Source organism: Corylus avellana, chromosome 8 (assembly GCF_965113065.1).
Source record: "Corylus avellana chromosome 8, dhCorAvel1.hap1.2, whole genome shotgun sequence".
NCBI classification, from domain to species: Eukaryota; Viridiplantae; Streptophyta; class Magnoliopsida; order Fagales; family Betulaceae; genus Corylus; species Corylus avellana.
The window spans coordinates 3,439,084-3,510,143 of record NC_142497.1 but is presented as its reverse complement, the minus strand read 5'-3'; the positions used below and the strand labels follow the sequence as shown (position 1 = coordinate 3,510,143).

At 34.4% G+C, this 71,060-nt stretch overlaps 7 protein-coding genes across 9 annotated transcripts in view; 2 read left to right on the top strand and 5 right to left on the bottom strand.

Moving 5' to 3' along the window:
• LOC132164351 (Aldolase superfamily protein) overlaps positions 1-8,620 on the bottom strand; it is a 9,340-nt gene extending 720 nt beyond the window's left edge. Inside the window, exons 1-8 of the mRNA XM_059574850.2 lie at positions 8,227-8,620; positions 7,212-7,404; positions 5,992-6,199; positions 5,531-5,710; positions 4,078-4,158; positions 3,825-3,988; positions 2,972-3,108; positions 81-196 (exon numbers count right to left, since the gene is read on the bottom strand). Coding sequence (XP_059430833.1) covers positions 81-196; positions 2,972-3,108; positions 3,825-3,988; positions 4,078-4,158; positions 5,531-5,710; positions 5,992-6,199; positions 7,212-7,378 — 1,053 coding nt within the window. The 5' untranslated portion in view covers positions 7,379-7,404; positions 8,227-8,620. The remainder of the gene's footprint in view (positions 1-80; positions 197-2,971; positions 3,109-3,824; positions 3,989-4,077; positions 4,159-5,530; positions 5,711-5,991; positions 6,200-7,211; positions 7,405-8,226) is intronic.
• A 6,119-nt stretch (positions 8,621-14,739) lies between these two features.
• LOC132163354 (Putative methyltransferase family protein) lies at positions 14,740-19,093 on the top strand. The gene is made up of 8 exons (XM_059573613.2): positions 14,740-14,876; positions 14,951-15,018; positions 16,013-16,132; positions 16,908-16,981; positions 17,063-17,120; positions 17,202-17,303; positions 18,058-18,169; positions 18,731-19,093. The coding sequence occupies exons 1-8, from the start codon at positions 14,809-14,811 to the stop codon at positions 18,849-18,851; spliced, it is 723 nt and encodes a 240-aa protein (XP_059429596.1). The 5' UTR covers positions 14,740-14,808; the 3' UTR covers positions 18,852-19,093.
• Positions 19,094-19,263: 170 nt separating this feature from the next.
• Positions 19,264-25,640, bottom strand: LOC132163353 (Holliday junction resolvase MOC1, chloroplastic). Of its 2 annotated transcripts, XM_059573611.1 has the most exons (8): positions 25,187-25,640; positions 23,955-24,060; positions 23,141-23,193; positions 21,933-22,064; positions 21,572-21,644; positions 20,526-20,769; positions 20,061-20,173; positions 19,264-19,773 (listed from the first exon to the last, which is right to left on the bottom strand). In XM_059573611.1, exons 1-6 carry the CDS (start codon positions 25,592-25,594, stop codon positions 20,681-20,683), a joined length of 861 nt encoding a protein of 286 aa, XP_059429594.1. In that variant the 5' UTR covers positions 25,595-25,640; the 3' UTR covers positions 19,264-19,773; positions 20,061-20,173; positions 20,526-20,680. The 2 variants fall into 2 exon arrangements, with proteins under 2 accessions (XP_059429594.1, XP_059429593.1); XM_059573610.1 differs by having other exon boundaries at positions 20,061-20,769.
• A 2,177-nt stretch (positions 25,641-27,817) lies between these two features.
• Positions 27,818-28,909, top strand: LOC132163877 (uncharacterized). The gene has a single exon (XM_059574256.1). The coding sequence runs from the start codon at positions 27,818-27,820 to the stop codon at positions 28,907-28,909; it is 1,092 nt and encodes a 363-aa protein (XP_059430239.1).
• A 5,494-nt stretch (positions 28,910-34,403) lies between these two features.
• On the bottom strand, positions 34,404-38,825 carry LOC132163605 (F-box protein At2g32560). Its single transcript, XM_059573953.2, has 5 exons — positions 37,096-38,825; positions 36,896-36,975; positions 36,558-36,736; positions 36,049-36,123; positions 34,404-34,980 (listed from the first exon to the last, which is right to left on the bottom strand). The coding sequence occupies exons 1-5, from the start codon at positions 37,759-37,761 to the stop codon at positions 34,793-34,795; spliced, it is 1,188 nt and encodes a 395-aa protein (XP_059429936.1). The 5' UTR covers positions 37,762-38,825; the 3' UTR covers positions 34,404-34,792.
• A 17,477-nt stretch (positions 38,826-56,302) lies between these two features.
• LOC132164376 (heat stress transcription factor B-4) lies at positions 56,303-57,970 on the bottom strand. Its single transcript, XM_059574878.2, has 2 exons — positions 57,534-57,970; positions 56,303-57,000 (listed from the first exon to the last, which is right to left on the bottom strand). The coding sequence occupies exons 1-2, from the start codon at positions 57,792-57,794 to the stop codon at positions 56,356-56,358; spliced, it is 906 nt and encodes a 301-aa protein (XP_059430861.1). The 5' UTR covers positions 57,795-57,970; the 3' UTR covers positions 56,303-56,355.
• An 8,556-nt stretch (positions 57,971-66,526) lies between these two features.
• The window catches only part of LOC132164104 (las1-like family protein), a 9,444-nt gene continuing 4,910 nt past the window's right edge, over positions 66,527-71,060 (bottom strand). Inside the window, exons 6-9 of one of the 2 annotated variants that reach the window (XM_059574523.2) lie at positions 70,312-70,486; positions 69,403-69,486; positions 68,350-68,640; positions 66,527-67,448 (exon numbers count right to left, since the gene is read on the bottom strand). In XM_059574523.2, the coding sequence (XP_059430506.2) occupies positions 66,628-67,448; positions 68,350-68,640; positions 69,403-69,486; positions 70,312-70,486 (1,371 nt within the window). In that variant the 3' untranslated portion in view covers positions 66,527-66,627. The remainder of the gene's footprint in view (positions 67,449-68,349; positions 68,641-69,402; positions 69,487-70,311; positions 70,487-71,060) is intronic. The other variant, XM_059574524.2, reaches the window with a different exon arrangement.

Here is a 71,060-nt window from a genome sequence, read left to right as displayed (position 1 = left end):
TGAACAAGTTATTGTCAATAGGTGTTCGCTGTCAGATATGCATCAAGCATGATTAGGTTCTGCTTGTTTTAATGGCTTACTTGGAGGGAAACGAGAATGTTTGGAAGAGATTGTCCGTAAGTGTCATGGAAGTGAACAGCAAGCCTTTCAACAGGAACAACAGCCATTACAGCTTCCAGCATTGGAACAACAGTCCCTATACCAAAGAACACAGAAAACGAGGAAATTAACAACAGATAACCACAAAACCAAAATTTAGGAACATATACATATCCCACAATAAAAAAATAAAAAAAATAAAATAAAATAAAGAAATTTTGGTTGAACTCCCCGGATTTTCGTGAGATTTAAATTTACCCTCTGAATTTTTGAAACCGACAATTCACTGCTTAGGTTTTTTCTGTTTTTCAAGTCACTCCTATTGAAAACTGATTATATTGTATTAACCAGGTTAACGCCACATAATCAATTTGTCACTTCACAAGGCCATGTAAGCATCACATGTTAAAAAAATAAAATTTTTAATGTATTCAAGGAAAAAAAACACTAAAGAGGGGTGAGGGTGGGGCTGGTGGCCTTACCACTTTCCTAGGTGAGGGATGGCCAGTCACTCCAAATATCCACCTAGAGGGTGATCAGCCCACCCCCCAAGTGGTGGGGCAATGGGAGGGGGAGGGATTGGGGTCCGAGACACCCCAAGGAGGCTTTTTGAGGTAGCTCAACCATCCCCTCACCTAGGGGTGGTCTAGCCACCACCTCCACCCTCACCCTCTTAGTTGTTCTTTAGTATTATTATTATTATTATTATTATTATTATTTTAACACGTGATACTTACATGGCCTTATAACATGGCAAACTGATTGTGTGGCATTTATTCCGTTAATACCACAAACACAGATTTTTACAAAATGAGTGAATTGTCGGTTTTAGAAACTTGTGGAGTAAATTGAAATTGCACAAACACCTAGGATTAAATTTTGAATTCAACAACCTTATTTCTAAATTCTTTGTAAACCATTTATATAATGCACTAATACCCATAATTAGCAGACATCTAAAGCATTGAAAATCATTGTGTGAATAAGCTCAAAGTCCAATAGTAATATTAGTACTTGTATTGAGTCATGGGAAACAATGAAAAACAACATGGGAAGCTAAATCTAAGGCATGAATGAGAATATCAAATCATGTGGAGAGAATGATCAAAGTAACAGAGCAAAGTTGCTAATTTGAATAGAAGTCAAAGCTTAGATTGTCCTCTCACCCAGCGGGGAGGCATTTTCTGGTTGCAAGGAAAAAGAGGTTAGATGGCAGGTGGGACCCCCTACCTAATGGAACCCAGCACTAGCTGAGCCTATAGTGTGAAGGCCACCCAACCTCAACATTCAATGGGATCCATGACTTGAACCATATTCTAGAGCATCAAAAGTGAGCAACAAAGATAAATCTTAAAAGTGTATAAAAATTACTCAACAATATCCACATGATAGACTTCAAAATGTATGACTCGATGATTCTGCTGACATATAAGATAAATCTTAAGGAATTGATTCAATTTGAAGTTAAGAAGCGCTAGAACTAGAAGAATATAACAAGATAGAACTTAAGACCTAGTGGTAGTAATGCTGTAGATAGAGTGAAAGCTTGTAAATAAGATAAATAGATGGAGTGAAAGCTGCCAGATTTAAGGAAAATAAAAAATACAAAAATAAGAGTTTTTGCCTAAGAAGACTTGGAGTATAAATGAGAGACCAGGAAAGAAAAATGTTTAGAAGGTACCATGGGAACCAATAGACCATCTCAATTCAGTGTTTCTGGAGAGAGATTGACAAGGGAATTGCTCGATACAAAACTGGACAGGATTGATGAAGTGAGGGGATACTTCTACTCTGTTATGACCAATGTAGGTCTATTAAATTGAATTTCCCTCTTTTAACTTTTATTTTTATTTTTATATAAGTTGTCAATGAGGACACAGGCAAGAAATGAGGAGTAAATGACAGATCATCAATGGGATGGCTAGAGAGAACATCACAAATAGTTATGTTTAGTATAAACGGGATGGCGAGAGAGAACATCACAAATACTTATGTTTAGCATAGGAAATGCCAAAATACAAGATTGACAAGAGGAACAACTATGTAACCAGAAAAGGCCCCGAATTAGAAGAGTCTAATGCTGTAACAGGCTTTCCATCTCTCTATGTGTGAAAGCGTGAAGCAGGATTTTGTGTTGGACCTTCCAAATTTGTTTAATCTACATTGAACTAAATTGTCCGCAGAAAGTAGACAATCATGCAAGAATGCAAATAACTGTAAACATACAAACTGTCTTCCTAAATATAGGCAGAATTTAGAAAAGATATGTTGAACACTGAAACTCACTAGCTGTAGAGAGCAAATCCTTTTTTGTAAAAGTTTCAAAAGTCTCGGTAAAAGAATTATCAAGTCAAACGAACATTAAAACAGGTTTTCAATGTTTAGAAGGGATAAAAAGCATTAAACTATCATGGTCTTTTGGCATATGGCCACACAGACCCATAATGTGGAAGCCGATAAAAGCCATTAATTTTTTGAGTAATTTCGCCATCACAATCTCAGGTATCATCAACCAAGAACAACCTGATAGGGCAAATTTCATGCCAAACATTAGCCTAAAAGTAACTGAAAATCTTCATAGCACCGTAGAATGAAAGGCACTCAACCTAAGAAAAAGGGCAAGATATGACAAAAACCCATCTTTTCTCAAACTAAAATATAGGCAACAAAATGACACGTTAAAGAAGCCCAAAATATGGCATAAATAAGATTTTGACAAGGGAATAAAATTATCAAACTCTTATAATCAAATAAGTGATTGTTGATACATCTGGACATGAAAAAGGTTTGTCCAATGCAAGGAAGTTGCAGGAATAAACCACCTCAGTAGAAACATTTTTAATTTAGGAGAGAAGTCCATCAAGACATTTACCTGGAGTAGCAACTCCGACTGTGTCACCAAGGGAAATTTCAAAGCAACCCATGTCATACAGTTCCTTTGCCACATATGCAACTCTTGAAGGAGGAATGGCTCCTTCCACCGGACAGCCAACTACGCACGACACATACCTATCAAAGTTCAATTCCAACTCATTCATCTCAGAGCCACTTCAAGTTATAACTGTTTATTTCAATAGAAGCATTCACACATGAAGTCCAACTAAAAGAATAACGATGCCAACATGTAATAGCTATAGAATCCATATTTTGAAATCTACATGTAGTGTCTCCTTTTATTCACTAAACCAATAGAGAACTCCTGAAGCCAATACTTTTCCATACCCTACCTTAGGCAAAACGAGGCATATATGTTATACTGGGTATCCATCACATAAAAAGATCCATGCAAAGGGAATATAAAACCATAAATGGAGCAACATGTTAAATCACCACTTATCCTAAAAGCTTAAGCTGATAAAAATAGATGAATTTGATCATTTATTTTATACTTTAACACTTGGCCTCTCATGTGGGCTCAAACTCTTTCTTAATAGATAAGGCGTAACACGTGAAATATTTAATTGAAATGAGAGGTAAATAACGGAGATAGGGTTCAAACTCAGGGCCTTTGCTTTGTTACTATGTTAAATCACCACTTATCCCAAAAACGTAAGCTAATAGTAAGAGACGGATTTTATTATTTAATTTATATTCTAACATAAATAACTAACTCTTGCTAGCTGTGGCTTACAAATGGAAAGATTAGGAGGCAACAAGCGAAGAATATTACACAAGTGCGCATATACACACACAAAGATAAACGGAAACAGAAAAATAAGACATACCCTCGCACAGGAATTGAGAGCTTTTTAGCAGCATGAGTAACAGCACGGTAACGAGCAAGACTATCTTCAATGCTACAATTGATGTTTGACTTTGAAAATGACTCAGAAGCTGATGCAAAGACTGCAACTTCCTTAGTACCAGCTGCAACAGCTGCTTCAAAGCCCTGGAAGAAGCAAATGAAGCAGTTCAGAGGATCCCCATCAAAATATGATACCATTACTGGAACTCCTGTGGTTTGTCTAGATTACCCACTTTTAAATTAGGTGTCAGAACAGGCAATCTAGCACCCTCCAAATTACAAACTGCTTCCATTACGTCCTTTGCATCTGCCAGCTGAAAAAGTAATGGAATAATATTAAAATAGGATACCTTCATTTACAACCGGAGTAAGTCTCTTATATTCAATAATAAAACAATTATGCCATCAACATAATCAGAGAGAGAGAGAGCAGATCTGTTTGCTACTGATAGTCTACGTTTAAGAAACAATAGTAACTAAGAGTCATAAATTCATTACAAATGAAAGATGCTTGACAAAAAAAATTAAACATTGAACATGTAGAAACATTCCTTAAAAGAACAAGAAACAGTCCACAAACCATAAGTATCAACCGTTGTGTCAAACTAAAAATCTGAGATGCAAGAAATATAATCTAAACAAATACATCAAGATATCATATATCCAGCCCCAAGCAGATGGATATCTTGATCATTTTGTAACACTGAGTGTGTCCAAAAGTTTTTCAGAAACATCCAGTGCAGGAAATACAATTGAAATTAAATAATACAGGGCCTTCTTGAAAATACAGCTGGTTAGAAAGGATTTACAATAATCTTTCATTGTACATCCTTATTCTCCAACGGGAAAGAAATAGGAAAAATTTCCATGAGAAGATGGCTTCTTGAGCACAGACAAGAAATGCTAATCTCGAAGACAAAATTAGAGAGAGGCTCGCATTGATCGAGCTTGTGGAAAGGAATTTGAAGTGGATGGGATCTATTTTCAGACTTCATCAAGTACATGGTAGGGGATGGCTCTCGCGATATGTTTTGGCATGATTAGTTTATGAGGATTCTCCTGAATTATCCATTATTGTTCTTTTGTTTATCTTGATGTTTCCAGTTGGCTTTTCCTTTTCATTTTCTGCAGCTAATTCTTTTTTCTTTTTTTCTTTTTTCCCTATAATAAGGTGTCAACTCAAAAGTAAAAGAGTCTTCATATACTCCACTAAAAGAGAGTCTCAGGTTTGTCAGTAAGGGCGTCTCTTCATGCTACAGTATGATATCGGTTTGAACTCTTGAAAAAAATCATTACAATATATTGTCATTATATCCCTGTAACATGAAGTTACAAGTTCAGTTGTTCAATTTATTCTTCACTCTCAACAGCAAAGCAAGATGTTAAATTGTGAAACAACGCACATAGAATATGCAACTATAGATCAATCCATGAATTCTAGAAGAGAAACATTATCAGTGTTCATTGGTTGGCCATCAAAACAATGTCCAATCCTGATGCCTTTACATAAATCATATTTTGGGGAACAAAATCATTATAAGAATCCCTAGTGATGATATATTGATTAGGTATTTTATGGAAATTGGTGGCAATTAGTATTCTGACAAAAATCAAACTTATAAAGCTTTAGTACAGTAAAAGATAATTAAAGTTACTGTGTCAACTTGAAATAGTAAGCAATGTTACCTGAGGAACCCATTTAGGAGATACAAAACTTGTAGCCTCAACAACTGACAATCCAGAAGATACTAATCTATGAATCAATTCAATCTTTACAGCAGTAGGTACAATATTCTTCTCATTCTGTAACCCATCTCTTGGACCAACTTCCACTATCTTTACAAACTTCGGTATACCTCTCAAAAACTGCATTAACCAATTAAAGATCAGGGAGAGAACAGTACAAATAAGTTAGTGACAAGCCAACAAATTGTGAAATGGATTTTTGTGTGCTAAAACAAATACAAAAGGAAAAAATAACAAAAACACCCTTAGTTATGGAGCCGTGGGATAAATACCACCATGAGAAAAGAACAAATTTTTCATCTCAAGAAAGAGAATTCTACATATCCAACAAAAGATTATTAGAGCAATCATATGAAGGCAGATTACTGACACAAAAAGTTCTATTTCGCAAATCAAATCACCTTATTTGTCACCTCCCTTATGTCTTGTTCATTGCACTTAGAGTTGTACTGATGGTCTGGAATGTACCGTGAATCACAACCATTTCCAAAGACCAGGGTACTTCGGCCTAAGCTCAAAGACCTTCTCTTGAGGGAATCACCTTGGCACATGTCTCTTGTGTGTCTTCTCCATGGGAATGCCTCCCTTGAATACTCTTCATAATCTTCACTGCAAATGGATAGAGATTGAGGGTATGAAATTAATAGATTGAAATTGGCAATTTAAACTAAAGTAATTTTTTAAATTAATAATATAGCCAGCTGATGAATCTGACAATTAGACTTCATAATGGAGGTACAACAAAGGCAAGAAACAATTAGTAGTAAACCATTTCCCTAGAGATTATTGCACGAAAATATTGTTTTGATCCACATCTAGAAATGGAAGTTCTACAATCTTGTCCTTTTTGCCTTCATAAATGTTTAGAAGGCGCATTTCACTTGTCAGCCAAAGAGAAACTAAAAGAAAAAAAGCCTGTGCAGGCGCTTTTTCTTTTCCATTTAGATATGCAAGTGTATAATAGAAGAAAATGAACTACATAAAAGACTCTTATTTTAAGCTAGAAGGTAGATGATAGAGAAAATGGCTCACTTTACAATTATTTTATTAGAAATATAGCGTCTTCATCGCAACAAAATGTCTGTTTAACACTAGGACTTGCAAAGAGAGAATAAAATAGGGAAGAAAAAAAAAAAGAGAGAGAAAGAGAGACATTTTTTATTTGTAAGTTGCATCCAGTGAGTCTGGAGGATGAGAATTCACCCTCCACACATTCTTACAAAAGGAGGAGATGGCATTTGAGCTAGAGCTCATGTGGCAGAGTCTCTCATAACTTCACTGTATAGGCAGCAACTGCGTCTTTTCATTGATAAAGAATTCAAAAAAAAAAAACACTAAAAGAAAAGATATTATCGAATATAAACCAACAAAATTGAAACTTATTCCATGAGGATGAACACAATTTATCGATCTAGGTACGCTTTACTAACAAAATTATTTAGAAAAAGGCATATACCACCAAACACGTGTGCAACTATGAATAGGAGAAACATACAAAATTGTAAACAAAAAGAAAAAATAAATGACTAAGAAAAGGGCATTGTATGACGCACATTGTACAACAAAGATGGTTTAAGCATTGGAAGGACAAAATAGTGAAAATATATGAAATCTCACTCACTTGCAACTGTTGGATGAGCTGCAAGTCCTTCCTTCAATCCAGCAGTTCCCCATTCCCATATCATCTACTCTTGGCCGGCAAGCACCAGATGAGAACCTCTGAATGCTATCAATAGTACTCATGCTTGGCAGCTTGTCTAAACCAAGTGGTTCCTCCAAACTCGACATGATTGAAGTAGAAGTAAACAGCAAAACTGGAATGAATGCATGACACAAGTAAGTCTTGAACTCGATCACAAATGCATGTCTACCTCTTTAAGAAAACTCCAGCACATTATCAAGAATACACATATTTATTCATTTCAATTTAGATTCATCTACCACAAGTAAAAGGATTCAACATTCAGACCTCCTACCAAATAAAGTGAAAACAAAATATAAGCAATACTCTCATGTCTTAGCAGAAAGAAGTACAAGTAGACAACTATCAAACCAGCTAAAGCATTGAAAAACATTTTAAAATCGAGTCGCCTAGCGTCGAAACTACTGATTATGGAAAATGCATTAGCAGAATTTCTAGATAAAGAAATTCAGTAACACAGGCTATAATTAATGTGTAAGCAGAAGCCACAGGCTGAAAATATATGATGTTGATTTAAGTCAATTATGGGAAATGTTATAAACCAGAAACTGTAAATATAATTTCGTCACTTACAAAATTAGAAAACAAAAAATAATGGGGAAACCAAATTCTTTCCCTTTGAAATCATGATATTGAAGAAAACCCAATCAAGGGCTCAACAACAACAAAAAGGAAAACATCAACTCAGCTCCAAAACAATGGGATTCAAACTGTTAAATTAAAATTCAAACAAGACCATGTAAAACCCCTCTGTTTGCTTGCCAATAAAACAGAGTAACATAAAAGAACCCCCAAACTCCCAATTTTCACAGAAAAATGAATCCTCAACTCAACCAAGATTCCTCCTTTCCTATAATTTTCTCCACTTTCTGGGCAACCAAACAGAGCATATCAAGAATCAGAGAAAACCCAGATAGAGAACAGATAAACGGACCTGAAAAATCAAGGGAAGGCTGCGGAATAGAAACCCTAGAAATTAGGATTTTTGAAATTAAAATTGGGGGTTTTGTAGTTTAGGAGATTCTTTTCTCTTTTTTTTTTTGTATATTCTAAAAATTAAAGAACTTGGTTTAGGTGGGGTTGAAGAGAAGGTAAAGGGAACGTGACGTTGTTTGAAACCAAAGCCCAAGCCGTGTTTGGTTGGTGGAAGATGTGAAAGTTAAAATTGTGTGTTTTGTCTGTATTTTAATTTTTGCGTTTCTGTTTTGGGTTATTTATGGTGTTTTTGTGTGTGATTCAAATTTTCTTGGCATGAATATCATCGCCACCATTAATGGGCATTGGATATGGGGGGAAAGGGGGTGGTAGGTAGTTTTCAGTTGGAAGTTGGTCATTGTCCTGTGCTATTATTTTTTTTTTAATGCTTGGTTTAGGTTAGGTACGTTTCCATTTATACAGGTGAAATTGTATAAACGTTGAGCATCTCCGGCGATAGTAGTTATTTTAATTAATAAAAAAATATAATTTTTTATTTTAATTACTGTTTTTTTATTATACACTTCAATAGATTTTTTGTTTTATTCAATACTTACTTTTAAATATTATCTTTTTATTATATTTTTGCCAACACTTAATCAAAGAAAAAAACAAACACAGTATACCTAGTGTGTAGCTAATATTCTGGAGAGCGAAAACTCATAATATTAGCTAAATATAGCTAATATGAGCGCCACTCTTTATATCTATTTAGGAGAAACTTTAAAAAACTTTTTCGAACTTTCACTCATTTGGACAGTACCCTTCAAAGTGTAAAAACTCTCAATTATGGGGTATCAAACTTTTAATTTCTTCCAAATACCCTCTTCTGTTAGGATTTTCCATTAGATTTAATCTGTACAAAACTCTCAAATACCCCTTTTTTATTAAAAAAAAAAAATTAAAAATGTTGCAAAAATATTGAAAATATGTTTATATATATATATACGAAAAAAAAAATTAATCTTTAAATTTTTTTTTTTTTAATAAAAAAGCAGGGGTATTTTGAAATTTTGACAGGATTTAACATAAAATTATAACGAAATGGATTAATTAAAAGAAATTAAACGTTCGATATCCTTAATTAAGAGTTTTTTAACTTTGAAATATACTTTCAAAACGAGTGGAAGTTCAAATGAGTTTTGTAATGTTTTCCCTAATTTTTATTACAAATATCTTATAAATTGACATGCAGTACACGTAATACTTACAATGTCAAACACTAAAATTTTATGTGGCAATATGCCTAGCGCTCCTTTTTACAAGAGTAGCATTATTCGGCTCATAAAATATGTACCACCACGTGATAACAAAATTATAGTAAAAATTGTACTACTCTAAATACTTACCTACCCATTCATGCTTGCATGTATTTACTCTTTTGTGGCCTATTGGTATGGCCATTGGCATTGTGTGGTACCATATAGTTTTTTTTTTCACATTCTACTGATCTTGATAGACACCCATAAGAAATTTGACACATTGATTGATGTTACGAAATAAAGAAATGCACAAAGTCTTCATCTAGACCATTAAAGTCATGAATGAAATCATTGAAAATGCCCCAACCTCGTTTCATAATCAGGTCTACTACTATGCTATGATGGGCTTTGCCTTAGCCACTAATAGGAAGTAGTATTAGCCACACTTTTTCGCTTAGGCTATAGCCATTTAAAAGCAACATCACACCTTTTTGTTCTAACAAAAGTGTTGAAAGGGATGATCAAAGGTTAACATTTTCTACTAGTTATTACCACAGATTTAGATCTCATGCAATATTTTTGTTTTAGACAGTCCAAATTGAACCAATAATGCAATGGTTGTTTCTAGTGGGGTGGACCCCTAAAAGGGTGGTTCAGCCACTTCTATGTAGTTGATTTGAGGCGGCCAAACCACCCATACTCACCAAAAACACACTCAAAATTAGTTTTTTTTTTTTTCCCCTTTTAATTCGTTTTTGCATTTATGGCACGATCTTCGCTTTTCATTTAACATGCACAGCCGACCCATGACAAATGTATTGCACCTCATGCAATAAGGGATCTAAATCCATTGTCATCTATAACACTAGCTCCGTTTGGCAATGGAGAGGCCAAAGTCCAAATTTTTTCCAACTTCTCAACATTCTTACTTTTAATATCACACTAGTAATTTTTTATTACTATTCAAATAAAAAATTAATTACAAAACAAAACATTTGCACATTTTTGTATAAAAAATTCTAATTTCTATTTACTTTATATCACATCAACAACTTTGAAACCAAACATCACAAACCCAATTATCCATTGCCAAATGATGCCTAATGCTAGGATAAAACACAACAATAGGAGTCTAGATAGGTGAGTGGGCACGGACGATCTTTGTTAAATTACACTGTTCAACACTTTTTTGACTACTTTGATATCATATAAAATCATAATTCTGCTAAAAAATTAAACTAAAAAATTTAATTATTTAAATTAATATTTTAGGGTAGAATTAGTGCATCAAAGTTTGTTGTTTTATGAGCTTTTCACTCGTGGTTTCAAGAAGGTGCCCCATCAATTCTGCATATGGTCCACGGGGAGGCATGGACCATGACTTTCCACCTCTAAACCTCTTCAAAGCCAGAATGAATTGAAGACAAAAATCTCAAGGCATCATTGAGATAATGCCAAGTGTCCATATGAATATAAATAAAGATCTCATTATATGTGGAAGTAGTCCTCCATTCTGCGGTGAAGTAATGTTTAGGGACCATTTTTTCTTTTTGGATGCATCTCGAGGGGCAACTTTGGGGTGGTAGAAGCATCGAATTGCTCACTCTTTATGATGAAGTTGTTGGAGGAATATATATAAAGATCTCATTATATGTGGAAGTAGTCGTCCATTTCACGATGAAATAATGCTAGGGACCATTTTTTCTCTCGGGATGCATCCCAACTGGCAACTTTGGGGGCAGCAAAAGCATGGCATCGTTCGCTCTTGATGATGATGTTGTTGTAGGAGTCAAAGTCCAGTGTGCAGTCGGATGTAGATGGCATTCAAGCAACTTAAGTAGGAAGTTAAGGTCTAAATCTAGTCATTGTAAATGGATGTTGATAGGCCGGCCTATGGTACCATGTATATCAAAGGTTTTGAACGTTATAAATAAAAAAAATAAATAAATAAAAAAAAAAAAAAAAAAAAAAAGGAGGAAGATATCAAGCACATTAAATGATGCAACATTTCAAGACTAAAATACCAAGAGGGGAAAAAATATAAATAAAAATAAAAAAAGAAAAAAGAAAAATATCAAGGATAAAAGACATTTAATAACAACTTGATAAGAAAGACTTTTCTTTTGACATGTCCGTATAAGAGGGGTAAGAAGAATTCGAGTCAGTGACCCCCACTTCATTAGGCACGGTCTCAGTCCATTGAGCTACATTTTGGAAAACTGGATAAGAAAGACTTAAATAAGAAGAGAGTTTTTTCCTCCTTTTTTTTCCCTTTTTTTTTTTTTTTTTGTTGTTGGTAGTTAAATATTTAAATTGGTGGCAAATACTGGCAAATTGGCAATGTCCATAAGAAAATAAGCATAATACATATAAAAACAAAAACAAAAACAAAAACAAAAACAAAATGATAAATACAGGGGTTGGTTTCAAAAAATATGGTATATTAATAATTTATATAATAAATATGAGAGAACTTTTGTAACACTCATCCAAGCATGTCTTAAATAATTTGCTCACTTATCTTATATTTATTATTTGAATTACTATTAAAAATTCGTTTCCAAACCTTTGTCTTTACTCATTCTCTATCTGGCTTTACTTTAACGGGTTGTCTGAAATATTATTGGTTGAGGAGTGAGTGAGTACACGTGTCCAAATCAAAATTGTTTGCTTGGGACATGGTCCCATGTAGATCTACCGGAGGAGATTCCAAGAATGTAGCGACCCGCTCCAGATAGGATCGTGTTTTGTCGGCGGCCGCTGTTGTTGAACACGCGTGTTTCCAGCGGCCACTTGCGTTAGGCGTTATTTAAGGGGTAGGTGAGCTGCCACACGTCCCTCGAACGGAGAAAACTAAAAACAATATATAAGGAATCGGATTGTCTACAGTCTAAAATGAATAAGAGAGAATTCGGTTCATGATCAGAATCTCTCCAATGACCACGACACCATGTATTTCACTAAATAAAAAATAATAAAATATAATTTCTTTTTTTTTTATCTGACCCTTTGGGGTGGCCAAGCCACTCCTTAAGGGCCATCGTTTGGCCTGAGGGTGGCTTTGGCCACCTCAAACCGCTACTCCCGCTCCAAAAAAAAAATAATAATAATAATTTGGCCCTTGGGGGTGGCCACAGGCCAAAGTCACCCCCAAGGGCCAAATCATTTTTTTTTATAAAAAAAAAAAAAAATTATTTAGCCTTTAGGGGTGGCCAAACCACCCCCAAGGGTGATGGGGTGGCTTCGGCCAAACGGTTGTCCTCGGAGGTGGTTCGGCCACCCCTAATGGCCAAATCATTTTTTTATTTTTTTTTATTTAGCTTTTAGGGGTGGCCGAACCACCCCCATGACCCGGCCACCCCCAAGGGTCATGGGGGTGGTTTCGGCCAAACGGTTGTCTTTGGGGTGATTCGGTCACCCCAAAAGGCCAAATGAAAAAAAAAAAAAAAAAAAAAAAAAAACAAACAAAACAAAACAATTATATTTTTTTATTTAAAAAAAAATGTTAAATAATATTTTATTATTTTTTATTTAGTGGGACACGTGACATCATTGTGGTCGTTGGATCTCTTTAAACAGATCATGACCATTCCAATATATAAAAACTTGAAGAAAAACAAAATGCTAAAACTTTTTAATTAAAGAAACCAAGTCACATTTAAAAGATGAATGGTGATGAATAAAATTATTCAATAATTTAAAAAGAGATATAAGTTTGAATTCATCATCAGAAATTTAATAATAGATGTAAGACAACTCGTGCACAAATGACTAAAATAATGTAAAAGAATATGCAAGAGAGACTAATTAAAAAAGCATCATCATGAAACTAATGAGAGTACTATTCAGAAATTTTAAAATCTCTAATTTCAACAATTAATTTTTAAAAGGGAAGTTGAATAAAATTAATTATGAGTCACACTCAAACAGTCTCATTCAAATAAATTACGATCACATAAATTAGTCAGCTACTTCCAAGGAGATTATCTTTCAAACACTATATAAGTGTGTCAACCATTATCTCTCAACCACCTTCCACTATTTTTCAACCATCATATGAATATGGAACAACTATATGAAAATGGTTACCTAAAACCTTATCGAAGGAATGGAACGTTTCAGGTAAAAGGGGTCGATCCATCTCAAAAAACTCTAACTCATTGTTATATTCTTTCGTTTTAAATAAGAGTGTTAACTTAAGCATTTGAATGTTTCCGGTCAAGGTTGAAATCTTTTGACGTTAAAAACCCAACACAGAGAATCCAATTAACGTAAGGGGACGAAAGACAACACTACGATTGAACTCGCAGTATCTGACAGTTGTTCTTCGTCAATTTTGAAGATGTCTTCGGTCAATGGTTTGACTTTTGAGAAAGATCTTTTTAGACTTTCGATTTCAACGATGAGTTTTAGGGTCAACAATGTAATTGCACCATTAATTTGATGGTCAATGGTGGCAGTTGCTCATTATTATTATTATTTTTTTTTATGGGTAATTTTTTACATTTCATCATTTTTTTTTTTTTTTTTTTTTTATGTCAACTTTCTTAAAGGGATTCGAACTATTGACCTCTGTTTCATAAGATGTAGTCCGTAGCTGATTACGTTATCCATTAAGGACTTTACCTTTCATCATTTAATCAAATTTTCGATACATGTGAATAGGTTAGAGCATTCACATCTGGCTCAATAAAATAGTTTTTTTTTTTTTTTTTTGGCTATTTTGTTGAGTTATAATGTTAAAATCACTCTCCATCCGGCTTAACAAACTAGTCAAGAATTTGCTCAACAATCTATAATTTTATTAATAAAAAAATCATTTCATCCTCTCTCCTCTAATTAAAAATTATTTAAACTTCTTTCTCCTTCCTCGTAGATCTACATAAAGAATAAAAATATAATAAATTTTAAGTAAAATACTAAAAGTTGATAATTAAAATGTTGAATGTAAGTACTTTAAAAAAGTAGATAGCTAAAATAAAAAATAATTAATTTTTTTTTTTTTTGACTAAATTTAGCTAAAATTTTAGTGAGTCGGATGTGAATGCTCAAGGAAAATTACAATAATTATCCTTAAAATCCGAGACATTTTGGAAAAAAAAAAAATCTAAAAACAGAAAAAAGTTTTTAAATCCAATAATGACTGATGGTGATAAAAAAGAAAACATCACATTTTATAAGGCTTCCTAGGTCCCAACATGAACCCACAGAAAACTTGCCCCAAGCCCAAGCCCAAGCCTAAGCCTTGGTTCAACACGCAAATCGAAAGAACACAAGCGAACCCTTTGTTCAACACAGGGAGAGCACCAGAGCAGAAACAAGAACAGGAGTAGCAGAACATGGAAAGAAAAGAAGAAGACGAAGAAGAGATAGTTTGCTTAGATGAATCTTTCTTCATCAACGACGAGTAAGTCAATCTATCTTGCTCCTTCCTGTCGTTTAATATAGAATACTTATTAGATATGGTGATCAAATGTGCAGTTACCAGCTAACCACTTTTACATTTGGGTCTCAAGTTATTCAGCTCTTTTGTCTCCATTCTGCTTCCAGTGAGTTTCTTCTTGTAGTATTTTAATTCCATAAAGTAATTGTATTTGAGTTAAACCCATGTCAATTTTTTTTTTTATCTAATTTGATTAGAAGTTTTGATTTTTTTTTGAGTGAAGAATGAATGAACTGAGCTTTAGGTAAAGTGAACAAGTTACATGGTAAGTGGCGTGGTTGTCTTAATCAAGATACATCTTTTGGGCAATATAGGAGGAGATTTTGTTGAATGGGATGTTGTGTTTTCTAACATCTATCCAAAGGGTATTAATTGTTCCCATTCTATCTTTCTTTTATACATTACGGTAAGTGGATAGGCCACATTCAAACTATAGGTACTATCAAATGGTTGTGTTTATCTATCACCCTTTGCATACTGACTGAGAAAGAAGAAGGGATCTCCATTAACAAGTGGTTATAATCCTCAACTTCAAGCTCCCAAATAGGACAAAGATTTAGGTGCATAAAATAATTTATACTCCATAACAAATGGAGAAAGATATATTGTGATTACAGATGGATAATGATATTTTTTATGATTAATTTACTGTGAACTGTCATGTTACCAATGTTGACCGGAGTTGCCACATTGTATTACTGTTACAATTATAAGATGAGGTGACTGATCCTTCCAAAGGAGTAATCATTTCACTTGCATGTTTATGTTATGTTCCCCACCTTTTTTTTTGGCTCCATTTGTGGAAGTTTGAGTAATCTTTGATCTTGTGGAGAGCTTAGAATAGACAGTATTCCAAGCTTTTATATTGTCAGCATAGCGTTTGTACATACAAGCTCTCCTAGAGTTGAAGTCAAATTTTCTTACTTCCTCTCTGATGATTTAAGGTTCTTCTGGTTTATCTTACGGAGTTTTTTTTAAATAAAAATTCTGAAACATTATCTTATTTTAAAATCATATTGTATTGTGAATTGTATAACTAGGTATTGTTCTTTTCTTTATTTATTTAATCTTGATCATGGTACTAACTATTCTTGAGACAGCCGATTTTGATCTGACCGGACAATTGGTTTGGCCTGGCGCCATGCTTTTGAATGACTACCTTTCAAAGAATGCCAAGATGCTACAAGGATGTTCTGTTATAGAATTAGGCTCTGGTGTTGGTAAGTAGTTATTTAAGAGAATCTCAAGTCCGTTCTTAATAAGACACATACTTCATTAGAAATGCATCTTATGATCAGGGATGTAGCATTCTGAAATAATAATAAAAGAAGCTAATTAGATGATATTCACCAAAGTTAGATGATGAGAGAGGCAATAAGGACCTGCTGCTTTGGGGTGTTCGGGAGGGTTGGTTCATGGAATGCGTTTTAGGTTTTTCATTTTAGTTGGCTCTATCATACTTTGATTTTTATTTATTTTAAATGAAAAATATTTTCTTTCATGAGATAGCTGTTAGTGGAGAAGACTTCAATTTCACTACTTAACTTCAGCAGAATATATAATCGCAAGTTAAATTTGATAACATACATTATGCAAATATCAAGAGTATCTACTACCCATATTTGTTTGAGCATGGGTAATTTTCATTACTTTTACTTTTCAAAATTTCCCATCCTCAAACAAATAGGTGATCTCTATAATACTTGATTTTGTTAAAAGTGGAAATGCTTCCATCCTTCTTCTCATAAAAACATCGAGGGTGGCATTCTTTCTTAAGGCACTATGATTCAAAATTACTCCACAAAGTTTGTATGCAGCACATGTATATCATAGGATCACATGGCTTATTTTCTTTCTTTTCTTGTGTCTTCTGGATTACGGTCTACACAATATTTATTCCTTTACCCATACATCTTGTAAGGTATTTTAATTAGCTTTATTATGGTTCAGTATCAGACCTTGGTGCATAACACGGTTTCTGCTATTGAATTACAGGAATTACAGGGATACTTTGCAGCAGATTTTGCCGTGATTTTGTGTTAACAGACCATAATGATGAAGTGCTAAAGGCAAGATCATGGAGTTAAGTTTCAATGTTTTCACTTTTGGTAGGTTATTTCTAGTCTTGACTATTTGTACTCCTGTCTCAGATACTGAAGAAAAATATAGACCTGCATGCATCTCCTGAAAATCCAAATTATTGTACTGGTGAGGGAAATAAACTCAAAATGGAAGATATATGATCGGATTACCTGATATCTTTTTTTGTTTTTACTTCCTTGTATGCAGGATTAGTAGCTGAGAAGCTAGAATGGGGAAATTCTGATCAGATAAACGAAATTCTACATAAGTATTCAGGAGGGTTTGATTTAGTTCTGGGAGCTGACATATATATCCTTAAATGTTTCATTCTTCCTCTATTTATTTTCAAAAAAAATATATAGAAACATAGTTATATGCAACTACTGATAGTAAAAATGTGTTCACAAAAGCCAGGGATTGGTCGGGCGTGCAGTTCACATAAAATGGAAGTAAATCTGTGAGCTTGGTTGGTTGGAACACCACAAAAGGCAATCCATATCCTTCTCAGAGGATGTAAAATTTAATCTATTATGTTAGTCATAGCAATTCTATGAGGCTGTCTTTTTCTTCTTAACAATATTGTATCTTTCATTGCATTTGTCCTTTTCTTTTTTCTCCTAGTAGACTTGTCACTTTTGTTGTTGCTTCTGTTTAGCACCTTTGGTATCCAAAATATTTATCTGACCAACTATCATAAGATTTGGCTTGTAAAACATCTCTTTACCTATCTCATGCAATCATAACTTATGTATCTTTCTTAAGCAGGACTATGATTTGAATTTTTCCAAACTTCATAACTTGCCCATATAATGGATATCAAAGTCGGATGACTTTATTATTGTGTAAGGATCCTAGCTCACTTTTTCACCTTAAGTGTACTTAGATGGTTATCTTTAAAAATGCAATTGTAGTTCTGGGTTTGGGTCTCACTCATCAATAGGCTTCTTTAAGTGTTGTTACTTGATTTGGAAATCAAACAGTTGCATTTCCGTTTTGACAATAGTAGGAGAAGAAAAATCTAGGGAGAACGAAAAAACAAAAGTGAATCCTTGACAATATTTACGCTTTCAACAATCCAGCATTCCTTTGCTTTTTGACACTGTGAAACAGATTCTTCAAATAAGAGGGAAAGGACAGTGCAAATTCATACTTGCCTACGTATCCCGAGCTAAGATGTAAGTAACACATCATGTTGTGATTTTCTTTACAATGTCCATCCAATGTTTGTGGATATGCTTCATCTAGCGAATTTTGTAGAAGGCAGCTAATATTTACTTCAATGTCACTGACTATTTTGTTATAAACCCTTATGCACCATGCGGATTCCATTGTTTATGTACTCACCTAATGATATTGACATAAGTTATTGTTGAAAACTTCTAGGAATGTGTTTACCGAACTTGTATAGTTCAAGCCTAAGGCATATTTTGGTCTGATGCAGGTCCTAGATTAATTTGAGAAAAACTCCCAATGAAAATTAGTAGGCTGCTTTCCTAAAATTTGGTCAACCTTTATTATGAAAGATATGGAGAAATGTGGAAGATCTGACCTATTAGGTATCCTTTTTATTTAGAAGGATTTACATGAACTCCTCTCACCTGCTTTCTTTGATTAATCATCCCCTTATTGTAAATGCCCTTCCATGCTGTTCATTGTTCTTAAGAGATAACTGCTGCAGATTTAAAGCTTTTCTCAAAATTCCTTCTATTCTTACACGTTCGTTTTTCTCTCTGCAGCATGGATTCATTGGTTATTAGTGAAGCTACTCGGCATGGGATGCAAATAACTGAAGTAGCTGGGACTCGATGTGTTGTTGGAAATCTTGATGGAGTCATCTTTGAGGTCACCCTTCAATAGGAGGATGGGAAACATTCTGGCCCACAATTTTCACAGGCAATGTGGCCATGAGAAGATAGAGCAAATGACAGAAACCCTTGCTTTTGAGTGCAGAGGAATTCTGGATGAGCCATTAATAAACCCTAGGCAAAAGCAGAGGATTCATATTTTTAATGAAATTTGGCTTTAAATGGCCCATTTGAGCTTGGTGTGCTGTTTACTTGCTAATTATGAAATCAGCAGCTAGTTAGTTCACATCTCAACACGGTACATTGTTTCCTTTGTTGTACTATTCCTTTCTTATACAATTTGAATCATATTTAAAAGGGCCTTCCGGGGGGGAAGAGGAGTATTATGCAATCACATTTTATTTATGGGATGAGAACAGATGCGTAGTAAACATCCATCCCAGAAAAAGAAAGTAAAAGGTGAAGAAAACAAATGATAATTGCTAAATTTAGAATAAATAGACCAATAAACAGATCACAGATTTTGAGTGTTCCATAAATTGATTTTCCCTACTTCTTGTCCAACTTATTTCAGAAATTGAGGTCTCCCTTCTAGTTCTCTTCCAAGGAAGACATGCATTCCAATCCTATATCATTTCTTTTTAACTACTGCTTTGGAAATTATTAACCCTAGATGGTTGCAGGTTTTATCTCTCTTCCCAGATTAGCCAGAAAAGTTTAACAGCAGCAACACCTTGATCAGATCCAATGATAGTCTCCCACTCAGTCCACCATGTTCAGATCAACCTCGCAGTGCCTCCACGTTCCCTATCCCTTCAATTAACTTCATCGTTCTCACTATTTAACAACTATATAACAAGTTCGTCATCTCCATATCCTCAATAGTTCAATGAAAACTCAGCAGAAGTGAAGAAATCATCAAATTCAAGCCCCTTTTCCTTTTTCCTTACCATGCACAAAAGCAATTTCTCCTCCTGTAACAAATTTAATTCAGAGAATAGAGATGAAAAAATGAAAGAAAAAAAAAAAAAAAAAAAAAAAACATGTCAGGAGCAAGAGGAAAGAAAGACAGGAGGACAGAAAGCAGAAAACCCAAGCATACTTTAGGGAAACAAATAAAAAAATCAAGATAAAACAGCAAATTCAGAGTTTTGGGTTGAAAAAGGAGAGGTCAAAGAAAAATTGCAGCAGTCCAAAGAAAAAAATAAGATCTCAAACACCATCATAGAGAAAGAGCAAAAAGAAAAATATTTGAGCTTACATTGATCGGCACACCGCCCTCACTATCATGTCCCAAAGGAAACTCGCCTCTTGCAACCCGCTACAGTGCAATTCTATTTGGCTTCTTGTGTTTTTGACTGCAATCTCATTCACCTCATCAAAGAATTGTTTGTCAATTCAAGTAGTTGAAACAGATTTTCACATTCAATCTCATCTCATTTTGGAGATTAGAATGGATAAACTCATGTCCTTTGTGATTATTTTGTTTTAGATGTCTATCTAAACTGAAAATCATAATCTAGTGTACTTAAAAGACATTGAGAGAGCAATTAAATAGAGAGAATGACTAGCCCTTACTTCCAAAAGGAAAGACTTTGTCATTGGAATATCTAATATTCCTTTAATGATTCAGATATGCAGAATTACAATGGGATGTACATGGTGGGATTCCAATCCCACAAAATCAGTATATGATTGATAAAAAATGGTTATACCAGTCTTTTACCAGGTCTCATGAATCTGAGAGAAACACCAAAGCTCTAAAAAAATTGAATCTTTCAAGCTGCTATGTTAGTCAGTCCACTTCTCATTCAATAACTAATTCCACCGAATGCTTTAAGAGAATTGAGACCTCGCAAATGCCTGGCCAGTTTGCGAATATTAAGGCACCAACTCCTCTGATACGCATGATGAATCTAACTTCTTCAGTCCCTTGCCAAAGGCAGCAATGAGTAAAGCCTCAGCCCTTCCTGCAAATTTCAGGAAATACAGAAGTATATGGGAAAACAATCTATGATCAGTAAGCAAAACACACTTTTCACTCAGTATTTTGAAGAGGTACCAATAGAAAATAAGTTTCTAACACTTGGTCTTTCCAGAACAGTGCACTCACTTGGTTCTCCAGTCCCATATAAGGCAACATTTATTCTGTGAACTAAGTGTAGGTTAATACCCTAACCATGTTGACATGCATGAAAGTGCAGAATGAGTTTATTATGTTCTTAAACATGCTGTCACTGAGGAGTTGCAAGTGATCCCCCTTGCCATCATAGACAAAATGGTTACTTTCGGCTATGCTAAATGCATTAAGGGAGTCACTTCTTCAGAGTTTTTGGTTTTGATCTCCAAGGACGCAAAAAAACATACTTATCTTTACAAACTGTTCTTGATAGTTCTGCAAAATGTGTGGAGGAACAAGAACATTTTTAAGCTGAAGGAGACACCTTTTATGAAATTCAAGAAAAGGGTTTTTGACAGTAATATATATGCATTCATGTCAGGTGGAACTGTCGGTATCAGAAATTGTTTTTCCACAATGAGTTTATAGCACTAGCTCAAATTAGTGAGTGTGTGTTATCTTCTCTTTTTGGTACTGCTCAGAAACATTTAGGCACCTTGTGCAGGTGAATGAATATCAGGCTTTCCAAAAAGCACAATAATACTAAACTCTGAAGCAACACATGATCCAAGGGTTTGGCCTAAGTTCCATTCGCTCAGTCATAACATACAGAAAATAAATTTCCATTCAAATAAATGAGACAGTTAGACTACCGTGATCCTTTTTTCTTTTCAGCAGTGGACTCAACGTTGGAAATAATGTGGATGCAACTCTCCGGCTTTCGTCCTGTTGAGTCAAAATGCAGCATCTATATTTGAGTAAAAGAAAGCTGATAATGTTGCGTTTGATGTGAAAATAAATATCACCGAACAGTTTAAAACAGAAGACAAAGCCAGCATAAAGTGATTGAAAGTAATATTGAAAGCAAATAAAAAAATAGTTAAATTGAAGATTCAAGAGGTCTGTATTAACACAACAATAAATGAGCCAACTTCATTTTCAGGATAAATGTAACTGCATTAGATAACAATGAGAAAAGCCCATGCTAGTGCGTGAGGCTAGGATCAAACCAACCTTTGTAGAGCTCCTTCCAGAGAGCTCAAATTTGTTTTTCCATAACAGAGATGGCACCGGAACAACAGAAAATCCCGATGCAACTAAGACCCCAATCCATAGTCCGTACCCAAATCCTCCACTCCACCACCCCTTCACTCAGAAAAGGAAAATATTGTAAGCATTAAGTATGAAAATTTAGTATTACTTGCTAAAATTAAATGCTAGCAGAACCAAAGGCATGACGTAAAAAATCTATCCAAAAAACGAGATGCCATCAATTGGATGCAAATTTTTCGAAAAGTTTGATTCTGAAATGGAAAACTGAGAGATTATCCACCTTTGACTAGCATAGGTCCTTGGTATGAGGGCCTCACTTGGCCATTTCTAATAAATTAAGCTACTTAAAGGAAAGAGACTGCACATTTAAATTTACTTTGATAAAATATAATAAGACAAATATGAAATTGGATTTCTCCAGCTCGATTGTTTTTGAAGTATTTGTAATAACTACTTTTGAAATTTTGTAATAATCTCAAACTTTCTAGTCTTCACATCCATTGAGTAGCAACACTCACATTTAATGAGAAAAACTCACTAAATGTCTAGCAGTATTGCCATTTTCAAAAGTGAGATGTTAGTATAAGAGCAATAATGGAATATAGTCAGGAACATTATGCTTAAGGCAGTTTAGGAATGTAGAAAGAAGCCCAATCACCTAAGGAACAGTAGGTGGAAGAGATAGTGACTAGAAAAAAATAACCTTAAATGGTTGTAACTGGAAAACGAGGCATTTTGAATAACAATGTCTATAAAACACTTTCTTGAGTGGAAAAGTAAACAGTATCAAGAGAGAATGATAAGTGTGGAGCTAACATCTTTAAATTAAATTGCACTAGTACAATAGTGCATTATATCAAATGAGAAACTCTGGTTCGTTTGACAAAACTTTTTAAAGTTACTTTTTGCGTTTTGGTTGTAATGTGACATAAAGCTGAAGATAGTTTTAAGTTATTTGTTAATGTCTTTTCGCTAAAAACAAAAAAGCTACCCTAAAAAGTGTTGCCAAATGAGTCCTGTCTTCCCCCTCTCCCTGCGAGCATGATGGAATTAACTTGTTTTTCTTGGTCAAAGGAGTAGATTAGCAAGGTTCCCTAGCACTATTATTTGACAGAATAGTAAGGTAACGACACACATGAAATTAATAGACTTTCAAGAACAAAAGAAACCTGTTTGCCATCTTGTGGATAAGGGATTGATTGTTCTATATATGCGGTAGTTCCTGGAAAATAAAAAAAATATAAAAAAGGCTGGTTCATTAGAAAAATATCACTCAAGCTTTTATAGCAATAAAGCACCCATATAAGCATGATTTTAAGAAGATTGCTCCAATAACTAACCAATGAAAACAAGATATCTTGCCAACTGTGTATTCCACATCACAGGAAGATCCTAAGGCATTGTCATCGTTATCATGGATACTAATCTGTATGAATTTTGAAGATATAACAAAAATGAGGCTCTAGTAAAGCCCTTCAGAATGAAGAAGTATTGAGTAGCAGATAGACCACCAAATTGGGGTACAAAAAAAGCACACTTTATCCCTCGTCCATACATGAAATCTTATCCAAGTCTCACAAAGTACATTTTTCCAAAACAAGTACTGTGAGATTCATTCACCTCAATTAAGAATTAATGTTTCCCACAGCAAGTGAGGGAGAATATATGCCTCTCCTCTTGGATAAGCCAGCTGGCTAAGAGTAAGTTAACCCAGAAAACCAAAAGAAGGAAGGATAGAAAAGCAATATAAATTATTGACATATTAATACTAGTCTGCATTTAGTACTATATTTCTGGAATAGAGAACAATCAGATATTCCAATCTTTAATCCACCATGAAATCATGAAAAGAAGCTAAAGCATTCAGCTGAACCTCGGCACTCAAATCAAGTATTTCAAAAAATGCTTACAGAAACAGACAGACAGACAAACATAAAGAGGAAACTATAGAAAAGGGAAGGAAAAAAAAAAAAAAACTGATACCGATGGGAGCATCGAGACTGCGAAGCAACTGCACAATAGACTTGGCATCTAAACGTCGTCGAACTCTTTTCCCAACCGGTACTTGCAAGTGTGGAGAGTCAAATACCTGTAGCATTAGACCAATAATAATAATTATAATCAGAGAAGTATATATTGCTTGAGAAACTTCTGGTCCACTGGGCCCGTAAGCAGTGTTATTGCACCAGACAAAGTAACAAGTAATAAAACCAAAAGCAGATAAAACACCTAAACATGATAGGTTGAATTTCTTCTCATGAAATAACACAACTGATAAGTGCAGAACACATGCCACTAGAAACAAGAAAATTATAGTCATAAAGGGCATGAAAATTTAATAAAATGGGATTTTCTTTTTTCTTTTTTTATCATTTAAAACAATTTGAGAGGTCATTCACCCAGATCTTATTAGATGTTCTTTTCATTTTCTGCAAGTAATCAAAATTTTACTGAAGAAAAAGAGATATAAGCCAGGTACACTGGAGTAACACAGTAAATATGGAAGAAGTTTCAAAAAAGAATTATAAGAGATGCTTCCAAAGGCACTCATCCAATCATATAATGATTTTAGAAATGAAGAGTTAAACACATTCTGATTAAGCTCAACACCATTGAAAGTTTGATTATTGCGCTCTTGAAACGAAGGTCACTTGATGCAAGGTAGTATTTTACACCAAATCGTGTAGCAACTGTTGCCACCAACCTCCCTTTCAAGTTACAAACATCTCTATAATTGTTGTGAGCATTTCCCAGTATTCCCCAATTGGGGATAATGCTAGTGACCATAGAGCCCTTATGACCGTATAATCTAATGAAATGAACTAGAAAGAAAAACCATGCCTTTAATTTAAAAGGTAATAATAAACACTCTCCACATACAGGTTTTTTCTCAGAAGTGATGCTCAGAAATACAGATTTATAATTCTGACATAAAAAAAAAAAAAAAAAAAAAAGCCTGTCTTAATTACACAATATTCCTTTCAATTTTAAAATGTGTGTCTGTTTTTAATTTCTACTTCTATGGTTGCTCTTTTAGAACGCAAGTATGCATTGTCAATAAGAACCAAACCTATTCTACACTAACTTCCCATATCAAACACTTGGCTCAATATATATACCCATCCAGAAATACAAAACAATATATTTCTTAATTTTTTCGAAGAAAAACATTCTTTAAGAAAAAATTGAAAATTTAAGGAAACCCATTTAGTTACCTGAGCAGAAAAACCGGACTCGACGCTTTTCAAGAGCGCCAATGCCCCATTAAGATCTGGGTCTATGCCCAGAACCCAATCCGAAGCCGCATTGGTCCCATTGCCATTTAAAGGGTCGGACTCATGGGGAAAAGGGCAGGTGAGGGATTCCAACCAGTTCTCCTTGAGCTGGGCAGCGGTTTTCTTAACAACCCTGTCCCTAACACCGTTGCGTGAAAGAGCGGTTTTTGCTTTTCTTGGTAAGAGAATTGGAGGTTGCTCTGAACTGAGCGGAGTTAGAGAAGAGGTACAAAAGAAGGCTTTGAGTTTGGAGGAGGAGGAGAAGGTTGGTTTGAGTTTGGAGGAGAAAGGGTTCATGAAATAGGCTGGCGTTGGTTGCTGGTGTGCTCGGATTTGAAGGGCTTCCATTCCATCAAAAACCCAAAAACTCAGAGAGACAGAGTGAGAGAGTTCATAACAGAGTTGTCAGTTTGAGTGAGGATGTTATAATATGTTAACATGTAATATTTTGAAATTTATTTATTTTATTCAAAACTTGCTCTTGTAAAAGCCTAAGAAATATAAATATAAAATATGTTAAATAGTATTTCTTTTTTCCAATGACAGAATTTTCTTTCAATCCACTCGGGAGAAAATATCTTTCAATCCATTTAAAATAGTGTCAACTGTCTATAAACATTTAAAACGTTAGTCTAAATTAGTAAACTGCTATTAATGACTTTAAAACTTTAAGGTGTATTTTAAATGTTTACACATGCTTGACACTATTTTAAATGGGTTTGAAAATATTTCTTGCAGATTGATTTAAAGGAAATTTCTGTCCTTTCCAAATTACATGAATGAATATGTAAATAAATGAATAAAATTTCTAAATCTTATTTGAAATCATTCGGGGGAAAAATATATGTTTTTTTTTCTCTCTAAATATGATTTTTTAAAGAAAAATTCACATACTCCTTTTAAACTACTATCAAATTGACAATATTTTTCTCAAACTTTCAATTGGGATAATATCTCCCCAAATTACTAAAAAAAAATTGACACCATCCCTAAGGACAGGAAAAAAAAACAAAAATACTCCAATAAATTCAGAAAATAAAATAAAATAAAAACAATAATTTTTTTTCTTTAAGATTTTAAAGAAAATAAAATAAAATTGCACACCCCAATTTTTTTCAGTTTTTTTTTTTTTTTTTAATTATTTCATTAGAAAGGACATTGAATTTTTTTTTTTTTTTTTTTTTTTTTTTTTTGTAGTTTAGTAGAACACTGTCTCAATTGAAATATATATATATATATATAGTATTTAAAAAAAAAAATGGTCTGATGGTCATAAGAATGGATTTTTATCAAATTGCTCCATAAGATTCAAAAGTTATTAAATTTTTTTTTTTTTTTTTTTCTAATCAAAAGTTATTAATTTACTCTCAAAGGTTAAAACCATTATAAAATAGATCTTGTCCACCGTCCCTCGATGATAACAATTTGAATACTAATATATCACTTAATTAAGGAAATAAATATTGAAATTTAAAAAATAATCAGAAAGTTAACCTATTGATGAGAAAGGTAATCGGTGATATTTGATTATTTTTGTGGGTTTGTTCTTGTGATTTTCTGTTGTTGATGCTATGTTTGGCTAAAAATGGGTATTGGAATAGGATTTGAAGCTGTCGATTTTGGGTTCAAATTGTTGTGGGTTTACTTATGATTTTCGATGGTTGGTCCTTTGTTGTTGGTCGAGAATGGGTGGAGAAAATTTTTAGGTGTTGTCCTTGTTTTTGGTTAGGGAACCAAATAGTTACAAAAAATAAAAATAAAAACGCGGTTTGAGTTTGGTTAAATCTGACCCTTGAATTGTTAACTGCATATGTGTTGTAGTTTAAAACTACACGTTATTGTAGCCTGCAAAACGCAACTAAATTACAAAAGTTTTCTGGGTTCCATTGTATCCATTTGCATACCATTTCTGGTAGAGATAAATAATTTATCATTGAAATTCATTGACATTGTAAGACACTTAAGGAGCAATTTCGATTTTCTGCCTCTTATTTTTCTTTACTCTTGCTGTGAGGGAATCTAGGAGCCAATATTTAGGCTGCAGACTGGTTGTTCTACAGGATTTGTTGAATATTTCATGGTTCAACCACAATCCCACCTCCCGTGACTCAATCATTTCACCTGAAAATCTTGGACAAATCAAGGCTTGGATGTTTGATTCCCTTTGTTGTTTTGCACCCTATATATTATTGAAAAGGCAAAACAAATAGAATAATCGATTGAGAAGATTACAAGGATAAGCACAATGAACAGTGAGGGGTATAAACTATGAATACTTGAACACAAAAGGACATATTTTTGGTCCTGGATGAATGGCAAAAGCACTAAGATTAGGGATAATTTTATAAACTCCTAAAGTTACATAAAAAAAAGAAAAAAATCTTCAAAGATTATTCTTTTGGGTGTTATAATCTGCTTGAGTTTTGAAGATTAACTTGGATGATGGAGACCAGCTGTTGATATATATGACAAGGTTTCCTTTACTTCAGGAGCAAAAACCTCTGCACTCACTCCCTTTTCCAAGGTACCCATTATAAACATTTTTTTTTTTTGCCATTTTCTTGTATATCAATGGAGAGCCCCAATGATTTTTCCTATGCGAGTGAACCCACCAGCCCAAGTAGATGCAGCCTAGAGAGCAAGATGTACTTCTACAGTGTGCCAACTAGTCCTACCTGCAGAGGGGTAAGTGCTTCATTTGGGTTTGAAACTGAGCCTCCATCACCAAGAACATATGAAGATGCCACTTCCTCTTTTGGTGATGATTTTGAATTTGAAACTAGTCGCCGTTTCAGTGTTGAATCAGGCCAGAATTTTGAGAACCCATTTGATCATCAGCAGCAACAAGTGCAGCGTGGGAATTCCCTTCCTACTGCTATGGCATTTGCTGATGAGCTCTTTTGTGATGGCAAAGTCCTCCCACTCGCACCTCCTCTCAAACTACCACCGCGTCTTCGGAATGTCAACAACAAGAGCAGCAACCAAAGCTCGGCGGCGTCTTCCCCTCGGTCTCCGAGTTCGGTTATTAATAAGCTCTCGTTTTCTCGCCGGAGCTTGTGGAATGATGATTTCGATCCATTCATGGCGGCTTTGGAGAATGTTAGGGAGGAAAAGAGAGGGAAAACACGAGGCGACAATCGTAGACAGGCTCGGTCGCTTTCACCATTTCGGGCCACCAGACCACAGCAGTCCGACGACTCGGTGGGCTCAAGCTCACCTAAGCTAAGGGAGCCCAATAGCTTGGCTCAAGTAGGTCAAAGCCCAAAGAAGTTGGAGGAGCCCAAGGGGTTGTCATTTGCAAGACAATTGAGGCTTGTGAAAATAGACCATGAAATGCCCACCAAGCCCAGTTTGGAAGCAGGAGAGAATGCTAGAGAAAGTGCAGAGCATTGTATAAGTAAGAGCAAGAGCAAGAGACAGAAAATAAGGAAATTTCTCTTCAAGAGTGCATCAATGAGGGAGTTAACTGATAAAAACAAAGTAAGGGATCAAAATACAGCATCTTGGAAGGCAAGATTTCTGAGGAGATTTAGCTTCAAGCCTGCAGGGTCAGCCCAATTCAATGGGGATATGAGGGTGGCTAAAGTGACCAAGATGACTTTGATTCAATACAGACCAAAGCTTCTTATGTGCATGGGTTTTGGGGCAAGGTATGTGAATTGAATAGGCCACAATTGGCCCGAGGAGTTTCATTTCTTTCAAATTAGGTCGAAGAAAATTTTTTCAACCTAATAATGATAGGTGTATTTAAAACATGTGATTATCATATGCTCAAAAGATACTTGTCAGATTAACATACCAAATTGATTTAGATCGGAGGAAAATTTTGTCCTTTCAAAATATTAGTGTCTGAATATTTGTATGGGACAAATTTTATGTTGTGCTTTTCCTATTATTCTTATGGTAGCACTTGTATCAATTAAGTGGGCTTTTTATGGGAAATTACAATGCTTTTTTTTTTTTTTTTTTTTTCCCTATTCTCACTGCCTATTAATTGGTAATTCAGTTAATTTAATTCACAATACAAAGCTAAAAGGGATTGTTTTGAATTTGATTAAGGAATTCTTTGAAAACTTGTCTTGAAATTAGAGGAGATTACAATGCTAAAAGGGAACCTCAAGGGGGCCTTAATTATGGAAGTATTTTCAACTACCTTGTGGGATATTATGATTAAGGAGATCATATATCCAGCATATTAATTAGCACATGCATGCGACCTCAGAACTCAATAATTTCTTTGTATTTGATTTGTCGAGCATATGAACTTAGAGATTGGAATTATATTCATAAATTTCTTTTTATTTGGTAAGACTTGAGCATAAGATCCTTCGCAACTTTACCCAACTCCTTAAAATTTAGGCTAAAATTCACATTTTCGCACAATGGGCAAGGGCTGTATTTAATAAAAAAAAAATGCATAATTTTAAGGGTTAATAACTTTTTTGGTACTTGGGTTTTTATATTTTTATTTTTTCACTCATAAGTTTTAAAACATGACAAATCTAATATATCAGATTTTGAAAAAGACCGAATCACCACCTCCGTTAATTTCTGTCCATCCCAATTAACGGTAGTCCACGTCATCTGCTCTTATATCGCGACACGTGTCCTAAAAATAATATTAAATAATAAAAATATAAAATAATAAACCTTAAAAAAAAAAAAAAAAATCTATGGGGGTGGCCAAACCACCCCTTTTGGGGGTGGTTCGGCCACCCCCATAGAATTTTCAATTTTTTTATTTTTTTGGGTTTATTATTTTATATTATTATTATTTTTAGAACACATGTCGCAATATAAGAGCAGATGATGTGGACTGCAGTTAATTGGGATGGACAAAAAATTAACGAAGGTAGTGATTCGGCATTTTCCAAAATCCGAGGTACTAGATTTGTCATGTTTTAAAACCTAATGAAAATAATAAAAACATTAAAACCCAAGTACCAAAAAAGTTATTAACCATAATTTTAAAAGGTAAACCACAAATTTACTAAACTTTTAATTGTATCTTTAAAAAATACACTTATAAACTACGTTTTGAAATCACTATTTTTTTCAGGCTACTAAACCAAATGGATACTTTGATCATCCAGATATTTAGCATCATAATTTTTTTGCTTCCTTTTTAGCCAAATAGTATAGTATTAGATTAGGCTTGTCCTCCTTTAAAAGTCTCATAGTGCAAATTTCCGTGCACATGTTATTACTAAGTGGGCCGGTTTCCATCTCGATTTCAAAAATATTCTCAAAGAATCCCTCATTCTCTCTTCCATCTGAATCGGGAATGGAAAATATCATTCATTGTAACCCTTATTTCCCTATTCAATTAAAAAAATGGAAAAATGTTCTAATGGTTAGTGAGGTATTGAATTTAATGAAATCGTTTTCAGAGGTTGAAAAGTTATTAATTTACTCCTCAAAGTTAAAATTGTTATCAAATATATCATTTCATATATGATCCACCTTTCATTAAATTTTTAACAGTGTTATCACGTCATTTCTAATCAATAAATGACATCTATCTCGTTTAAAATAAAATATAAATAAAAAATAAAAATTTATTAGGCCACCACCAAATTGGCCAAAAGGGTTGGTTGAACCTAAGGCTGTCGGACCACCCTTATAATTTTTTTTTTAATATATATTTTTATTAAGTAGGATACATGTCATAACAAAGAAACAATGGAGGAAAATATATATATATTAAAAAAGAAGAGCACAGGTGGCGGGTCAACGGTCATTCCATACAGGACTCTGTTAAGGGTGACAGCCTTACTGCCATAAGTTTTCTAATGTCGGCCGTCTCAAACATCAGAGTGATTTCTTGTTCCACAAGGAACTTCCCTTTTAGAAACCCTAGGAGAGAACTTCACATCATTCCAAATTCCAGGTTTTTCTCTCTTTGCAAGGAAAAAAAAAAAAAGGATGGGGAAAGGCTCAGAGGCAAGCAAGTTCGATGATTTCATTGACAAAAACTACCCTGAAGAACTGAGAGAGGTAGGGAGAGCGGCATTGCTTTGCAATTCCATAAGGCACATGATATTGGACAAGCAAACTGCTACAACTTTGGAGGCACTGAAAAGAAAGCATAAGGCAGCAACAAAGCCACGAGAATCTAGCCTTCCCATTGAACCCTATAACCCTCCAGAAATCCCACCGGTACAGAGCCTTATTAGCCTCATTGGAGCATGCTCAAAGCCTTTCGAGAAGCAGCTGACAGATAGTGATATCAGGGATGATCAAAGCAGGTTGTCCATGAACAAACAGGACGTCGAAAACTTTCTCCTGCCATTGTTGGGTGGGGATGAAAATATTAATCTGGGAATTCCTGTCACCACGTATGACTTGGAAGGCAAGGCATACCCAATGGTGTTCAAGCAGTGGGCGTCCAAGATTTACATTCTCACTGGAGGGTGGAAAAGGTTTTCCCACGAACATCATCTGAGCAGGCATGAAGATTTTGTAACTATCTGGATGTTCCGCCATAATGTCACCGGCAACCTTTGCTTCGTCATCTCTTCCAGAAGATTGCCGGTGTTTGAGCCCATCAAGAGGAGAAGGACGACAGCACATAATTGAGCAATGGACTGGCATGGAAGGTATGCAAGTAGGGTTCTTTATGAGTTACTAAAAATAAGTAGTCAGGTTGTAGGTTGGGTAAATTACTAGCTAATTCATGGTATGTTGCGTTTGCAGTAGGAATTAATTAGTGGGCATATTGTCCATAGAGTGTTTTACAATATGCCAGTGGTAGATTTTGAATGGTTTTGCTGGGAAACGCAAATATATATGTAATCTTATTGGCACTCCTAACAAGTTATATATGTTTTTTTTTTTGGTATTTAGCAAAGAGCCTATATGCCATGTTTAGCTTGTTCATGATTAGGAGGTGATAATTCGTACTCGCGTGTTGGATTAAGTCTCGTTAAAGTATAGATATAAGACTATATAGATTAACTATAACCAAGTTTATTTAATTAAACAAGTAAGGCTCCTCAACCCTCATAAGTTAATTTTGTGTTGGATTTATGTCGGATTTATAGGTTGTGTTAAAAATTGCCCATCCTAAATATCGAGTATCGGGTTCGAGTAATATCGAAGCGTGGATATAAGATTATTTAAATCAACTTTAGTCTAACCCATTTAATTAAACGGGTCAGACCTTTTAACCCTAACTCGCTAATTTCGTGTTAGATTTACAGGTTAGCCCGCTCTATTTGTGATGCATTTTCATGGTTGTTTGTTTGTGTCTATACATTGATAGCAGCACAAATAGTTTGCTGGCACATGGTTGTAGGTTTGTGTCTCTACATTGATAGTAGCACAAGTAGTTTGATGCTCTAGCCAATGAATCAATGTACATGAATGGTTCCATCAGATTTTAAGAATACGTTTTTCTTATGAACAAAAATTCTTGGCATCTGAAAAAATCTGAGGCTCCTCTGTTAACTTAGGCGACTCTGCTTTAACTTATTTTGCAAACTAAGCATGATCAGGTATTGCTTATGATCATGCTATTTTCAGCATTGCAAAAGGAAAAAGTCTGATATGCAATCACTGACTAGAGACCATGAAAATTGAAGGGGCTTTACTATTCTCTTTTTATGATATTTCATCATTATGCTGGAAGTATGAGTTTGTCCTTTGTTTTGGTGTACTTTGTTGTAGGGCTGAGCAAATTACCGATTAACCGACTTTCGACCGACACCGACCGTTACCGACTAAATGGCGGACAATAGGCGGCATGATTTTTTTTATTCCGAATTTTTCGGTTCGGTAGGCGGAAGAGGTTTTTTAACCGAACCGACTTTACCGACCGACTTTCGACCGACTTTACCGACAAATTTGCCACTTTTCCACATACCGACTTAACCGACACCGACTTTACCGACTTCCGACCAACACCGACTTTACCGACCGCATTTGGTTCGAAATGCGAAATAAATTAAAATTTGACGGAATAAGTCGGTGAAATAACCGACTTTACCGACATTGTCGGTTCAAAAGGCGAAAATAAAAATTTTCTACCGAAACCGACATTACCGACCGACGCTCAGCCCTACTTTGTTGTTGTCTGTTTTGAGATTTTGAAATCTGTTTCAAAATCTTGGTTTCTGCTGGTTTATTGCAAAATTGTACAGAGGTATAGTTGATGTTATAAAAATTGATACTGATTCATCCAAAAAAAATACAGAGTTTGGAATTAACTTATCTTTACCGACAGGCTCACTACCTGTCTACGGACACTTGGATATTACTAGTGTTCAAGTTCCATTCAACTGTTTCGGTTATTTTGACATGTTCTTGTCAGTTTGTCATGTAGAAGTGGGTACCTGATAAACTCATCTATGTAGAAACTTTGTCTGTAAGGTATGTATCTCTGATTTTGAAGCTTCAAAACGGGTGCGCACAAACGAAGAACAGATCAACGGTATATTCTCATGGTTTTCTTGTTGTTTTTCGCAAATTAGGTTGTTGGAAAATTTTACTAACTCAGCCTTTAAAAGTGTCATGTGTTCCTTAATATGTAAAAAACATGTTTTTTTTTTAATACTACGTATTTCTCACATGCTTTTTTAATAGGATTAAAAAAAAAATGCTTCTCAAATTCTCAAGGAACACATGATACTTTCAAAAACTTAGTTGAAATAATTATTACAACCCAATCTATTGGAAATTTGTCCTTTTGGGATTGGCCTACCAAAAAAATCCTATTGATTGCTTAGGGAGTAGATCATAGCAAGAGGAGAAACATTAATGATGACACAAACAATGTACAGTTGGGGGTTTTGATTTTGTGATTCTCAGAAAGTTGGGGCTGATCTTTTTCTCTAAAAAAATAAGGGCAAAAAGTTGGGATTCGAGAGAAAGCAGCTGCTCTAGACACATTGAGAAAATGGGGTCCTCGTCAGTCCTTCAAGTGAGTATACAAATCCGAAGACATCAATAGGGGAAGCCAATAAGCCATAATGGTGGCGTTTTCAATACCATTCAGCATGTATTCTTTCATCTTCATCGTACTCTATTAGCTACTTCATCTGTTTACAACTTGTAACAAAAAAATTGACTCCAGGTTGAGGAGGTTTTGCAGCAATCCAGGCATAAAAAGCTTCTTAATTTCTGGGTGATTTATATTTGAGAGAGAGAGAGAGAGAGAGAGAGAGAAATTGATGCTATAAGATTTCAAAGCTATCATTCTTATGTTGTTATCCCAACCAAAAAGGATGGGACTATCTATTAAAATACAATATATATCATGGGGGTAAATATTGTACATCAATTTGGCGTAAACAGGAGGCAATTTTCATGGATTGGCATTTCATGAAACACCCTGAAATCTCCCAGAAGAAAAATGTAAACCTTAAAAAGGAAAACAAAGGGAGCATGGCCTCCACATCCATGCAACTGAATAAGAAGCTGGTTTTCAATTTCTGAAATCCACTTTTGCGAAGTGAAAATTCAGTTAATTCATTTGATACAGAAGAATGGGCCTCTATGTTCAATGCGTGGGGATGCAGTAATAACCCTTTCAATACAAAGGGTGTACTATTCCAAGACTTCTGCCGGCCAAAGCCGCTTCCATGTGGAAATCTCAACTTCATTCTTAAGCTTTCTGATTCCTCCATAAAACCCATCTGCCTCATTTCCCTCTTCCCTGTGGTCTTTCCGGTCGACAGTCGCACGTCTCCACTGTGAACCAGGGGTGTACTGATTGAACTCCAGCACCACATTGTCTGTTGGCACAAATTGAAGGTTACAACTTAAATTAGCATCCAGTAAACAGCAAGGCATTTACTGCTGATATTGTTTCTTTTGCTTTTTTCTTCCCTTCCATACACTATTTATTCTAAATTTACTATTACAATAAAATATTCTTGTAATGGATATTCATGAAGCACCAAGCTGAAATGCCCTTGGCTGTAAGGAAAGCTTAGACCCTGTTAAATTCTAATTTATACCCAGTAAATCAAAATAAGCAAATCGTTAAAAAAACAGTAAACCAAACCATCCTTGAGCAGATGTTTTTAAGGTTTTTTTTTTTTTTTTTAAAAAAAAAAACAGTGTATGTAAACCCTAAAAGAGGTTTCACCTGCTTGAAGTAGACTGATTTGCTTTAACACAAAAAGCTATACCACTTTGTCAAGTGGCAAGTTGCAAGCAGAAACAATTTTGCTACTATTTTATATTTTATTGATCATTATTTCCTTGCTGATGATTTGTTGCGGTCATGGAAAAAAACACAGAAATTTCTTGTGAAATGAGTGGTAGATGGAAGTTACTTTTGAGGTGCAACTTGATTAGAGAGCACCTATTGGTAGCCAATTAACATAAATGAAAAAAAAGGCGGCTAACAATGACATTATATAGCCCACATAGCAAGGAAAAGATTTCTAACAGGGCAAAAGACAGAGGAAACCTTGAATTCTTGCAGTGTGGTTGGCCACAAATATTCCACTGAGACAGAAGTTATCATAGTGTTGGTGGAAACCATGACATGCTGACAGGGATATATGTTTTGGGGACCAACCAAATAGCATAAATGGCGGTCCAAATATTGAAAAATTGAATTCAAGAAAGGGACCTTGCCTAAACTGGTGTGGTCTGTGAAAGTATACTTCACATTCATGCCATCCACATTTTAGAGATGTCATTGGCTTCTTGCAAGACTAATAACAAAATCTTACACATTTTTACCCCCTCCTACCCATCTTTCTCTCTCTCTTCCACCTTTTTCCTCTAAAGACTCATAAATAGAAGGGAAATACAGATGCAAGTAAAAAAGAAAGATGAGATCAACTCACCGCTATGATGACAACGGCAGTAATTTTCATTTCCATCACACAATTCCAAGTGACCTACGATACCATACCACCAACCTGCAACATATGGAACCTCTTATCAAGCAGTGAATATATTTTATAAATGATGGAAGAATAATTTTAAAATATAATATTCATTATTTATTTTGTATGATCATCAGGCGTGGCGCCAGCCTCTGGAAAAATAACGGGATTAAGCTTGAAAAAGTATTTTTTATAGGAATTAGGTTTAACTACTTTCTAGTAGCATGACATGTCAATTGGTATTTCCCCAAACTATATTCAATCTTCCTTGAAGTTTCTTACAAGGACTTCTTTGCTTCTATCCATCTCCCACCAACCCAGATTATATAACAAGAGAAATAATAAAACAAAGAAAAAGAATCTAGAAAATCAAAACAAGTAGCCACCCAATATTGAGCTAGATAAAATTGACAGAAAAAGTAAGCATATAAATGTTCACTGCAAGGAGATTTGTGTGAGGAACAAACCATAAGGGAACTCTTTGTTTCTTCTCCACTGAATCTCAATGTGATCGCCAGGGCGTAACTCACTCAAACAGTCGGAGATGTGAAGATCGTGTGGAGGAGTATCAACAGGTGGTGCTCTTAGCCTTTCCCACGGCACACCATTCTCAATAGCAACTGGTCTCCTTCCATGAGGTGGATACCTGCAATAGACAAACTCTTTTGAAGTTAAAACAAACCACCCAGATGAGAAAAAACCACATATTATCATCTCCTAATCAAACTATCCCAGAGTTATACATATTGAAAAAACAATAGAATTACCCAAAATCAAGTCCGAAGAAGGCTATTTGTCCAATTACCTGGCTTGGAAGGTGTCAGTGCGCGAATCATAGCTAACTTCAGCATCATAGCATGACAACATAAACCCAACATGGCCATTCTACAAAAAAAAAAAAAAAAAAAAAAATCCGAAATTGGTTAAAAAAACTGGTGACCAAAATATGAACTTGAAGCTGAAAGAAGCTTTATCATAGCCGATACATATAACAACAATCAATACCTCGCGGTTATAGACCTGAGCAGGGAACCAGAATTTGCCAGTCTCAAGAGCAAGATACCAAGCCATGATGGAATCGACAGGTAAAGAATTTCTCCGCCTGCTGGTATCATCAACCTTGGACTTAAACAATGAAAAAGGCCAACTGAGAGCTAGAAGCCTCATCAGCCCCTTCTGCTTGCCTTGCTTTACATAGTTAGAATCTGTTTTCGAAGCAAGATACCATTGCCACTCTCTGTAAGCAGCAGGGCCGATTATTGTGTCCCATTTCTGTTTCATGTGCTTCTCCCAAAGGTGGTCGCTCTTGCATCTCTCCCTCAAAGAGCTGCAAACACCAGCCGTGCTACAAAGTGCAGCCGGAGGCAGCCTCTCAAGAATGCATTCCAAGGCCAACTCAGGCAAGTCCAACACCGACATCTGTCCGGTCTCCTCAAAGTTGTCTACTTTGGGACTCAGACTCTTCTTTATCAAAGACATTTTGTACGGAATTAGAGAAAGACGGCTACTTAAGAGGGAATTCTTTATCAACTCGGGTATGGAAAAGAATGATAAGTCTTTCCAAAACCAGAGGGACAACAATCTCACCTCATTAGCCCATGGTGGGAGCGGTTTGAGAGGCGTTATAAAGAGGATGAAGGAGAAGCAAGTGATCAAGAAGTAAAGTAGCATTACAAAAAGGGACTACTATTTACGGGTCAAAAGAGGCTCGCTCATCAGTGTGAATATGGCGATGTCAATGGAGGAACCAATTATGTAACAAGCAAATGGCAAAATAAAGAGGAAACAGAATTTCGTTTCACTTCCTTCTCAACCACCTAAAAATAAACAAGCAAAGAGGATCTTCAAACAACTTTCAAATATGGGTTCTTATTGGCTCGACGAAAGCCCACCAAACCCCAACGGTGGGCCTCCTCATCAAAGTTTAATCGGACTAAAGGAGGAGAGCAACTATAGACACCTCAAAGGAACGAACTTTGGTGGGAAGTCACCTCAGCCAATCCAATCTAGAAAGCAAAGGAAGCGAAGAGCTTCTTCTCCCTCTTCTTTTTTCTTAAAAAAAAATGGCCCCCCAAAAAAAGGAACCCAACCGTACAGACAAGCTCAACAGCTGTCATACAAAGAGAGGGAGAAGAGTAAATGGGTTTGTACCAGATGCTTAACAAGAAAAAGAGGGGGGTTGTATTGGATGAACCCAGGAAGCCAATGAAGGTGGGGCACTCAGATCCGATATGGCTTTTTTCTGACAACTGGAAAACTTCGAATCCCAAGAAAATGATCAAGATAAGTCTAGATACAAAGACCCATATCTCCAAAATCTTTGAATTCCTGCTGAACAAACAAATCTTTTTGCAAATAATAAGGTAGAGAACAGATCTAGGTTGTTGGGGTTGAAGCACAATTAGGTGCACCCAACCCCTCAATATCTCTATAAACTAATGGAAAAGACTCCAGAAGTTCAAGACAAAAGCACCTTGTGGAGGGGTGGTTATGGAGGTGAGGAGGAAGAGAAGATAAAGAGATTGATAAAGAGGATGATGATGGACGTGAGGTGTTGGGTCCCTCCCACCTCAGTCCAACAGATTCTTCACCACGGTCACCAAATCCTCCTCCACCCACAGACCTTTCAATCTCTCTTTCCCTGTTTCCCTCTCCCCCTCTCTCTCTCTCTCTCTCTCTCTCTTAGGCCGAATACCAAATAGGTGGTGCACAAACGAGATTGTGAGAGTGGGGAAAAAGAAACTAACATTTATGTCACTGATTGGGCGGTAATAGTTAAACATCTTTTTGGAGGGTATAATTGTGTGGTCATAAAGAAGAAAAAAAACAATACCCGTTTTTCAACTCACTAAGAAAATCCATACTAAACAACGTACGGCAAAAGGAATCGCGAAGATATCAATGGTGGATAATAGCTTAGAGATATATTCTGGTGTGTCGTCAACTACTTACAATCAAACGTTGTCACCACCCAAATAACACCACGTGGCGTCTTCTCTACCAATCCCTATCTCTAAAATCTCTGTCACTTTCTTTCCCTTCTTTTTTTATTTTTTTAATAAAAGCTAAACCCAACACGTTACTCCAAGAAAAAAAAAAAAAAAAAGCATATTTTTAAGAAGTCACGTTTCTAATAATTTAGAATGATATATTGATATGATTCTAAATTATTAGAGACGTGACTTCTTAAAAATATGCTTCTTTTTTTTTTTTTTTTTTTTTTTTTTTTATTTGGATGTATGCAAACTTTATAGGAAAAATAAAAAAAATACATGAATATTATTAGCTTTGCTCTATTTGAGTTAGATTTTTTTTTTTTTTTTTTCTTTCAATATAGCATTATATCACTTATTAAGTTGTTCACTTACATACCACGTGTACACCCGATGTTTGAGTTAAATGAGATCAAGTTATGATTATTCAACATGATTCGAATAAGACAGGTGACATTTAGGACTGACAATTTTGACACTACCCACGAACCTAATACGAAATTAACGAGTTAGAATTAATGGGTCATTTAATTAAATAAGTTAGATTAGAGTTTAATTGTCTAGTCTTATACATGAGTAATGCTATAAGTATTCCTATAATTTTTTCAGAGTCATTCCAGATGTGATGTGACTTTTAAAATTACTGTTAAATTTAAGATGTGATATATTAATGTTTGATCTATTAGTAATTTTAAAAATCACAATATATTTGAGATGACTATAAAAAAAATCTAAAAAGACTTATAATATCACTCCTTATGCACATATCTCAACACATTTCAAACCAAACCGCAAACACGTGAATACATATTGTTAGTGTTAAATTCAAGGGTGGAGTTCTTACACGTCTACAAAAACTATCATTAATGATTTTATGTTGTCACTTTCATAGAAGACCTAGAAACGAATATTAGGTTAAAATTCAATCTAAAATCATGACATTAATTGCAATGCTCTTATCACTTGATTGTGTGATAAGCATGGAATAATTAAAGATCAATTATGATAAAAAAGAAAAAAGAAAAATGAGAAATGAGAAAATTTTAATGGACACAAATTTTCTCCAAATTAATTTGGAAGAAATTTTATTCAACCTACGTTGATAGTGACAAGTGTCAATCAATATTTTTGAGTTTCTAAAAAATTTAATGTTTGAATTTCTAGACTAGTGGAATAACAATAAATGACTATTAAAATATTAAATAAAACACGGACAGAGTTTTTAATAACATGTGAGATGCATATGAGTTTTTAATATTATTTATTCCAACTTTTTCTTTACTATTATAAAAAAACACGTGCATATTATATGTTCAAATGACATGTATCATTTTTATAGACTGAGTTGAAAGATGTTCCTCCAACTCAGTTTGGAGGAAAAATCTATTCATAAAACACTACATTTTGCACTTATTAGACTAGGTTGAAGAAATTTCTGTCCAATTTTAATTGTGGAAGACGGTTTAATCTAACCGTGTGATTTTATTGATTAATTGCTCAAATTTAAAATTTATGAATTATTATGAATTACCATTTAAGATAAGATAAAAAAAAATTACCCTATATGAATTATTATGAATTACCATTTAAGATAAGATAAAAAAAAATTACCCTATATGAATTATTATGAATTACCATTTAAGATAAGATACAAAAAAATTACCCTATATGAATTATTATGAATTACCATTTTTTTTTTTGAAATCATTATGAATTACCATTTGTGTACAAAGTAGAAACCCAAGATCAATCAAATCAAGGGAGAGCATCCAAAACAGTTGCGGTGACTGCAATCCAGCCGACTACACAGAAGCGAAACTTCCTCGGACACAGCCGGATTCCGGCCAAAGACGCAACTAGATATCGCGTGGAAAACACTGCCCAGCCACAACTCACAAGTGAGGAGCGTGGTGGTTACGCCAGCGTCAATGCTCGTAGAGGAGACACAAGGACGACCTGAAAAATTAGTGGGTTTGCGTTGGACGGTGTCAAACAGTAGAGTGGTGATCCACCAATCAGGGCGAGCCTTTTATGCGATTGCACACGCGTGATTTGCACGTGCATGTTGCTTTTTATTCATTTACTTCTTTTCAATATCTGATTCCAACTTCCAAGGCACTCATACCTAGACTAGCCTTTTCTATAGGCTTTTGTTGCAACATCATGAATGATTGATGCAATGTTATATTATTTTTATTTTTTATTTTAAAATTTAAAACTTATAAAATATATATTTAAATTTAAGGAAAAATATAATTTAACCTTTTAAACTACCAGTCATTTGCAATTTAGCCTCAAAATGTTTAAAAAATAATAAAGTAACCCTTAAACTACCAACCAGTTGTAATTTAACCACTATGTTAGTCATCACCGTCAAATAGGATGTAAAATTCAATACGACGTTATTTTGACAAGGTTAAATTACTTAAAATGCCATTTTGAAAAAAAAAAAAAATCAATTTAAAAAATGCCCTCAAAACAACGTGGTTTTGAGAAAAAAAATTAAAAATTAATTAAAAAACGGTGGTTTAGGGGTCGCTCACTGGCCACCCCACATGCTTGGGGTGGCTCGGTGGCCACCCCCATCTTCCAAACCGAGATGTAAGTCTCTCTCTAGAATTTACTTCCTCCACAAATTCAGTCATTTTTCCAACTTAATTCTTCCTTGAAATTCTGTTTTTCAATCCTCAAACTCTCTCTGTTTCTCTCTGATTACGCTTTTTGGTTTCTTCCCAAATTTCTTCTCTCTCTCTCACTCTGAATTCCTATAAATTCACTTTCTTCTTCTTCTTCTTCAGCAAACCTGAGTTGCTTAAACTTACCTGTGTTTACCCTATTTTCCTGAAAAGCAATTCAATTCCTTAAAATCAATTTTCTCCTGTTCTGCTCCAATTTTCCTCCGCGAATGGAGAAGATTACTCACGCACAAAGCTACTGGGACTAGGGTATTATCACTTACCAAAATGGCACCGTTCTGGTAAGTTTAAGGAATTATTATGTCAAGCAATACCACGTCATTTGGGGGCTTCTTAAAATTGATTTTTTTTTTCCAAAAGGGCATTTTAGTAACTTGACCTTGCCAAAACGACGTCGTATTGAATTTTGCATCATATTTGACGGTGATAACTAACGGAGTGGCCAAATTGCAACTGATTGATAGTTTGGGGGCTACTTTATTACTTTTTGAACATTGAGGGTTAAATTGCAAATGGCTGGTAGTTTGGAGGGCTAAATTATATTTTCCCCTTATATTTAAGTATTTAATTAATATTGGAAAAATTATAGTTTACCCCTCCAAAGTTGACAGTGTTTTTCAATTCGAACACCAAAGTTTCAATTTTTGCAATCCACCCCCCAAAAGTTTCAAATTTTTGCAATTTGACCAATTGTATTCAAAACTTTCTATATTGCCCCTAATTTTTTATTTTTTATTTTATATAAAAAAAATTAAAAAAAAATCGGGGTGGCTACGGCTATTTGGTCATTTTTGCACCCCCAAATTTATTTATTTTTTTATAAAAAATAAAAAAAAAAATATGGGCAATATAGAAATTTTGGGATAATATTGGTCAAATTGAAAAAAATTGAAACTTTGTGGGGGTGGATTGCAAAAATTAAAACTTTGGTGTTCGAATTGAAAAACGCTGTAAATTTTGAGGGGGTAAACTGTAATTTTTTCATTAATATTTGAACTCTCAATTTTAATAAGTGATATTGAAGCTTTTAAAATTAATAATAATTTAATGTAATATCAAAACTGAGGTTATGAGTTTGAATTGTCTTTGTTATTCAATTATCATTTCAGTTGACTATTCCATGTGTTTGGCCTCACTTATTGAGAAAGTTTGAACCTACATGCAAAAACGGAACGAGAATTTCTTATCTAAATGGGTCAAAGTATGTATGAAGGGGTCAAATTTATTTTTGATAGGAGTTAAGCCTGATTTTTAACCCTAAAAATACATATATAATTAACTTAAGGGGAAAATGCAGTTTACCCCCCCCTGAAATTTTAGGGGCTTTTCAATATTAACCCTAAAGTTCAAAAATTGGCAATCTACCCCCCTAAAGTTTCAAAAATTGGCAATTTAAACCATCCGTTTAATTTTTCAGTCAAAATGGACGGAAATCTATGAAATTAAATCATTGCCCTCAGGCTTTTTTAAAAAAATTTCGTTCCAATTTAACGGAAAAATTAAATGGAAGGTTTAAATTGCAAATTTTTTAAACTTCAAGGAGGTAGATTGCTAATTTTTGAACTTTTGAGTTAAAATTAAAAAGCCTCTGAAACTTCAGGGGGGGTAAACTGCATTTTCTCCTTAACTTAATATAAAAAATTTAAAAGAAAAATGGCTCCCTTGTCTATACATGGTTTCTTCCCCACACATATGAGAGAACGTAGTAAAATATATAATTAAATTTATAATTTATAATTTTTTATTAACTTAAGTTTTTAGAACAAGATGATTTAACATAATATAATATTTAAATGGATTTTTATATTTGTTTTTTGGTATAATTTGTGAATGAAGAGGAGGGAAGGGTGAATCTCAATTCCTTCGGGTTTTTTTTTTGTTTTTTTAATGACCAACCAATGAGGTTGGGGAGGAGGGGAGGGTTTCCGTTTTATAAGGCGTTGTCTCCTACCAACTAAACTACCAATTGAGATCGTGAAGCTCAAAACCTATGCATTTTAAATTCTTATAATCTAATTTATGAGTTATCTCAAAAGGTTTAAGCCGATAATTTTTACTTTAATGTTATATTAAAAATATTGTTTATTTTAAAATTTTAAATTAATAAGAAATAAAACAAATGTAATTATTTAATTAATATTCTAACACTTATCTTATTTTTTAAGATAAAAATATCATGTGGTATGTGTGATGACCATCTCTAAAAAATGATGAAATAATAAATAATAAATCTATTAAAATAATATTCTAACACATACAATATTTCTAAGGATAATAATAATAAGTGGCCTAAAATAAAGTCAACAAATTGTTAATGGGGTTGAATTTGGCTTTCAATTCAATAATAAAACACGTTTAACTAAGGTTATCTACTTAATTAGGTCCAACAACATGAAACCAACTAAGGATTGTTTTTTCAACATCTCATCTCCCCTAACAATGTTTGAATCTTGTTTTGTCCTCTAATCTTGGTCAAGGAATATAATCTTATTAATAGATTCCTTTCACATTTGCCACTTAAAAAACCAAAAAAAAAAAAATTGGCACGAGTTTTTTTTCAGTCAAATTGTAAGCAATTGGTCGTAGATGTTGAAACCATAATCTATAATTTATATTTTCAGATTAGTGGAGAAATCTTTATTTATTTATTTTATGTTGAAACTTGAAACCATATATAATCTATAATTTATGCTTTCAAATGTAAACCAAAGTCACAATGCATTGTAGTTCATGGGGTAAAGTAATAATGTGTTGTAGTTCATGGGGCAAAGTGATGGGTGGACCATCTAAGTTAACGCCTTTGACTGACGGAATGGGCCTTTGACTAACAGAATGAGAGTTTTAGACACAAAATGGTAGTTCATGGGGTCGGGTGTCACAATTGATAGTTCATAGGGAAAAAGTTTCAAGGCATTGTAGTTCATGGGGACAAAAGGTAATTTCTCCTAGATAAAATTTCTATTTTCTAACGCAGTGGCAAACAGACTTTAATAATCTTTGAGAAAAAAGAAAAAAAGAAAAACCCCATTGATATGTAACTATATATACAAGAGTAATGCTACCAACCATACTCATTTATCATACTCATTTCACATCAATTAACATAACGTATTTTAAGTCTCATTTTTCTTTTGTGTAGGTTTTTTTAAGTGACTGTGAAATGGGTATGATAAATGAATGTGAAGAATAAAATTATTATATACAAATCTATCTAAATATTAAAAAAATAAAATAAAAAAAATGTCAAGCATGGACGGCACCGACTAGAGGGAGATTTCCTTGGCAACCCAATTGGTATTGGGATTTGATGGTTGATAAAATCATCACTCTTTGCTTCTTTCTCATGCACATGCCTTCTTATTCGCTTGCTTCTAAGATGGGAAAACGAGTCTGAGCATGCATACATGGCCCCTTTGACAATAAAGCCATTAGGCCTCCATGTTTTCATATTTTCCATGTGTTTCCTAGATCATGTCTCTTCTTTTGGGCATTTTTCTTTGCTGCCCAACAATCTGCAGCTTTGTTTTCTACCTTAGAATGCTTGCTATCAATGTCTCCAATAATTGATCTTTCTATATGGCCAACAATTGATTCTTAAAGAGTAATGCTAAAAACCAAACCTCTATCAAACTATCATATTCTTAAGTATCTCATTTAACTGATGTGGTAGCCCCTATCAACCGCTGCTCTCGGACGAATCGCCAAAAGTTTCCCACTTTGATCATTGGAAGGTTGAGTTGAACTCAAAAAAGGAAAACTTTTTGTCATTGACGGATTGAAGGAAAGGAGACCAAACAAGCTCCTTTCAAAGCAATGGAGTTAGGCACTAGTCCATGCATTAACATTGTTTGATATTTGGTAGAAATTTGGGTTTCCAAATGCTTTTCAAGGGCTTTCATCAAACAGTATGCAGCCCTACCAAGCTGCTCTTAAAATCTTTTCAGTTTTTATCGAATTAAATGCTTAGTCTGGTGTGTGAAGTGACACGCCTCAAGACTCCATTAACATGCAACATGCCTAACTTTATGTTGAAAACGAAAGGACTTGGCCTGTTGGCCATCAAGTGTCAACTTACCAAGAAAGCAAACACCAATATATAACATAGGTACATGAGAGAGAGATAGAGATTTGTTAATTTCATCAATTATATTATATAAAATATAAAAGAAAAAGGTCATTATATTATATAAAAGAAAAAGGGTGGGCCTTGCATTATTGAAGTTAAATACTCCAACTTACTGGTTAGTGTCATTATTCATCTCATGTTATGATAAATTTGGTGGGCCTTAATTGAACCTAAGGATTCCAAGTATAGCAACTTCTTCCAAGCTATTTTCTTTCCCAAAGAAATTAGATTTGTAAGATCCTTTAGATCTCTATTATCTAGTGTGAATGAGTAATGCTATAAGTCTTCCTAGAGGCCTCCTTCTAGAGTCATCTCATATGTGATGTGACTTTTAAAATCACCAATAGATCAAAAGTCAATAAATCACATCTCAAATTCAACGGTAATTTTAAAAGCCACATTACATCTGGGATGACTCTAGGTGGACTTTAGGAAGACTTATAACATTACTCAGTGTGAATACTTCATCAAATGATATTTTTCCTCATTTTTTTAAGTCAACACAGTATGAGTATTGGAATATTAGGTGTAGGTACAATTGACCGTATACTAGTAATCCAGTAAAAAATATCTACAAAAACAAAAATCAGACATAAGTGGCTTCCCGAAGATGTTGCAGGAGGACACTCTGAAGCTTAATTCAGTAGGATGATCTTTGAGACAGTAAGAAGCATGAAAATGAGAGGGGACATACCTCATAAGGTTTGTCACGTTTTATAGGACCGTCGTGGGCAAGTCAAATAGGTTTAGGGTGCATTTGGGAGTGCGTTTTTTTAAAAATAATCTGCGATTTTAAACCAAATCGCAACTTTAGGGTGTTTGGGATTGCGATTTTAAAAACGCAAATTTTAAAATCGCAAAAAAATCTGTGATTTCCATAAGCTGATTAGATGGTGCTTATTTGAAAAAAGTGCCAATTTAAAACAAAATCACGATTTCTATTAAAAAGATATTTGGCGCAATAGTTACCTTTTTTAGAATGGGAATAAAAAAAAATTACCAAGAATACCCACCTAAAATATATTAAAACCCTTCTTTTCTCTTTTTTTTTTTCTTCATCCTGTCTGTCTTGTTCATCCTTATTGGTAATTTGGTCATGAAACCGCAATTATATGCTAATGTTATCCAAATATTCAATTGATAAAAAAAAATACTTTTTAGTATGTTTTACCAAATGCCTGTGCGATTTTAAAAAGTAGCGATTTTAAAAACGCAATTTTTAAAATCGCACTTATTGAAATCGCACTCCCAAACGGACCCTTAATATGACAAGCATCATAAATCAAGGGTCAAACACGAAAAGTAGTAGATGTTCATAAATGTCTTTCCTTCTGGATATGCTCAGACGAATCATTTTGTTATAGAGTCCATCATTCCTTTGTAGAGCTAATTTTAAATAGGTAAGGCCGGTAATGGGGGATACTCTCCCTTCTATAGCCTCTCTCTCTCTCTCTCTCTCTCTCTCTCTATATATATATATATATATATATATATATATGGATTTGAATAACATGTTGTTATTAAAATAACAGTATGTATGCTGTAGTTTAATTAATCAACGGTCAAGATTGAATTTTTAAAATATCTTTTCATTTTTTTTCTCCTATTAAATGCTTCTAAAAGTAAGTCAACTTTAAAATTCAATCTTGACCGTTGATTCAACTACAGTCTACAGCATACATGCTGTTATTAAAATAACAGCATGTAAGCCGAATCCTATATATATATCGGGCAAGTAATCGACGGTCTCTTGATTGTCGGTTCATGAATCTCCTAAACAATTGTCGGCCAGCTTGGGGTCCGCCGTTGATCGATAGACTTTGTGAGGGGCTATGCATCGATTGTGGTTCCATCATTCAACAATCCATTCGAAGGGTTCCATGTTGGCGAAAAGCTCGATCCATCTTGAAGATTGATGAGTCTCCACGGGCCGAGGGTTACTGGCCTTAATGGCCTCAATTAATTTTGTATAACCAGGAGGGACCAAGGATTTTATACTGTTTGGCTTTTCTTTTTTTCTTTTTTAAGAAAAAAAAAAAAAAAAAATCAACAAGAGCACCAAATCTATTAGACAACCTTATAAATATCCAACCCCACCTACTTCCAAGGGTATTAATACGAAATCAAAATCAACATCAATGCATTGGATCCAATAACAGAGACCAGACAGGACTAAGAACTTGATCATGTTCGTTGTCTAAATTGTCCTATGTCATTATATCTTGAAGCTAGCAGATGATTTCACACTGCATCCTCCATTTTCAGTCTCTGTCGATCACTTGCTTGTTTGAAGAAGATTTCGGGTCCAATTTCGAGTCGAGCACGAGCTTATCATTACCCGCATTACATTTTTGAGCTTGATAATTCATTGACAAGCTTGAACTTATCCATAAACTATTTGGGTTGATATAGTTTATTCTCATATAAAGTAAATATTATGGACAATTTGTACTGCTTTTCAATTATGTTGTCGTTGAATCAAATTGAGACAAGCACTTCAAGTGTAAGATTGAATTTTGAAAAGAATGAAATCTTATTACAACTTTATCCTTAATTTGAACCATGTCACATCGTGCTAATGATGAAATAAAATGAATTGAGACGGTATTTTATAAATAAGTAATTATCCTGAAAGGAGCAACAAAAGAAAAAAAAAAAAAAAAAAACATTTTGTTCTTTCTCTTTAGTGGACCTTACAGTAAGATTCAAACCTAGATGAAATTCTGATCGTAGGTTCGAGGAAACAAAAAATCGAATGAATCTTGTAAGATTTCCAAGAAATTCTTTTCTTTTTTTTGAATTTTCGTTGTAGATAAATGATTCTCGTTCATCTCCGTTGAATTGGCTAATAGTATACAACAGAAGTCTTAAAATTCTTGAGTTTGAACACTAATTCTACAGCTTACCATATTTTAATTAAATATTCTATGTTGGGATTCATTTTGTTGAGATGAATTTTGAACCAACCGTGAGTGAGAATTTAAAAGTATTAATTATATAATTAAATTATCCATTTGGTGAATTTTCTATTTGTTTGTGTTTGGATGTGTGTCCATTTTAGGTACAAGGTCGAGGGAGTTGTATAACTTTTGTGTTTGCATTGAACAATGAGTACACATGTGGTTGGTCGTTGGTAGAGAGATTTGGTTGGACACAAGAAGATATTTGGGGCAGAAAAAAACATGTTTATCAACCTTTTTGCAGCAACAAATTTAAACAACAAAATAGATCACCTACAAACTATTATATAATTCTATCTTTTGGGCTAAAGCTATAGATAGTGAATGTGGTCAACAATTGTGCAAAGAGAAGGGGTATCTTGAAAGGGTTGTGACTTGTGAGGATAAGGTTAGACCCACCTGATTGGGGAAAAGAGGAGCCCCAAAAATTGACACATATAAAGGTGACAATTCTCATTGTTGGGTAATGGTGGGCGATGTGGCTCAAGGATAGCAATAGGCCACCACTTTAAGCACACTAAAGAAGGAATTTTGCCAAAGTCATGCAAGATATGATATTAATTGGCCACATTTTTATGATGCTCTAAAGGAACATTGTTGGTTGGGATGGTGGAGGAGAGTTATGAAAGAATATATATATATGGACAAGCAACCTTTAGGCTTTAGGCTTTTGGCTAAATGGCCACCGGCAAAAAGACAGGTGTCCCCGTGTGGGTGTGGCATGTTACCATGTGGATTGTCACATTGTGATTTTGCAGTCTTGGAATCTTATCTAATTGCATATGCTTAAAAAAAAAAAAAAAAAAAAAAAAAATGCCACCTGGTTCCCACTATTCACAAGCTCTTTTATGTGGGAGATGGCTTTTTATTTGATCTATTGAGGCTCTCTCCATAGATTATGGAGGAAAGACTAAAGAGCTCCATGGTGATGGTGAATGAGGTAGTAGGGCATTTAGGGATATTCTTTGGTTACTTTGACATTTCCACTAAGGCGTACAATCTTTTCCGGTTTAGGCTTTGTCTCCTAAAGTTTAAGCAACTCCCCCATCATCCCCCATCACCTTTGAAGTTTCCTGCCCCACCAATTTTGTCAATACATTGCTCTCTCTCTCTCTCTCTCTCCATCCTGGATTTGATAGGCTTGTTTCATACAATGGTGGAGATGGGTTCTCTTCTACAATGGAGACACCTTTAGCCCCTTTCAAATTCTTATGTCTTTTTCATACATTGAAGATTGTAAGAGATATGAATCAAACCCTTTAATTAAGGAGAGCTATCACTTGGAATTTTAGTTATAGATGATAAAGACAATGCCTTAATGGCTACTTTGGCTATAAAATGGTAAGTGCTCAAGTGGTGGAGGGCATTTAGAGAGGGTCTCTATTTTGCCAAAACATATTGATCATCCTAATTTCTTTGTCGAGGGAGATATTGAAGTAATTGTAATGGTTATCAATAGAGATGAGAGATTTCCTAAAGGTGTTGAATTCATTATTCAAGACACTTTTCATTACATCAATTGGAATTGCCATATCGATGCTGTCCACTTAGTTGCACGATAGGCGATTAGAGCTGGGTTGAAGGGCTTGACACCGTTCATTAAGTAGGTCATGTGTGTTTCGACTCCAATAATTATATATCCATAATTTGACACGACACCAACTCGACCCTATTTGAAAGTTTGGTTAGTAAGCCAACTAATATAGTTGAAGGTTGAACTTACTCGAGGTAAGCATTGTATTACAGTCCTTGTTTATAAATGTTTTTGACGTAGATCTAAATATGCCTAGGGTCCAATTGATGCTAAAGTAGGCTTATCTCAAAGAAAAAGCTAAAAAGGTTAGCCTTCTGCTTACCGACAATTATTACACAGCTTCAAGCTTGTTACATGGCAAATAATCAAGCAACCATTAGAAACTATCTCCATGAAGCGTCATCACCTTAATTATAATAGAAAATTAAAAATAATAATAATAAAAAAAAAAACAAATAAAAAGAAGAGACAACTATTACACAGCTACGTGCGCATTACGTGGAAAATAATCATTCAGCCATTAGGAGCCACCTCCATGAAGGGTCATCATCTTAAAAAAAATAAAAAAGGGTATGTCTCGCGTAACCTAAGGGCTCGTTTGGTTCACAGAATGCATATTCTATTGAGAAAGATAATAGTTATTACTGGGAATAGAAGATGTTGGAATGGAATAATTATTTCAATTATCTAGTTTGAAAGCGACACATATTTCATAATTGAAATTGAACTAAAATTACTAAAAGCCCATTTGATTTCTAATTTTTCCAAATATCAAATTTAAAAAAAAAAAAAAAAAAAAAAAAAAAAAGGTTAAACGTGTGGTGGTCGACCACCCCAATGTGTGGCCGCGCCACCCCAGGGCCATCGGGGTGGCTGACCACCCATTGGGGTGGTCGGCCACCCACATGATTTTTTTTTTTTTAATTTTTTTTTATTATTTTTTAGTTTGAGAAAAAAAAAATTGGAAAACCTTGTCCTTCCCATAAAGAATAACTATTCTTGTGTGGATGAGATTAGTCATTCTCATGTGAACAATTATTCACATGAATAGACCGCTACCAAACAAAAGAATGACTATTCCATAGGAATAATATAGCAATTTCATTTTAAAGGTTCATGCTGCAAACCAAATAAATCCTAAGTTTCTCTTTATTGAGTCTCTTTCTCTCATAACCCATCATTGACTTAACCAGTAAAGGCTTCATGCCGGCCTCCTCGAAGCTAACATCCCTTTGATAGTCTTTCTTTGTTTTGCAGGAACTCATCGACGAGTCCTATCGTGCCAAAATATGCCTCAACAATTTTATTAATTGTTTTTTTTTTAAAAAATCCTATCACTTGAAAAAAAAAAAAAAAAAAAAAAATCCTTCTCTCATTAAATTTCTAGCATCAATATTGAATATACATAATCTCCAAAACATAAATAATTATTGAATATTATCTTCAAATATCTTCATGTGATCCTTTTATACATATTTAGAAATACATATTATATTATATTCTACGCTCTCTATGTAGCAAAATTTCAAGAATTTATTATAAAAATTTCATTTGGTAAGTGGTCAATTTTCATTGACATAAGTTAATAAGAGTGAGATGTAGATAGGGCATGGCATGCATGTGCTGTCTTGATAGACAGCCTTAAAGCCTCTCCAATTTATTCTATGCATTTTTTTTTTCTTTAATAAACAATACAAGAATCCTTCACTTTTCATAGGATGAGAAGAATTTCAAAACTAAAGTAATCTATTCCATGAACGTGACTCAAAGAAAAAAAAAAAAAGAAGGTAAAATAGATTTTGTTTGTGTAGTGTTAAGGAAAAGCTGATTGAAGAGCAATGCTTAGTGGGCTTTAAGATGGGCCTCAAGAACCTATAGATATCACTCAAAGGCTTTGGGGTTGGTAGAGGAGTTTGCAAGAATATTTGGATTTCTTGTTCTTCTTGAAATATGGAAAAACTAAAACGAAACAAAAATAGTGCATTAATAAAATGGTTAAATCTGCAGTTTTTATTCATTTTTCAACACAAATTTCGTTCTTAACTTATAGATTTATGAACAAGTAGATCTACTTTAGGAGAATTAATAATGTGTTAGGAAAAATTGGTACAAGCAGCCGTGGATACACTTCTTGATAATGGAATTCGCGAACAATCAAGATGAGACGATCATAATAAGGTTTACAAGTTGTTTTCGGGTGTAATTGAAGGTAAAGAGAGAAGATTTCGACGTTTCGTGAGACTCTCCTTGGTAAATAGGTTAATTATTCGGGTCATTTTGTCATTGTCGTGAGGCTCTCGCTTTCATTACATCGATGTGAATTGCCTCGTGAAATACCAATAGAACTTTTTCAGCCATTTGTACTTCGGGGTCTAATTTGGCAATATCTTTCATTATATCTACGTGGAAACAAGGTTGATGCCATTGTACCATGGCCTACACCAGCTAAAGGATTACGATAAAGATAATTACAATGCCATTCTAAGATAAGCTTTGTGAAAAACAGATGTATATTTGTTAATATATTTTGGGGGTGTTTAATAATTTTAGCTTGAAAAAGTGTTCTCTTTTGACATAAAAGGTAAAAACGGTTTTTTAGAAAGAGTATATTTGAGAAAATGTGCCTCTACAGGATGGCTTAGTGGCCACCGAGAAAACCACTAATTTTTTTTTTTTATTGTTAAATAATAAGTTAGTTCTTAAATTTGTAAAAGTTAGTCACATGTTTTGTCATAATATTCCTATAACAAGGGAATAATATAGATTTTATGGAATCAAATTCTCTGGAATTCTTAAGGGAATTCCAGTTGCTGAAATTTTAGATTTAAACCATTCATTTTCATCTAAAAGCCATTATCATGCCACGTGTCCCACTACTAATAAAATAATAAAATATAATATTATTATTTTATTAGTAGTGGGACACGTGGCAGGATAATGACTCTTGAATGAAAATAGATGATATGAATCTGAAATTTCAGAAACTAAAATTCTCCTAAAAATTTCAGGAAATCCGGATCCAGATTTTATACAAAATGCTTTGTATTTTAAATTATTTATTAATATACTTATTTTGAAAAAAAAAAAAAAATGACTTCTTTCTTTTTCCTTTTCTTTCACCTAAAAAAGAAAAAAAAAAAAAAGAAAAAAAATGTTACAAGGACAGAAATATTACGGTGCAAAATCCCAAATTCCGAAGCACATGATGATCCCGGGAATCCAAGATTTTACAAACCAAACAGCCCCTTAAATTATTAGAATTGGATGCCTTAAGACTTAAGTTAAAGCAGACTTTACCCAAATCCATCCGAACTTTGTCATTGTTTGGGCCGTGGGCCCAGCCCCCACACAAATTGCCCCAATGTGGTTGAGAGATAGCTTGCACATGAAGCTGGGGGTACAAATTCGAGGCACTAAAAGAAAAGTGCATTTACTTACTACAATCCCAAAGCAATCTTTGCCCAAAATTTTTCTTCTCTTTTCTTTTTTCCCTTTGTATATATTGGTTGCTTGACTGGCATGGCTTTCTCTTATTTCTAGGCACTTTCTCTTTTCTTCTTTTCAGAGAAAATAGAAAGTAAAAAATGTATAAAGATTCCAACATCATGAAAACGTCAAACTCATGCATGAAATGATTGCTCAATATCCCACTCTCCACTTGCATCCTCTCAATTTATTCTCCTTTTCCTCTCTTATAAATCGGTTCCTTTCCTAGATTTCTGGCCGAAAAGTGAACAAAACAATACATTAATAAGTTTTGTTATTTCTTTTCTTCTTTCTTTTACCCAATTTCAATAACGCAATATTGTTCACTTTTTACTCTCTTAAATCAAACTTCTCATGAGGTCACCTATCATTTTCTTTTGGAACTTAACATTTGTGCTGACGACTCTCACGGGCTTGTGCACGCTCCCCATCTCAGGGGAGATAATCACTCTAATACCATTTGTAATGCCCAACTCCAATGACATAATATTGTCCACTTTTAGAGCTCTTGAACCAAATTTTTCAGAAAGCTACCCATCTTAGTAAGTTCTGATAGGTTTATGGTCATCATAAGAGTATACATATAAGCATATCAGCGTCCTTATCCTCGTACTCAGGCGATGTGGGATGCAACAATGTTACATCATAACATTTTTTCATACCAAAAAAAAAAAAAAAATACATGCACCCAATCTAGAGAGATCGCTAACCATATCTAAAAACTATCACTCTAGAAAAATTAGTCAAGTTACAATTGAAGTTTTCACTTATATAAAGCCTAATTTTACTTAATAAAGAATTAACGTAGACTTAATACCATGATCGCTTTTATAATCTTAATTCCACTTTATGTGGACAATGTTTTATCTTCTTAACGTGGGACTACCTTTTTAACACCTCTCAAAATACATTACGAATGTACCGGAGTTTTTATCATTAGAGTTTTTATCATCAAAATTGCTTGAGTGCCTAATTATATTTCACCATCAAACCTTGTTAATCGATTAAATGTGTGGCAAGGTTGGTTTTATAATTGCATACACAACATTATTAGGCATTCATATAAAAGAAACATGATTAGCTATATATATATATATATATGATGGGCTGGATACAACAATTGGGCTCGTAAGGTATTATTATCTCTCACTAATTCCCAATTTTATTTCATAATTATTTTTTAATCAAAGAGTTGGTAGAGTGAATAAAAATAATAATAAATAAATAGAAAGATAACAAAGGAGAGAGGTACAATGATGGTATTTGTAGGTTTTTGTTTCTTTTATAGAGAGAGACTAAACAGACATTCTTGGGTGCAAGGAAGATAGTGGTCTAGAGAATCCCACATGAATAGAAGCTCATGCTCATGGATTTGAAGATTTTGTATTTACTCGACACAGACAGACAGAGAGAGAGAGAGAGAGAGAGAGAGTAGTAAAAGACAGCCAAGTACAAAATGACTCCATTTTTTTTCAAACAATCAATTATTCATTTGGATAATCTGGCTTCTCTACTATAAGAGCACTATAAGTTTAGCGAAATTTTAGCTATAAATATACTATAAGTACACACTTTTTAAATATACCATATATCTCCCACTTTATCTTTCTCTACTCTATTACATTAATTTTTTTATAATTTTTTTTTTAAGTAATCTCTCTCCCTCTCTCTCTCTCCACACATATAGGAGGGATTTAGCCACCGTTCCGGCGCCGTGTTGGCTATGAAGCCAAGAAACTTGTCTATCTCATTGTGCTCGCCGCCACCATGCCTTTGTTGATGTGCTCATGTTGAGAGGAGGGAGGGAGAGAGAGTTGAGAGACCAATAAAAAAGAAATTAAAAATATATATATATATATTTGGTTTTTACTATATTGTTAGCTACAGCCTACATTTATCTAGCAACTCCAAAAAAAAAAACTATATAGAGAGATTGTTCAATGTGAGGTGGTTTTTATGGGTTAATTATGGCCAAAATTGGGCTAAAAAGCATTTTGCTAGTTCAATATGCTAGTGCTTTAAAACAAAATAAATCTTTTGAATTCCACTGAAAAGCAAAGCAAGAAAATAGCAAGCAAAAAATAAAGGAAATAAGTAGTTGTATATATAGCTATTTTAACTATAGAAAATAGAGGGAGTATCTTATTTTTAGGGTTTTTTTTTTTTTTTTGGTAGGAAAAAATATGGAATGTTAGGTGCTCGATCTCCTCTCCTGGAGTCCTCTTCATCTTAGGTGGATATTATTTTCTAAAAAAAAAAGTTTTTCTTATTTCTCTTGGTTTTTAAAAAATAATATCCACCTACGATTAAGAAGATACCAAAAAAACACCAAGAAAGCACTTAGCATTTCCTCAAAAAAAAATTTAGACATAATCCGCTAAACTTGAGCTCTTAATTACTACTGTACATTAACTTTTTCCTGCTAATAACTCCCATATATTCAAAATGATTGGAGACTACAAGAAAAGGGCTAAACATCTGAAACCTTTTCTGAATACAATCTCTTCTTCCCACTGAGAGGGACTCCAAAGAGCTTCACAGTAGTATTCTTTTCCTCATTTGAAGCCACCAGAGCCGGCTTACCAAGGCTTAGGCTGCAGCTTTTAGCCCCATGAAGAACGCCCACATAATTAACAGCACTTTGCATTTGGCATGAAGAATCCAACTCTATGAGGAGCTGCTTGGGATGAGCGGCAGCAGCAGCAGCAGGAAAATCACTGCTTCTTTGCTCAAACGGCGCCGATTTTACATGGTTTTGAATGAAGTAGATGATGTCGTTGTATAGATTCTTCATGTGAGCGAGCTCGGACAGTAGCATGAAGTTTTTTCTCCTCAGTCGTTGGTTGTCTTCCGTTAGAGCTGTAAGGATGTCGGTAGTCGGTTTTGGAGATGGCATTAATGGCGGCGAGTCAAACCAGCTGCCGACATTGTCGTTATCAGCTGGTTGGAAAAATTGGTTTGGCTGCTCGTAGTTGTAGTGTTGTTGGTGATGGTGCTGGTGCTGGTGCTGGTGAGGGGTTTTTCTTCTGTGGATCTCGGACAATAAGTGCTTTGCTCCTTTTCTGAAGTACTCGTTTGCAAATTCCCATCGATCTGAGACTATCTTTTTGAAGCCCTGAGCAAGAATGAGAGAAAGAGAAGTATTTGATCAAGATTCCTATTAAATTGACGTCTGTCTATAGAACACAACGCGTGTTTATTATATATATTTTTGTTATGATTAACAAAGCATGTGACATCCGTCCTTAGAGAAAAATAGAGATGAGAATCGTATGCTTTAAGAATATATATCAATTTAATCGACTGAGTTGGATAAAGTACATATTCTATATTGTAAATACACTTGTACCACACAAATGTCATGAATAGTCTCCTGAAAGACTTTAGACCTCAATTGATATAAACCAATTAAGTGAGCAAAAAGTTAACAAAAATTGATCTGGGATTTAATTAGTTTTTTCTAAAATCTAGAGAAATATATATTAATCAACAAATAAAGTGTTGTGTGTATTAGGTTTGTGTGGGGTTTTCTCTTAATATTTGGAGTGAGAAAGACTTGTTTTCACCATTTACATACAATAGAAAGAAACCTGCAGATTAACCAAAAACTGGTTGTGTAGAGAGAGAGAGAGAGAGAGAGAGAGGTACATAGGTATTAAGCTGTCGAACAAAGCTGGAGAAGTTGTTGTGCTTGAAGTAGTTTGGGAGGAGATCCCTAGCAAACTCAGGGGGTCTCCAAACAACAAAAGTTGTTTCATCTTCACCCCAACACACAATGTGGTCGGTCCGAGGATCATCCACAAGCTCATATGTCTTTATCAGAAATGGCGCCGGCACCGCCTTCTGAGACTCCACTGAGAACACCATTTCTTCACCACCACCACCACTCTTCTCCATTCTCAAAGACATCAAAATTAAACTATCTATCTATCCTCTCTCCCACCCTCCCTTCCTCTAATTAATTTACTCTCTCTCTCTCTCTCTCTGCCATACTAAAATTTTCTAACCTTAAGAAACGAAAAAAACAGCAACAACAACATGAGCATATATGTCACTATAATAAAAGCTGATCTTTGGGGCTCTCTCTTTGGCTCTCACTGTCTCACAAGTTTCTCTACCTTTAAAAAGCAGGTGAGCATGTCAGTATACTATATATATATATATATTGAAAAGTTTCTAGTATTACTGTAATAAGATCCAATGAGCTATTCTATTAATTACCTATTCATTATTTCCCCTTGGCTGCATTTGACAGAACAGATCGGTGGGTGGGTGGGTGGGTGCCTCTTCTTTTGTTGCTTGAATTTATTTGGGCGCCCCAAGTCTCCAACTTTTCTGACAATTCTCCATTGAGAATACCTTGATGCCCCACATGCCCAAAGGATATACCTATTTGCCACTGTCTTTAACTAAATCAAAATTCCTATATTATTTTCAAATTCCTATGATAATTATAATGTGAAAAACATTGCTTAGACTTCATTTCTTGCTGGGAGAGAAGCTATTATTATAGGGAAGTGAAGCTTCCAAGCTCATGATGGCTTAAATTAGTGTGACCCAGATACTTGAACACACTTGATGCATAATTGCCCACAATTTCACACATGTTCCTGTCTTCAAGAACAAATCAGGATTTTTCGTCCGACGGGGTGTCAAATCTAATTTGGACTGGGATCAAACTTAATAAAATTAAGGCCTATAAGGAATTAGGATCTTCTCTAGTTCATTTGAACTGGATCGGATAATATCTAATTAGTTATATTAGAGGGTATCTTTATTCTCTCAAAAAATGAAAAGACAAAAATACCCCTCCAATATAACTAACTCAATATTATCCAACCCAGTTCAAATGAACTAGAGAGGATCTTGTTCCCTCCCGACCTCTCTGGTTACATCTCAACCGATCTTATTTTAATTCTTATATTCTAAAGCAAAAGTTTGCTTGTTTCCAATTTATTGCAAGGAAGAAATACAACATACAAGAGATTATATAGTTTCTCAGCAGTTAGCTAGCTTCTTGTTCCATGCATGATGATTTTAGAAATAAGATCCAATAAAACAGAACAAAAGATTCACTAATATAATTTTCGTTATAATCATTATATATACCCTAATAATTCCAAAAGGTTTAAATTGAGTTCTTTTAAGACGAAATAATTCATATTAATATTTTATTATTTTGCAAATGCTTAATTAACTAGAAGAGACTAATCATGAGAAGCCACCTCATTAATTAGGGATCAACTTTTGGACTTTTTTTTAAAATAAAAATAAAAATAAATAATCAGAAAATATTAATTATGTCAACATTATAATTCAATAAATCTTATGAAAATTAAGCCATCATATAATATGTCATCAAGAGGTAGCTCAATCGACTGAAACCACGCCTAATGAAGCGGAGGTTACTAGTTCGAATCCCATTCTCCCTTTTGTACGGACATGTAAAAAAAAAAAAAAGAGAGAGAGAAAAGGAAGATTATACCTTAGACCACAATTCTAGTCCTAAACTTTTCTTTAACAAGATTGAGTGAACATTATCATTGAAGAAATCTATGGGTCGAAAAGCCATCATATGCATGCCATTGAATCTTAATTCTCGGATCTTTGGGATAATTTACAATGAATGCACTTATTTAATCTCAAAACATCTCATCATCAACACTTTAGATCCTAACTTTTTTGCCTTTGTTGCACGCAGTTTAGGACAAATCTCTTTCTCACCTATATGTGGAGTCAAAACCCCACTTGCCAACTTGGTTATGTGCTTTCCAAACCACAGTTGAATATTAGCTGTAATATGTGTCTCATACAAGTTTTAGGTAGAATTAATTATTTTTGAAAACTCACTTGCAACAAAAACTTTTATACATGTAGTTAAGATTGCACTTAAGGTATGTGGGACACTTACTTGAGCTGCATCCAATCTTATACTCAAGGCTTGTTTGGAATTGTGTTAAAGTGCTTTAAAAATACTTTTAGTACCTAAAAAGACGTGCTAAACAAAAGCTGGCATGTTTGGTAAAAAAATTCAAGAATACTTTTTTGACTTTTTTATTCTAAAAATGAACAAAATGCATTTTTGGCAAAAACTTAAAAATGAAACTTTTACCAAAATGCATTTTTTGACTTAAAAGTTTTATTTCTCAAATGCAATTTGAAATTGACTTTGATATCAAACACTTAGACTCATGCATAACATAACTTAATTTGCAAGTGAAGTACGGACACCAATGGCCAAAGCGGCAAAGACTACTATACATTGCCCTATCCAATTGATCAACAAGGCTTGATATAGTGAGAGCTTAAGGCAATCGGATCGGGATCCTCTAAAATTTGAGATCTTCAACAATTTGTCATCTTTGTAGTTGTCCATCCTTTATAATCAAGCAGAGTTATGAGAGGCTGTTAATGTGGCTCAACAGTCCAAACAAGTGCTCAAACTGTATGCTCAGATAACCTAAACACCTATTCGGACAAATACATTCCATAATTAGGGAATTCTTCGCAATGTGAACATGAAAATTGTAAGAAATCTCGATCTCCGGTACTCATGTGGTTGCCCTTGCTAGGAATAATTCACAGTAAGTACCTAATATGAATTAATCCTCTAGCTGGGGGGGGGAGGAGCAAGCACATGCATGAGTACCCTTTTTTGGAATCTAACCTTTTATATATATATATATATATATAATACGAACATATATTTAATGCATGTCAGAAGGAACATTCCTGGCCTTTCCTCAATTCGAACCTCTATTCATTTATTTCATTTGTTTTGTACATTCCAATGCACACCCGTGACTTAGATGGTGTAGGAAAGTTGTTCTTTCCAGTCCCACACAGGAAGGAAAGAATAATAATATAATTATATCTTCTGACGAAAAAACTTAGTTTTTTTTTTTGAAAAAAAAAAATTGAAAATCGTTTTCTACTTCCTATTTCTGTCACTTGGCTAAAGGAGGGGGCAGATTTCAATTCTCAAAGCTGCATCATGGTCTCATCCATCCACAGCCTCTTTAGATTCCCTTTGTTGTGTGGGGTACATGTACCAACAAAACGAACTAGCAAAGGGAATGCAGCAAATCACCCTTAAGGATCTTCTCCTGCCAATATTTGTTTTTTCCTCCATATTAATTTTCTAGCAATTTAGACAACATATTTGAGAAAGTTCATATCAGATTCATCGGTTTGAGTAACTGATTGAGTAATTTAAAATTTATTTGAGAAGGCGAGCTAAAATGGGCTCTCTCACATTGTCGTTTGGATAACAAATTGTTAGAAATCTCAATCCACAAATAACCTTGTCTGCGTGATTTTGCTTTCTTCTTCATTTTGGGTTTGATTTGGATGATCAACACCAAAAGTTATATTAATTAGGATTACCATGAAAATAGATTTTGGGAAGTTATTGAAAAGTTTAAAAGAAATATTAATTTTCTATTTACCTTTCTCTTAATTTCTTTCACTTTATTGAAAGATCATTATACATAGATTTGAAAGCCAAAGCTTTCACTCAACACAATGTTGACTGGGTGTCCTTTGAACAGGTTCCAGCATAGAATGCTTAGAATCCTAAGGTCCAAACAAGAGATTGAATAGGTAGGAAGATTCTATTCCAAATTAATATGACCGACCTCCTCAAAGTTCAGAATTTGCAGTGGATGTGTTTGTGGATTGCATCATGTATCACATGTTCCATCTCCATCTCCATGTGCCCCACTGCTTGCCCTTTTAGACCCCAGAGAGAGAGAGAGAGAGAGAGAGAGATGTCTTTGTCTTATATCAGCACAAATCTAAATGTGGTGCATGTGGGTATGGGCAACCATCAATAAACAAGAATATCATAAGTTAAATAGAAAAAAGTAGATTTTTTTTCAGATTCTTACAGAAGGGAAATGAAATTGTCTTAAGCTATGCCTTATTAAAATGCTTTGCTGACTGAAAATTTCTTTCTTTATAGATTTAAAACTTAGCTAAAGTTTGCAGATAGGGCAGTGCTAGATACATGCACTCACTTTTAAGTGTTCCACATTATGGGTGCAAATAAATATGTATGGCTGCAAATGAAGAATACGAACACTTACAAAGAGGGGAAAAATACACTGTTGATGCGGTCTTTTGCACAGTCGAATCAAACGATGTGCACATGCAAAAATGAGAAGACGATCAGGGTGGCGCCGATGTGGGGACTGGCAGGAGAGACTCTAATGGTTAAGTCATATTTTTTTGAAAACAACTTTTATAGAATTTTGCCTTTTTCATTAGAATAATGTTAGAAATCACATTTTTATCTTACAACTATCTCATTATGCTGACATTACAATGTCAATTCATCATTGGATCAGCAATTGTTAAGAAGAAAAAAAAAAAAAAAAAAAAAAAAAAAAAAAAAAAAAAACTAGCATCTATTCAATGTTAATAAAATATAAACAAAAAAAATACTAAAAAAAATATTTTTTAATATATTTCAATTTTCAACTCAATTACTTAAGAAAATGGAACTCGAAGTTCTTTTAGATCCCAAAAAATTGTCTATGATTGAATATGTACTATTAATACTAAATTTCACAATAATTTTTCCTTTGATATACAACATCAAATTGTCGATCAGAAACTCAACTTCTATTTTATTGCAAACCCTAATTTTGATAATATAATGTTCATAACTAAAAATACTCGTTAGAAATAAAAAGTAAATACAAGTACGACCACTTAAAAATAAGTTGGTAGGTAATAATTTTAAAGAACCGTCCAAAATTATAAGACCCAATATTAATTTGGGACACCAAAAGAGCAATTTAATGTTATATTAATATTATAATAATATTTTTTGAATGTCGGAAAGTCATAGGTTTGACTGTATATGTCACATATAGCACCTGCAGCATATATGCATGCATGTTGCATCTTGGGTGCTAATGGGAGGCCATATATATCATCAAAGATTATACTTCCCAACTAGCATGTGCTCTCACAAGATCATAGCACCCATAGTTTGGATATAGAATTAAACTCTTATTTAAATATATTATTATGGGTGTGGAAATTCATATATATATTGCAAAAATATTAAGGACAAAGTTGTTATACTTTAACAAAGGAATACCCTAGGTGGAATGACAAAATGTCACATGCATTTTAAGCGAATAGAAGAATTTGAGTGACACTCGCTCCGTTTGTTTTAGCCTAAAATGATTTTTTAAAAAAAATTTCGTATTTTTAAGTGTTTGGTATAATAGAAAATAATACTCAACTAAATTATTTTTTTCATTTGACTAAAAAGCCTCTTTAATTTTTAGAAAATAGTTTCTATTTTTGAAAACTATAAACAATTTTTCGACTTTGAGCATCTCATTCTCAAATTGATAAACTCAACTAAGACGTCGTCGGGATCCCACCAGTATTTGTCTGAGACCTGGCTGGTACCTAACCGGGGTCCAAGACACTGTTAGAACTCAGCTTGAACATACTAGGACCCGACCGAGACATCGCCGAGACTCGAGACTTGACCAGGACTCGGTCGAGACCCCTTCGGGACCCAATTAGGACATTGCCATGACTCGTGGGACCCGATTAGGTCACCCCTAAGACCTAGTCGGGACTTTTTGTAATTTAAAGTTTATATATATATATGATTTTCCGTACATGCCAAATACCGAAAAATATTTTTCCGAGATCATTTTTTGAAAGAATATTTTTTTCAAAAAACATTTTACGTCGAAACAAACAAAATTTAAGTAAATGTCTTTTGATAGAAGGAATGAGGGCAGAAGGGCCTAGTTATAGGCCAAAATGGAGTTCGGGCTTGGTGCATATATACTATGCAGAGTAATGTTACATACTCAACTCTCATTTCATTCTCATCTTACTCTACTGGTGCATATATACTATGCAGAGTAATGTTACATACTCAACTCTCATTTCATTCTCATCTTACTCTACTGGTGTGTCTGTAGGGGTGGGCAGATTAACCAATTACCGACTTTAACCAAACCGATATTAACCATAACAGATAGTTATCGGTCGGTAATCGGTTAAAAATTTTTTATTGAAAAACCGATATGACCGATAAGCTATTTTAATTTTTAATTTTTTAGAATTTTATATTTATTATTGAAACCAAAATGACGTAGTTTTGGTTTCACTTTTGTCTATTAACTAGCCAAAAATATACTCTAAAATAACTAATTTTTAATAAGCTATTTTAGGCTTTAGCCCAACAAAACGTATTTGGGCCTCCAAAACAATTAATTTTTGGCACAATTAGCAACCAGTAAAAGCTCAATAAAAAGCCCACAAAAGCTCAAACCGATTTAACCGACCGGTTAACCGATTACCGATATGACCGATAATTTTCGGTTAACACTTCTTATCGGTCAGTAATCGGTTAGGATTTGGTTAACCGATAGTTAACCGATAGCTTATCGGTTAACCGACCGATAAGCCCATTAACCGGTCCGAACCGACCGATACCCAGCCCTATGTGTCCGTGCCCATTAGCTACTGAGTCAATCTTTCTTAAAAAATAAAAAATTTTAAGGATCGATTAGCACTACCACATCAACCCAATAAAATAAGCATTAGATGGGCAACAACATTTAGAATTACTCCACTAGTCCATGCTTCATTAGCATAGTTTGATTGTGGTGTGAAGTATTACATTTATTATGAATACTCCGTGTGTGTGTGTATATAATATAATGCTAAATAATGCAAACCAAGTCATGATTATTGCATTGTTAATTTTTATTTGATATTTTGTAAATATACAGTTATTGTGAATACTCATATTTGATCTGATTTCCAGTAACCACCTGACCATAAGTAGTGGTTGGAACAATGATGCGACAATTAGTCATCATAGAGAGATCCATAAGAACATCAACAGAGAAGAAGACCCCACCACCTTATTTCAGCCAAATCATTAAAATTCACATGCAAAAGATCTAAAAGGACCACTTTAACTCACAAATAATTTATATTCATTAATTCCTTAAACAAAGAAATGGATTTGCAGCTTGGATTTTTGCATCATTACCTCTCATGCATTTGTCTTTCTACACTGTTCTGAGCAACGATCATATCATAATACGATTGAATTTCTAATCATAAAAGCCATACACTCTCTCTCTCTCTCTCTCTCTCTCTCTCTCTGCAGAAGTGGACCTCACCCAATTGTCTGGATATTCTGGGATATCTTTTCATTTTTATTTTTATTTTTTTTTATTTTTTCCTTTGTGAAAGTGAGTTTAGAGATTCTTGAGAGTACCAAAGAAGCAATAATGTAATATTCATGAAGCTTTTTTGAAAATTTTAGTAAAATAAAAAAGAAGATGAAAAGATATTCTTGGTGGTGATGGGTGACTTGAAAGACAAAATATGCTTTAGAGACGAACATGAACATCATCTTCCTTCTTTTTCTCCCAAAATGGGCCAAGCTCTCTGCAAAGCATTTGAAAATTCATTGATTGCTGTGTGCTTAAAAGGAGATAGAAGGAGCAATTTCATTTGCTTTTTTCTTTCCCTCTCTCTGAGCCCCACGTCGGGGTGTACAAAGGTTTCATACTTTATTTTATATTTTGTTGCTGTGTTTCCTTTAATTGGACATGCGTAATGGGTATCATGTGTAATGGGTATCATGTTCATGTGTGTGCTTCAACATCTACTAACAGTGCTTTTCCATCTACATGGTTGAATTTGGTTGGATTAGGTTGTAGTGCTTTATTCTCTCTCTTGGCATTGAGAGAGCACCATTCATCATGCCAGGTATGATCACTACATATGCCTTTAATATATTTTTTTTTAATTAAAAAAAAAAAAAACAACAACAAGAACAAAAAGGATTAGCAGGTAAACCCCTAATAAAAGAAAGGCGGCCTAAAAGTAAAGGGCTACACCAATAAGAGCCTACAAGAAAGCAAAAGACAAGAAAAGCTAAAAGATTACATTAGAAAAAAACCTTTAGACCTAGCTAGAGAGCGATAATCAGAAGAATAATAGATTCATAGGCACCCTTAAAGGAGTTAATTTTAAATTTAATCCAAAAGAATGCACTTGAAATCTCCATTTTTATATTTTCTTTTGAAGGCATATGATGATATCTTGTGAGATAATATTATTATACATTTTGTGTATTTTATATATCTTTACAGAAAAATAGAATAAAAATCAATTTGCTTTCAACATATTTCGAAATTGGAAGTTTCTAATTACGTAGTACATTCGTGTATATATTTCTACGAGGGAGTACAAGGCAGCTCTCTCTCTCTCTCTGTTTTGCTCAAGTTTTGGCAGTACAATTAATGGAGTTTGCATTGAGGGAGTACAACGTTGTACGATCTGTTTAACAACTAAATAAACGTACATTTTAGAAGGTGGTGTCGTACATTTTAGGCAATGTTGTACTGAATTAACGTGTTATAGGCTATAAATATAATACGTAATTTCCATTGGGCATCATCACCAAGTGGTTGTTGTTAATTAGCAGATTAAAGGCGGAGGAGCCCTACAGGGTCGGCCGGAGATCACATGCGGGCGTTCTCACAAGCGTCAAATGTGTTCTCAGGTCGCCCCTGCCGGACTTTCCTCCACCACACGATCGTGGGCCATCCGTTTGATGATTTTTTGAGCTACTGAGGTACTAAAATAAGACTTCCATGTTTATTATCTTTGTTGAAATAATCAGGAAACAAAACTGCTTCATAGGCAACATTTGATGCCAATGTATAACTGCTAGAGATTAAGCTAAAATTCTTACTTCAGACGCTAGGGCAAGTAGCTCATCTTCCCTGATTCCCTTCCAAATCCCACCAATCATCAGGTGACCTTTGACACATTCCACTGCATCTGACTCACGACCCTCCATTGTTTCCCTTCTCTTCTTAACACTTGTGTTGTCTATCAGCTGTATGCCAGAACTGGCTTCTCTCTTGCCACTGCACCGGTTCAATTCCCACTTCTCTTTCCGTTCTGGTGACTCTGGCGCCCAATCAAGAACGGGAAGACGACCTGATGAACCGAGAGTGTGAGGCAGCATGCCGATTGGGCAGGGATTCCATGACCTTGACAGAACCCATCTGTTTGAATTTTCTGCAGCACCGGCTCTTGTCTCTACGACTTTGCTCTTCAACCGGTGAAGTTTGACCAACTCTAGCTTCTTAGCTGCTTGACTGATGGATTCCTCGTGCTGGACAAAAAGGTTAGTCGTAGAAAGGATTTCGATTTCTTCTTCTGGATTTGATGAAGCTAGTAAAGGAAGTTTTTTAAGTTTCTCAATCAGAGAGCTGTTTCCAATCAGGTGGGCAAGACGGAGGGCTGCACCCAGAAGCTGCTTGTTGGCCGGAGCTGATACCAGAAGAGATTTACGCAGGAGATCTAAAAGAATTGTTTTTGACGCAAATGTTTGTGTTGGAGAGACTTTAATGTCAGCTGCTGAATCTTTGTGGCGACGAGGCTTTAGTTCCTTGAGACTTCCAACAAGCCATGCAAACAAAAATGAAAGATGCTCAATTTGGCAAATCTCTTGCCTATTATAGTCTGACGATGCCTGATGATGTCTTCCTAAAAATAGATTCACATAAATATCAAAAAACATAAAGTAACATATAATTTATATTAATCTTTGGAGCACATGCAAAGCTAGAAGGCATCATATCATAAAGTGACCTAATTTATTATATTGATCTGAACTTTGGCACCTGCACTGGTTCTCTCAAGCAAGGTCGTCATGGGTTCTCATGGAAAATTTTATTTACAGTTCATGGATGAACATTTCGAAAGACACTTAATTGGGTGAAATTAAAATGAAAATTCTGTACCAAAACATGAAGATGTACTAGGTTCCACAAGGAAAATTAAATGTATTCTATCAATAGTGTAATTAAACACTGAAACTGACCAAGTACAGATGCACCTAAGGCTGTCTCGGGCTCAATTGACAAGTCAAATTGGAGTTGGGTCTATAGATCAAGAGTCAGCCACGTGTGATCATTTCCACCATTTTATCCTAAATCCAAATTCATGCTCTCTCTTGCCGTTTTAAATTAAAATATCCCCCATTTGCCATTTCTACCCATCCTACTTTAGACCTTCCTCGAAATCTCTTCACTCCAACTTAAATTAAATCACTCTCATTGGAGAATTAACCGGTCAATAATCAATTGTACATTATCAAATGATCTTAGGCGATTCTCTCTCTCATGTTTTCATCAATAGGAACCACTTCTACTTTATTCCTTATTTTATCTTTCTTAATATTTCCACAAATCTATGCTAACATTCTCATTTCAATAATGCTAAGTAGTCTGTTGGGATCATGATTGCAGTCTGATTCATGGACTTGATTCCAATACAAAAAAAAAAAATCTCCTAATTGGAAGGAATAATATGTAGTAACTTTATTATGCACAACCTTCCCATGTGACTCATAAGCATGTCATGCAAAGGTTAAGTTGGAAATTACCTGTCTCATTTTCCATGGCTTTCTGAGTTTCAATCATATCAAGAACTGCTTTAAGAAGGGTCAGCAGTAATTCTGGTTCCTTATTTGAGAGTTTTGTTATAACAAGCTTCCAATCATCCAACAAAGTGTGCATAATTGGGCCAACTTGGGAATCTTTTTGAAGATCAACCAAGTCTGAGGAATTTATAGCTTTCAGCAAGAACTCCAGCAACATAGACACAACTTCCGTAGAGAAAGATGAATATAACCGAACAAGAATTTTCAAGCTCTTGGTAATCTGTTTCTTAGAAACTGAAAATGAAAATATATCCATCAGCAAGCACATCTCTAGCATAAATTAAGAACAAATTTATTTTAAAAATGAAAATTAAAAGAAAAGAAAAAAAATAAAAAAGATATACCAGTTAGGATAAGAAAAGCTTCACTCTATGATCTTAAGTTGGCCGAGTAATCAAGTTAAATCCAATGCATCAATAAACAATTCTTTATGGAGCTAACATCCTTTCTACTGTATTATCCATTATTTGGAGTAAATAGTCAAACAAGATTCATGCAATGGCAAATCGTATGAGAATAAACAAGGTTCATCAATAAAACTCTTAACATTAGCATGTAACTTAGACAACATGGTCCATGCACGTAATTCATAGAATTGATTCTATCCGCCAAATTTGATAGCTGTATACATACTCTTTAATGTAATGACATTTTTGTTCATATCAACAACTTGTAACTCTCTACTTATTTATATGTAACTCACGCTAACAATTTAAAATGGTTACATTTAGATTTACTCAAGTTTTCCTTTTTGTACCCCTTTAATCTACTCTATTGCATCACTTAGTATCCAGGTTAAATGGTGCATGACAAACTCTATATCCTTGTCATCGCAAGACTTACATCCAAATAAATGGAGTGCACTCTAATTGTTTGTTAACTCAATTTATTTTTTATTTTGCATTTTTTTAAAAAAAAACTCTCTAATAGTGTACAAAAGTTACCAACATATTCAACATCTACCAGATCAAAATTTATCAGCACAATTGATCTTACCTCCAGATTTGGGTGATTGGTGCTTGCCACCCACAAGTGAGAAAAATTTATTACGCCCACAAAGTAATTTACGATGTCTGCTACCTATGAAAGAGTGAAAAATGATAGAATCATAATATCCTAGAGGACTAGTGAGTGTTATAAGTTACATAACCAAAATGTGTCCAATCAATTATAAGCATATGATTTATGCAGAATGCATACATGAAGACCATGATAAAGAACCAACAGCTTAGCAGTATACATATGGTATTTTAGCAAAAGTGCAAAACACTTGATAATCATTACTTTTTTCACTTTCCCTTGCAGTTGCGTAACAAATTCCTAACCCAAATATATCATTGACTACTTTCTGCAAAATTTCTGTCTTAAGGAGTCAATCTCCCCGCAAAACGTAATGAAAGACCTTAAACTTCTGAACTTGCTAAAATAAAGTCTAAATTTTTAATATTGTAACAACCAAATTGAACTACACCAAATCTTTTCCCTGATCCATAATACCAAATTATAACATAGGGGAGTATAATTTTTTAAATAGGAATATTATCATGTTAGAACCCAATAACTTAACCCAAAAAAAAAAGGAAATAGAACCCTATCGTATGAAATATAAATTGAATATTGAGAAATGTACAAAAAGCAAGAACCAATAAATGGTAACTGTGACAATCTCTTCTTTTTTGGGTGGGGGGGGGGTCATATTTTTCATCGGCGAAACAACAAAGTTAAATTCATAAGAATATGAGCTATCCCATGCATGCAAAGCTACACATGCCATAGAGGCAATATCATATAACAATCCTCCCTCTCTAAATCCTTTCCAATTGCATCAACTAAAAAGATTAGTATCGCATTATTATCACAGCATAACTAACAGAAAATAAGAAAAGAAAGAAAGTTTCAGCTCACGTTTTCCCTTTTCTGATGAAGAAACACATTGGGGACTTTGGTAAACTTTCAGGGTGAAAGCTAATTCACAGAGTTTAGATCTGATTTCTCCTCCAATGCTAGCAGTTTCATCACCTCGAAATGGTATTGCTTTCTTCTGAGGCTCCCAATAATAGGATTTCAACCAATCAAGTGCCTGGAATCATCAATCAGAAGTTGCAATTCTTATGAAAATGGTCAACCCCAAACACACATACATTTACATATTTCTCACTATAGGTGAATCAAGAAGCAGGTTTTAATTAAGACGGAACACACAACAGCCACATATTGCTTCCACACAGTTATTCTATTCTAAATCCTTGAACTATGGAAAAATGTAATTTTCTGATCAAGCAGTGAAATCAGGAAGAAAGAAAAGAGTTATGAAATTGTAGGACTTTCTGAACCATCATGCTCAACATTGACATTAGGTTCTGTACAAAATGTTTGATCTTCCTCATTCACAGCAAGAACGGCCTGGAATAACCAACGGTTTATTTATAAACAACTGGTCAGCCATTCAAAAAAGCTTGAGCCTGATCTAAAGCCTTCAGTACAATATAATTCCTCTAAACCTGGAATTCCTCAAGAACCAGAATACGGGTCTGAAAATTAAATCAATAAACTGCTGAACCCAAAAAATCAAGAATTCCATTCATAATTAAACAAAAAGGATTTCAACCAATAACTTAGCAGGTTCCACTAATTTCCAGTTCTTTAGATGTGCA

Excerpts from the sequence above, each read along its gene's own strand:
- LOC132163354 (XM_059573613.2), top strand. The coding sequence starts at position 14,809 with ATGGAAAGAAAAGAAGAAGACGAAGAAGAGATAGTTTGCTTAGATGAA. Across the intron at positions 14,877-14,950 it reads TCTTTCTTCATCAACGACGA|TTACCAGCTAACCACTTTTA; the intron begins GTAAGTCAATCT and ends TCAAATGTGCAG. Across the intron at positions 17,304-18,057 it reads AGTTCTGGGAGCTGACATAT|GCTTTCAACAATCCAGCATT; the intron begins ATATCCTTAAAT and ends GACAATATTTAC.
- LOC132163353 (XM_059573610.1), bottom strand. The coding sequence starts at position 25,594 with ATGGAAGCCCTTCAAATCCGAGCACACCAGCAACCAACGCCAGCCTAT. Across the intron at positions 23,194-23,954 it reads CAGTCTCGATGCTCCCATCG|GAACTACCGCATATATAGAA; the intron begins GTATCAGTTTTT and ends TTTATTTTCCAG. Across the intron at positions 20,770-21,571 it reads GAAAAGAAAAAAGGATCACG|GAAGGGCTGAGGCTTTACTC; the intron begins GTAGTCTAACTG and ends TGAAATTTGCAG.
- LOC132163877 (XM_059574256.1), top strand. The coding sequence starts at position 27,818 with ATGGAGAGCCCCAATGATTTTTCCTATGCGAGTGAACCCACCAGCCCA.
- LOC132163605 (XM_059573953.2), bottom strand. The coding sequence starts at position 37,761 with ATGCTACTTTACTTCTTGATCACTTGCTTCTCCTTCATCCTCTTTATA. Across the intron at positions 36,737-36,895 it reads ACTGACACCTTCCAAGCCAG|GTATCCACCTCATGGAAGGA; the intron begins GTAATTGGACAA and ends TGTCTATTGCAG. Across the intron at positions 36,124-36,557 it reads AAACAAAGAGTTCCCTTATG|GTTGGTGGTATGGTATCGTA; the intron begins GTTTGTTCCTCA and ends CATATGTTGCAG.
- LOC132164376 (XM_059574878.2), bottom strand. The coding sequence starts at position 57,794 with ATGTCTTTGAGAATGGAGAAGAGTGGTGGTGGTGGTGAAGAAATGGTG. Across the intron at positions 57,001-57,533 it reads TTCGACAGCTTAATACCTAT|GGCTTCAAAAAGATAGTCTC; the intron begins GTACCTCTCTCT and ends ATTCTTGCTCAG.